Source organism: Microtus pennsylvanicus, chromosome 11, assembly GCF_037038515.1.
Source record: "Microtus pennsylvanicus isolate mMicPen1 chromosome 11, mMicPen1.hap1, whole genome shotgun sequence".
NCBI lineage: Eukaryota > Metazoa > Chordata > Mammalia > Rodentia > Cricetidae > Microtus > Microtus pennsylvanicus.
This window is the reverse complement of record NC_134589.1, coordinates 26,233,866-26,290,899: the sequence shown is the minus strand read 5'-3', so window position 1 is coordinate 26,290,899 and position 57,034 is coordinate 26,233,866. Positions and strand designations below refer to the sequence as shown.

Sequence of the window (57,034 nt, the reverse complement as noted above, 5' to 3'; positions counted from 1 at the left end):
GTTTAGCTCTGCACTCTGATCTTCAGGCAAGCTTTATTTGTCAGATTACAAACAAAACATCACTACGACAAAGTCTCAACGTGTTCTGTGTCTAGAACTACCTTTGGCCTCTATCTCCTGTCTCTGAAAATCCCACTGACACTGTCTTCCCTATTCAGGTCTCTATTGCCTCCTGTTAACCCTCTAGATGCCACAGCCTCTTTATGAACCCAACTCCAGTACCAACCACCTACCAGTATTCAGGAAGACCCAACAGCCTAGACAGCAAGGCCTTCAAGAATCTTCCTACTTTTCCCCTGCCGCCGCCGAGTTGCGCGGAGGCGGAGCCAAGGGTGCGTTCAAGATTCGGCCTCACCCGTAATCCACCGCCACGGCCGAGGAAGGCACTGCTGCTGGAGGTGTAATGGACGTCAACACTGCTCTTCAAGAGGTGCTGAAGACCGCCCTCATCCACGATGGCCTCGCACATGGCATCCGCGAAGCTGCCAAAGCCTTAGACAAGCGCCAAGCCCATCTCTGTGTGCTTGCATCCAACTGTGATGAGCCTATGTATGTCAAGTTGGTGGAGGCCCTTTGTGCTGAGCATCAAATCAACCTGATTAAGGTTGATGACAACAAGAAACTCGGGGAATGGGTAGGCCTCTGTAAGATTGATAGAGAGGGAAAGCCACGGAAAGTAGTTGGTTGCAGTTGTGTAGTGGTTAAGGACTATGGCAAAGAATCTCAGGCCAAAGATGTCATCGAAGAGTACTTCAAGTGCAAGAAATGAATAAATAAAAATTTTGGCTTATTAAAAAAAAAAAAAGAATCTTCCTAGTAGGCAGCTCCTCTGTGTCTCAGAAGCTGCTCCCAAATAACCATATAAAAACTTAATTCTAAAGGCTCGGCTGATTCCAACTTAAACAAACCTGTTTATATTAATCTACATTCTGCCGTGTGGCATTACCTCTTTCATCTTGCACTTCCTGTTTCCTCTCCTTGTCTCATTGGTGACTCCTCTAACTCCATCCTCCTTCTTCCCAGCATTTTCTCTGCCCCCAAAATCCTGCCTAGCCATAGGCCAATCAGCTTTTTTGGTTTTATGGGGGGGGGGGGGGGGGGCAGAGAAGGGTTTCTCTGTAGCTCTGGAGCCTGTCCTGGAACTAGCTCTTGTAGACTAGGCTGGCTTCGAACTCACAGAAATCTGCCTGCCTGTCTCCCGAGTGCTGGGATTAAAGGTGTGCCCCACCACCGCCCAGCACAGCCTATCAGCTTTTTACTAACAATGAGAGCAATACATATCTACAGTGTACAAAGACTGTTATCCACAGCATCTCCTCGGCCACAATTTCCCTCCACAGTTGCCCCCTCTGGTCTATGTACATTCCATTCAACATGGGTATTTATTCCCTCCTGCCCAGCCCTGCTCATCAGACAGAAGCCTTTCTTCCTACCTCAGTATCCTTTTGCCCACTCCCAGTTTTTCTAGCCCATCTGCTCCAAGTGGTTACTCACTCTGCACAGCTCTCCACTGGCACCTAGGGATACTCAACGGCTTTCATAGCTGTCCCTCCCACAAGAGTCTAAGCTCCTCACAGGCAGAGAACCATATAGCTCCTAAAGGACAAACTGCTAGCATTTTTTTTTTTAAATTGTTTCTCTGTGTAGCACTGGCTGTCCTGGAACTCAACAGAGCAGGCTGGTCTCGAACTCACTGAGATCCACCTGCCTCTGCCTCCCGAGTGCTGGGACTAAAGGTGTGCACCACTAGCAACCTTACTTGGAATGCTTATTCACAGCTTGAAATGTGGCCTACTTGGGGTCAGGGGAAGATTTTTCTGTGCTGTTAAGCCCACGGTTCCCAACCTTCCTAGTGCTGTGACTCTTAAATCCAGCTCATGTTGTGGTCACCCCCCAACCATAAAATCTTTTCATTGCTACTTCACAACTGTAATTTTGCTACTGTAACATAAAAAAATGTTTTCTCTTGGTTTTAGGTAACCCCTGTGAAAAATATAGCTCAACCCCCCGCAGGGGGTCTCAACCCAGAGGATAAGAACCATTGTTAGGATGAGAACCACTGTGTTAGGCCTTTCTTGCCAGTATCTCAGGTGATAACTCTCTGCCCTCCAGACCTGGGAGTTCATTTGTAAGCTTAGGACTTATTTAAAAATAAAGTACAACTATTTTGACCCACTGTTTCGGGTCATCAGTGCCAGGGCATGGCAGAGCACAGCAGTCCCTCATGGTAGTAAGGGAGCAGAGGCAACCTGGGCTCTGAGCTTCCTCCTGCCTTTAATTTCTTCTGGCCACACCAACAATTGTAGGCTATTCCTCTCTAGGCAATCCCCAGGGACCAACCTCAGGCATACCCAAGGATGCTCTCTCTCATTCCGGGCATCTCATCCCCCAGACTCAAAAACCCTTCCCAGGAACAAACACACTCAGTTTTCAATAGAAGTTTTCTTTTATTTTGAGATTGAAACAATGGAATGAAATTGCTTTGTGGCTGAAACAACATTCACCGGGAAGGAACCCGGAGCGCTCACTCATTGAAACAACAAACTTGCCAAGTCCGAGCCAGCTGCCCACCTCCCCCAGCTTCAAGAAAAAGATAGGAAGAGGGCACAATCAAATTCAGGGATGTGACACTGGCAGAGTTCCCGTAGTAAAGTACAGTTTTCAAAGTTGTGATTATCGAATACAACAGTCACAAGCAGCAGCCCTCCAACCCCTCCCAGATTCCCACCCAGAAGCATCAACTCCTCACGGGAAGCCTGTCTCAGGACTGCCTGTCAATCAATCCATTCTGCCTTAGGGGAGCAGGCTCTTTTGACTTAACTCTGGTTTGAGCGACCAGAATCAAGATTCTGAAGGGAGACTCCAAATGGTTATAGAAGATATTTATTATGCTAATTTATAATCTGCTTAAATTCATTCGAATGAGCTCACATAAAACTGTAATTAATGTCACCAGTGGTCCCTAGCCACCTGCCAAGAGGGAACACTGAGTCAGGACCGTGTCTCCCCAACCCAGTGTTCCTTCTCGTGGTCTAAGTCACCTGGCTGGGAGAGTTAGTGACCAGAAGCACAGATGGGTCTCACTGGCAGCCACGGGGTGGGATATGATAAGCCAAAGAGCACACTAGGAACGCTATCTCATCATCTTAAGTGAAGGTTGCCAGAAAGTGACACGTATGTATGTATGGGGGGGGGGGACTGTTTAGGCAACTAATCCATTGGTTACTGGAAATCGTCTCCCTCTGTTAAAATAATTTTGTTTTGGTTTTTAATTTTTTAAAATATTTTTTGGAAAGTATTTTTAAGGTAATATTTTTTTCCTCTGGAAAAAGAAACCTTTCCCCCCCTAAGCTAAGCAAGTTGAGTCGCCACTACCTAATTTCTCTATGCTGTTTCGCTAAGAGGTAGATAAAAACAAAGGTGAAACGGGGCTTCTAGAAGGTCCTTTAGAGGGTGGGGAGGGCTGGGTCACCCAGTGGCACCCCAACTACAAAGATGGCCTGAGCAAGCCTGATAGACTGGGCTGGGCCCCAGGGCAAAGGATCATGTCCATCTCTTCTCCCCCAGAGTCAACTGCCCCGCACGGAGAAGAGCTCAGTGGAGGTAGAGGACACTCAAGAAACCCTGTAGTAGAGGCCCTGGTTCTGGGACTTCCGAACACAGGAGCCGAGCGAGGGAGTCCAGGCCAGACCCAGAACTCACCTGCAGCCAGCTCTCTAAGGGAAGAGCCCATTCCTTTCCTCACTGGCTTGTCCACCCAAGCTAAGGCAAGCGCGGGAAGGACAAGCTGGAGCAAAAGGGGTGGGAGCATGGGTGAGGAAAGCAGAAAAGGGGGGTACGGGACAAGATGACGAACCCTGCCAACCCGACCGATATGAGTGGGGACCTTGGCAGGCCTGCCCGATCCCCAAGACAAACCTTTTGTGGCATAAGCCTCAACTCTCTTCTGGCTGGGATTCATACCCTCATGCATGAGTCCCTGCCCTTATTTCCAATCTCACTGTAAGGACTGAGGTAGTAGTTCATCCATTCATACTCATCACTCATCATCTGTGATTACGAAAACACACGGGCTCCAGGAGCTTCCTGCTATTTCAGAAGAACAAACGCTCTTCTTCTGTCAGTCCAGATCCAACCATTCGAGGCCATTAGCAATGGTGCCCGCAGACCATGCAGGGCTAAGGCTCTGACCCATCCACCAGACCCCTTGGGCGCGTGGCCTCTCCCATATCCTGTACCCTCACCGAGATGTAACCAAAGGAAAGAAACAGGGAGTTTCGGCTGGTTTTACTCTACTTCTGAATATGAGAGAAACATGCTGCACCTAAACCATTGAGTATCTGGAAGGAAAATGGCTTTTACATCCCCTGGCTTTGAGGATTCTCTTCAATCTTCCTACAGTGTCCTGTCAGGCAGAGCTGTTTTCCTTCTATTGGGCTTTCAACAAACAGGCAAAACAGTTGTGTGGTTAGACTGGCAAAGCCACTAGGCTCTCCCTCATGAACAGGGAAAGGAAAGGAGACCTCGCCCCAAGAGAGGGGGAGTAGAGTTGCCTAAAGGCGCCAGCCAGCTCCACCTGGGGCTCAGTTAGGCTTGGCGCCCTCTGGGGCTGAGGTAGTTAGTAGCACTGATGGTTCCCAGTTTGGCAGAGGGTGTCTGGAAAGGGAGGAGGGGAAGGCACCCTTGAGAGCTAACTGAGGCCCCTCCTCACTGCCAGTCTGCCAGGCCTGAAGGGAATTCCATGGTGCCATCTCTGCAGTGGGGACAGGGGAAAGCAGTCCCACGAGGAGCTGGAAAGAGTCCCTCCTTCCCCAAAGTGCAACAGGGAGTCAAAGGACCCCTTTTTTCCTGCTCCCTAGCCCTTGGCAAGCACCACTCCCAAATCCCCCAGGAGCTTAAGAAGAGTGGGTCCTTGTCTTTAGTGTACACTGTCTCCAGGCCCCTCCCCCTTGCAAACAGGCCTAGGAAATGTAGAAAGATGGCCGGCCACTGCTTTTGTCTCAGAAACAGTCTCTCAGCCTCTGTCTGTCTGTCTGTCTTTGGCACAAAGGAAAACGGACATACAGAACCAACCGGAGCATCCTACTCCAGTGTCCTCTGGGTTTGACATGGGGTCTCTCCAGCCAACAGTGAGGCTTGAGTTTTCCCCAAGAGTGGAGAGCTCGGGGAGAAAATGGAAAACAGAAAGGACTAGAGAGGAGCCAAGGCCACACAACTGCCCTGTCCTCAACTAGGCTCTCTCCTGCCTTGGTCCCCTTCAACACTGAGTCTAGAACTCAGCTGCAAAGGCAACCAGACCCCAAAGGTGGTTTAAGCCCCCACGCTGTGAGCGGCAGGCACAGTTCTAAAGTCAGTGAATCAAACCATTTGGCTTTTTATGTGTTTCAAAGAATTGAAAAGAAAAAAAAAATCCTAAAGAGATGGTCGTTTCATAAAAACACACGTGTAGCATACATACACCTCTTTATACACACCTTAGGGCGTGGGAGCATTTGTTTTAAGTTGCTTTTCTCAATACCATCCAAATCTCCCAAGTGCTTATTGTAATAGTTGCTTTCTTACCTAGGATGGGGGGAAAGAGGTGATGAGCAGGGCAAAGGGGCTAAGATCTGGCCCTTGGGTCACAGGACAACCCTAGACAGACCAGGCTTCTCCTTTCTGCTGACCTCTGACCCCAAATCAATCTTTCTAGTAAGCCAACTTTCACAATCTTCCTGCTGGACAAGTCCGGCCACAAGGGGAACTTTGCCCAATCCATGTAAGTTTTCATGTCCCTGCCATACTTTCTGATCTCTTCTGGGGGCTCAATCAGTCAAAGGAAGAGGACTTGGGCTGAAAAAGTGTGAAGGGAGCAGGCCCCCAAGGAATGGAACACCCCAACAATCTCATTTCAGATACCGTGGGATCCCCCCCTCCACCCATGATCATTTGAGCCGGTATCAAAGCATGCTTGCTGCAAGAAATCCACTTTAAATCACTAAACGGCCGATGTCTGAACATTGTTTGCTTTGTTTGGAGACGAAGCATGTAGAGCCAGACGGGAAATTGGGAGACCCTTTGTGTCTGGGACAGGCCTGTTACCATCCAAAAGACTTTCCTGCTTCTCCTCTTTGGACTAGATGGTTCGAGGGCTATGAGGGGTTGTCACAGGGGCCATGTGGTAAGATCGTACCAAAGCAAAACTCTGTCCCAATCATGTTCATCATCTTCCCTCCCCTCTTGGCTGCCCACCACCCTAAATCAAGAATTTCTACCTAACAGGTCCAACCAAACCAAGCTAAGGAGACAAGGAGGTGGGGGAGAGCAGTCCTTGTCGACTTGCTTGCCTTGCAGTCTATGAATGATACAGACTAAGAACAGCAAGGTGGGATGGAAATGAAACAATAACCAAAAAATAAATACGGAAAGCGCTGCATTGAGAAACCAGGACGGTCCCTCGAGGGGGAGAGGCTGGCCTTGTCTTTCTCCCATAAGCGGAATCTTGGCTCCCATATGTTTTAAGAAATACAGGTTTTCTTAAAAAGTTATATTTTTTAGTTATTCTTTCTCTCCTCGATAAAACGGAGGCAATATCTTAAAATAACAGCACCACTGGTGGGAAAACCCAGCTGAGACCCTGTTTCACCACAGGAGGAGAGGGAGGGGTGCCCACAGGCCATCTGGTTAGTGGGCACTGACTGCTGTTTGGTCCCCAAGGGTCCAAGCTCTGCTAGATTTTATCTCCTACTTCAAGGCCCTGGACCCCTTTGGGGTTATCCACTCCTCCCCTGGATCCAGCCCCCAGTACCCACCTTTCCCCACAGGGCCTGTTCTCCAGAGAGCTCCTAAAGAGTTACTGGCTCATGTAAGAAATTATGAAACATAACTTTCTCATTTTTTCTTTTCATTAAAAAAATAAAATATTCAAGACTATCAGCTTCTCTTTTGCTTTTTTTTATATAAAATATCAGCAAGCCGCAAAGAAAAAAAAATTAAAAAGAAAAAAAGGGAAATTAAAAACCGGGGTTTAGGGGAACAAAAGGAAATCATTGCTGAGGTAACGTCACACCTTGAGGTAGTTTACTTAGCACAGCACTGCCTGACTCCGCCCACACATCACGGTTGCTCGTCACTGTTGTCCTATCAGGAAGAGGGGGGCTCTGCAGGGGCTTTCCCAGTGCAGAGAGGCCTTCCTTTCTTCCCAGCACACTTGATAGTATTGTCCAGGGTAGCTAAAGTGCATCACCTGGCAAATATGCGTTACAATCAGTACAGTATTAGGAGGGGAGGCCTAGCCTCACTTAACCGATGGCCACTGTCCTCCATAAGGGCTAAACTTCCAACAGGATCTTATTGAGCCTGGTCAATTAATAAATTAAGTGTGTTCACCCCTTTGTGCACAATGCTGCTGGTATTCTGAAGTTTGTTCTCAGGCATGCCTTTCATAATAACAATCGACAATTCATGGAGACGTGAGCAGTCAAGTCAAATACTCCTCTACAATAAAAACAGAAGCATATTCTGTAATTGACTAAGTCTGCCAGACGAAGGACTTTAAGCTTTATCAGGAGCTCAAGGTTGGGTTGTAGTCCCACTGCCACAAGGAAACAGTGCCGTGGCAGGGACCACAATGCCTGCCTCAGCCCTTGTAAGAGCACACGGGTTAGAGCGAGAGCACCTTTGGGCCACTCAACTCCTCCATGGAACTGAGACGCTATCAAAGGGAGCACACACCCCCTTTCCCAGAGCTCATATATCCAATCATTAAAATAGACTTTAAAAAAAAATATAAAATCCGCCTGAGAATGATAGGAATCAGGGACAGTGATTAGCCCACACCCTGCTGAGCACGCGGTACCACCCATGTGTACCAGGGCACCAGGCAGGACCCACAGGGTTAGATGGGCATAAACGTAGTGGGGAATCTTGTGGGGAAGCCCCCGCTGACCAGGGGAAATTTCTGTTGTGCCAATTTTTCTAGATGGCGATCTGTAATAGCTCACCCACGAGGGTGTGCTATGTTTTTCTTTTTGTGATGCCAAGGATGGAAACCAGGGCCTTGAACATGCCAGGCAAGTATGCTGACCACTGGGCTCTATCCTCAGCCCAAGGACTCCTTTTAAACGTGGATCAGTATATCTTAATCATTATCTCTCTCCTTCTTTCTATCCTGCTGTTCCCATTGGTGGGTTGAGGATCAGGCGCTCTCCAGCGTTAATATTGTAAACAAAGCTGTGCTCCAGCCCCCACCCCACCCCATAGTAGCAAGGCTGGGACAGTGTAAATGAATACGGGAAGCGGCAAGATATTGGTCAAGACATTGAGAGTGGGAGAAATTTTCATCAATTAACCAAGAAGTCAAGTTAGAAAGATTATGGGGTCAAGAAACAAACCGTCCTTTGAGGTTTAATAAAACCTGAAGGAAATTTTATTTCTCTTCCCCACTGGGAGCCGACCCATCTTCCTGATGGAGGCTGGAGAACTTCCTCAAACAATCCACGTTTAAAAGCAACCCAAGCTACAAGGGGGGAGGCCTTGGTGGCCACCAGCTACAATTGCAAGGGTGGCACTCCAAGGGGTGGACCATGGTGGTCACCTGGCTGAACTGGGGGCGAGAGATCAGGATTCCTCACTGGGACATTTTTCTCAAGACAGTGGGCAAACCTGATCTCCAGCCAGGCCCAAAGCCCCTGATTCCCACTCATTCTCAGGCCTGCTGGGAAAAGCGCACTGGCCCTCCACACTCCAGTTCCGCGTCCTGCCTGCTGATCTGGAGCCATCGGGACAGGAAGGGGCGGTCGGTCACTTCCTCCGTGCCTGGGCCTGGTTGCTCTGTCCCTTCTGGTGCTGTTGCTTAACCTGAGCCAGGATGTCTCGGATCTTCCGCTGAGCCATCTGCATTGAAAACAGGCAAGGAGAGGGAGGATGAGGCCCTCCAAGGAGAGGCTTTGCAAATGGGAAAGACCCGAGGAAGGGCAGGAGGAAGGGAGAGGGCTCATTGGCATTGGTGGTTTCAAGTAGATTTCCAGTGCCTTCTTTTGCTGAAACGCAGTGCCAATGCACCTGGCACCGGTGAGCCGAGATCTACTTCCATTCTTACAGCCTTATTTCCCTCATCTGAATAATGGGTTCTTGTGGGGCTTGAACGATTTACTAGACACAAAGCTTCTGAGACAATGCTGGGCCCAGCAAAAATCTTAGTTATCATTCCCATGGTTCTCACTGCTTCTCAAAGACCTTAGTAGAAAGCTACCAACACCAGGGGGCACAGCAGGGAGGGTGTTCTGTGGAGTCGGCTGAAAGCCTGAGTCTCCAAACCACACAATCAGTCCCTAGGGCCACAGCTCACTGATAAAGATGCAACACTGGGCTGATGGTTGAGGGTTTAAGCCCTTTGTTGCCAAGCAGTGGTGGCACACGCCTTTAACCCCAGCACTTGGGAGGCAAGAGGCAAATTTCTGTGAGTTTGAGGCCAACCTGGTCTACAGAGCTATGTTCCAGGACATCTAGGGCTACACAGAGAAACTTGAAAAAGAAAAACCAACCCTCCCCTCAAAAGAGAGAGCCCCTTTGTCAATCCGTTTCCTCCCCTTGCTTAGGATCAACCAAATTTGAACCTGAGATGGGTGCTGCTTCCCTGGCGTCAGAGCCACCACTGTGACTTGTGGGAAAGGGGCAAGAGTTACAAATGACGCAAAGCCAGGTACAGGGACATGTATGTATGAATACTTAATAAATACAATCATTATATATCGTACATAATAGACTTGGAAACTAATAACTTAATTCTTTAAACTTTTGAATTGTGTGCATTTGCACATTTAATTCAGAGGACAATCTTCAGGAGTTGGTTCTCTGGGACCGTGACGAGGGTCCCGGAGACTGCACTCGGGGGTATGCTTGGCGATAAGAGCTTTTACCCATGGAGCCACTCCTCAACCTGAACCAGCCCAGCCCAGCCCAGCGCTGAGCAGGCCGAGGACCTGTGCAAGTCACACAGATTGACCTGGAGAGACCTCTCTCTGCTCCTGGCTCCTGAGTCCTCTGGAGGCAGAGGAGCATGGTACATACCTGGCTGGCATAGAAATGCCCAATGATCTTAACAATGACTTGGTCATTCTCATCCGGGGTCTGGTCTCTTGGCACTACCACTTCAGCAGCAGTCAGGTTCTGCAGCTCATTCACCTAGGGGTGGGACAGCCAGGAGCTCAGAGCACCAGCAATGAAATGTACAGGGGCGGAAGGCAACTCAGTGGAAGAATGCTTTGATTAGCGTATACAAGGTCCTGAGTTCAAGATGTAGCACCAAAGGGAAAAAAAAATAAAACCACGGTGGGACTGGAGGGTGGTGAGAGAGGTGAAGGGCACTGGCCTGGAAATAGAATCAAGTCAATGTACAAATGCGGGTAAAAGTGAGAAGACTAGACCAAAGGGTGGGCTGTAGAGGCCAAGCCCAGAGCCTTCAGCCCTCGGAGCTTACCGTTTTGCCGCCTTTGCCGATGACCCGGCCAGCTGCTGAAGCTGGCACGCGTATGTGGGTCTCCAGCTTTACTTCCTCCTTGGGACCAAAGAAATTCTCTTCTTTTAGTTTGCCATAGATTCTTCCCTGGGCCTAGGGAGGAGGCCATGGTTAAAAGCAGTCATGTATCTGGGTGAAAGGCCCTAGGCTCCAGTCCAGCCTTTCCCACCCAAGTGGTCAGAACTCTACCTAGGAGGACCAACCAGCTATAAAGCAGGTGGTTACAATGGTTCCCTGATTACCTGTAATGCTGGAGACCTTCAGATTATGACCCATGAGTAAATGTACAAATATCCCAGCACTGCACAGGTATGAGGATCTGGTCTGCAGATCTGGTTCTGGGCCAGATAGAGTTACCCTGCCCTAACCTCTTCCCACCTCCCTCCTAAAGGAGACCCGAATAAACACAGGTTCTGGGACGACTTGAGATGTGGCAATAACTAACGCATCACAACCGTGAATGGCAAGAACTGACTCTGGGTACCTAGAAAGTACCCTGCCTCACACCTCAGAGATCAAGTGAAGCAGGAGCAGCACAGACATAAAGGAGATGGGGAGCTGCCATCAAATGCCAACACCCCAGATTCCCTTCTTTCTTGCATTCCTGAGTGGGCATGTGGAAGCGAGGAAGGAAGTGGATATGAACAACTATTAAGCTTTATAGCTCTTTGAAAGCAGCTTTGCAGCTGTTTATCCTGCAGAAAGACTAGAAGCCATGACAGCCCCAGGATTTTTCCTGCATGTGTCAAGTTCCCAACCTTAGTTACTCTGTATCCATCGTGGAAAATATAAATCAAACCTTGAATTGAGCCTCTGGGGGTCCAGTGATGATAACCATTCGAACTTTGGAGTCAGGTGTTTCCGGTGGAGCTATCTATAAAACACACGGTTGGTCAGATGGGGGTGCTTCCATAGGAAGGCACCCCTACCTCCTCTAGCTCCCTCCCATTGCCCATTCTGAGAAGGGGAGGAGACAGCATGGGCAGCAGGCCAGAAGGACCTGCCTCAGAGATGCTTCCTCAGTAGGACTTCTCAGCCAGCAGCCCCTCTGAGGCTCTTAGCAGAGAGCTGCCAAGAGGCAGGGAGTCATGTGATGACTAGGAAGGAGAAGATAGTGGTTACACCTCCTTTAGGGCCCGGGGGGAAACACAAAGCTTTAAATGCCATTAAATGAAACCCATGAATCTGGACATGTGAGATCATCAGCACTGGTGTCCTGATGAGAATCCCCTCGCTCTCCTGGATCCTGGATGCAGGACAACCAGCACAGACATACTCCACCTGCTTCCTACAACCCATACCAGGAAACTGAGACCCACTGGAGTCCAGCAGGGGTGGGGAGATTGGTTTTGAATGGGTCTGGGATGGGATTCATTCTACTTTGTGGCAATTTCAGCCTTCTGTCTATATAATACCATCTCTCATGTAGCCTGCAAACCTCAAGTACTGAAAACACCCACAAGGGACTGGGCTTTCATTCCCCCAAAGTGTGAAGGGAGCTGGAGTCCATACTAGTCTCAGAAGAACTCAGAGCAAATCACCTTGATAGAGGCACTGGCGAACCGCGAGAGCTGTTTGATGTGCTGTCCTTTCTTGCCGATGATGGCACCCACAGCCTGGGCGGGGATGAACACCTGTACCATCTCCTGCTCGGGAGCCTGCTGCCAGGACAGAGGAATCCTTACCAAAGGACCAGGGAGTGGAGCGAGGCAGGACCCAGGAGTCCCTCCACCCTCCACAGTGGGTAGCCAGCTGCACCCTGGGCCACAGAAAGATAGCATGAACTCTTTTTAGCTCTTTTCCAGCTAAGGGGAAGAAAAAAAAATCAAGTGGAAAGCTGTCACCATTTGGCTGGACTACTTTCCTTCTGGCTCCTATACTGGCTACAAAGGTCATCTTGTTGATATTCCAAACCCCCACACTCCCATGGGTCCCCGGCAATAAATCCTTTCACCTACCATGAAGGAGCTATAGGGAGCAGCCCCGGTGACGCTGCTGGGAGGTGGTGGGACGGCACTGGACGAGGCTGGGAAGAGACCTACAGCAGCCAGGTTGAGACCAGGGATGAGGTGGGACTGCAACTGGAGAGAGGGGAGGCACAGGTCAGCGTATCCACAGCTACATGACCTTATCCAGAGTACGCCTGCTCTACGAGGACAACTTCCCGAGGGGCCTGCTGGGCCCTGGTAGTGGCTCTGGCTAACTTACAAGAGCCAGCATGACCAGAGCAAATCAGCTCCCTATTGGAGTTATTTGCTTTTGTACAAAAACCTGCTCGGCACTGTGGTTTCTCTTGAGCCATGGAGATATCCTCGCTGGACCATACTGGAATGTTTATGCAGGAAGACAACCAGCAGGCTCCCTAGTTATTTCTGCCACATTAAAGGAAACAAAAACGGCTCATACCTGAGAATGTGATGCCCCTCCATGAAAAGCTGGGACAACTTTCCCTTTGATTCCTGGGGCACAAGTAGTTCTGAGCCTTTCTGCTAAGTATATCATCCCTAGTTTCCTTTAAAAGACCAAGATGGGGCTGGGCATGGTGAAAATAAAATCCCAGCCTTGGGAGACAGGCATATATCTCTGCGAGTTAGAGGCTAGCTCTATTATCAAGTTCCAAGGCAGCCTGAGCTACATACTTAGACCGTGTCTGAAACAAGACGAGATGGTGACAAGCAAAATCAGATCACAGGGACAGGGAGATGGCCTGTGCATAAGAGCACTGAGGACAGAGTGGGAATCCCAGCACCCATGGAAATGATCTTATCTGTAGCTAGCCCAGTGGGGTTTGGGGGACAGAGACAGGACTGCTGGGTCTTGTCAGTTAATTCCAGGTTTGTAAATGACAGTGCGTGAATAGAACGAAGGGATGAGCGATAGAGCAGAACACCTCATTTCCCCCCCACACACAAACAAAATAAAAAAATAAAAATCCTATGAGCTGGGTGTGGTGGTACATGCCAGTAAACTCAGCACTTGGTAGGTCAAGATAAGAGAACTGAATTCAATTATAGCATACAGTTAAGGCCTGTCTCAAGGGGAAAAAAAAAGATTGAAATTATGACCCTTCTGTCTACTACGGTACACAACTTTTACTGGAAAAGGATCACAGTATCTAGACCAGATTGGCTAAGGTATAGAAATTCATGAAACCTAAGATTATGCCTTCAACCCCACTGCAGGAGGTAGATGAGCCCTGTTGACTAAATACAGCTACCCACTTCCGGCAGCAAAGTGTCTACCTACAATGTACAAGATTTGAACTCCAGCACCACCGCCACCAAAACAGAGATATGTATGATATGAGTAAGTCTAAAAGCACAAACTGAGGGGCTGGAAAGGTGCCCCAGTGGCTAAAGGCACTGGCTACTCTCCCAAAGGACCCAGGTTCAATTCCAAGCACCCACATGGTGGCTCACAACCATTTGTAATTCCTCTTCACCAGGGAATCTGATATCCTCTTCTGGCCTTGGTGGGCACCTGGGATGCACATGGTGTCCTGACATACATGTAGGAAAAACAGGTATAAGAAAGTGCTGCTGCCCTTGCGGAGTTCAGAGAAGGGACTGAAGAGGGGACAGGGATGTAGTTTGGAGGTACGGGCTTTTGCCCATCTCCTGGGCTGACATTCAACTCCCAGCAACAAAGACAGGAAGGTGCCCCCTCTCACTCACACTCATGGCCGCTACATCGTTCTCGTAGGCCTCTCGAACTTTCTTCATGATCTCTTGCTCAGCCCTGCAGCAGTTCTCAATGGCCCCCTTCACAGTGATGGTCCTCTCAGGGTTATACAGGGTGAGATCCTGGAGCCTGGCAGGAGAGCAGGGCAATGTTAAGCAGTGGGCACTGCAGGACTAGGAGCAGCCGAGTTACAGGGCCAGCACTCCTAAAGGTTATCCAGCTTATCTCGAGCCTCAGGTAGCTGGGGCAAGGACTGGACAACCAAGAACAAAACCTTCTGTGGCGGGTGCGGTCCCCAGACACGCAGGTTGGCTGCAGGTGGCCCCTGGTGCTCTTCTGCAGAAGAGGTGCCCTACAGACAGGTCAGTTTCTAAAGGATGGAGAGGCAGGGTGCTTACAAATAGCTAGCCAGTGCCTTTCACCGGTTCTCCGGAGAAAGACCAGCGCACCCACCCTAAAAAGGGCCAAGGTTTGTGTACCACACACAGTGGCAGATACCTAAAGCCCACACCCTAGCTGCAGGCTTTCCTGGAGATGCCCTGGGGTAGACTGTGCCAAGAGGAGGGGTGCTCCAACCCTTGAGAGGTAGATAAGGATCCCATTACATCTTCGATTTGCCTTAGACCAGCAGAAGCAGTGCCCAATTTAAAAGGCTCAGTGACAAAATTCTCTGGTACCCCAGGCCCTGTGCTCACCACTTCTGAAAAGGGAACCAGTGAAAGCCTTACGATGAGATGGTGATCTTTGTTTCTGTGTCTTGCTCCACCTTCTTCAAGTTCCTGCCTTCCTTGCCAATGAGTCGCCCCACAAAGTTATTATGGGCCAGGATCTTCAGGGGAACCTCATCTGCCCTGGGGAGAAAATGGGGGACAGAAGAGTCAATAACGTCAACAAGGATTCAAACACGATGGGGTCACTCTCAACTGACAAACCCAGGAAGACGCACCAATCAAGTGTCAGAAGGCTATAAAACCTAGTAGATCAATGTTCTACAAACAGAGAAATGGTCAGTGAGGATGGACTGTGGAAGGCAGGATGAAGTTTGGTAGCCAAAGCTTTATTTATCTTAACTGTGATCATGGTTTCAACAGGTACTGACACACAAATCGAAACTCAAACTGCACACCTGAGAAATCACCAAACTGTACATAGGAAAAACAAGTGCAATAGGGTTTGAGAGTTTAGCTCAGTAATTTAGCTGAGCTGTCCACCCCCAAGGTGAAGGGGGCTGAGGGAGCAGCAAGGAAGGGGAAACAATACACAATTAAGCCAGATATGGTAGCATGTGCCTACAGTCCCAGCCACTCGAGACTGAGGCTAGAGGATCCACTGAGCCCGGGGAATTCTAGGCTAACCTAGGCAACATGTCTATAAACAAACATTATTGTATTAATTGAATCCAATAAAGCTGTATCAAGAAAATAAGAGAGTTGGATGGGGTAGCAAATCCCTTTAATTCAGCACTCAGAAGACAGAGGCAGGCATATACCTGAGTTTGAGGCTAGCCTAGTCTACAGACTAAATTCTAGAGGTAGAAACTATTGTCTAAAAAAAGGAAGGAAGAAAAGAAAAGCACACCTTCAATCAATCCTAGCACTTGGGAGGCAGAGGCAGGATGTCTGGTCTACAGAGTGAGTTCCAGGACAAGAAACCCTATCTTGAAAAATAACAAAAACAAAAAAAAAGCCCCAACAACGGAAATATTGTGGTGATGCACAACTATTATTAACAAGACCACAAATTCCAAAGCTGGACTGTGGAAGACCCTATTCTCTCTTTTAAGGGGCAGGGAGCATGAGAGAGAGAGAAAGCAACGGAGACAGAGAATGTGTGAGGATGACTGCACGAACATAAATAGAAACACTGAGCACATAAAACTTCTAGAGGATTATTCAAGGAGAAGATCTTATCTCTAGCTTTTGTGCAGTTTGTGACTCTGTATGGCTATTAACAATTACAAGCAGAGGCTGGGGTGTGGCTCAGCAGCCAAGCGTCCGCCTGGCACGTGTGAAGCCTGGGGCTTGGATCTTACGTTTTGGTGTCCTTTGCCTCCTTGTGCATTATCTCCAGGATCATCTTACAGGCCGAGGAGCAGCCTTCAGGAGTTGAATGCACACTGATGGCCTTCTCGGCAGCCCCTGCGTTCTCCTTCCTATGCACGTCTATCCTGAGGACCACAAAAGGAAAGAGCTGGTTAGTTTGTCTCTAATAACACCGACTCCTCGTCTCTTCTCAATCAAAGGCATAGAGAATCCACTTTCAGCTGGGCAGTGGTAGTGCACGCCTTTAATCCCAAAACTTGGGAGGCAGAGGCAGACAGATCTCTGTGAGTTCGAGGTCAAGGCCAGCCTGGTCTACAATAGGTGGTTCCAGGACAGGTTCCCAACCCTATCTTGAAAAACAAAAAACAACAACAAAAAAAAAGAGAGAGGAATTCACTTTCCTTGAATGGTGCCTGTCAAGTATAGAACCAGGAAAGTAAAGATGGAGCCAGGAAATCATGGTCAGGTGTTGTTCTGCCTGCCTCCTTCAGGTGACTGGAGAGGACAATGCAGTCTACCTCACAGCTGTTTTGTGCAAACACTCCCACGGGTATGTGTGGTAGTGAAGTTCTTTTCCCCTCCTAGTGTCCTTTCACTTTCAAACACTGCATCAGGGAGAAACACTGCCCAACTACAAGTAAATGAGTGATTTTCCATGAATACGGACACAACCTGAGCTGTTCTTTCTCATAAGCACCAATCGTTAACAAAGGTAAGGGAAGCAGGTGACCGCACTACAGTGTAAGACAGAAGATAATTATGACGTATGCCAAAGGGCTGAGACTTCAGCCAAGCTGTGGTCACCATAAGGATGCCTGAGGACTGAGGGACTCAACTCACAGGGCTGGATTTCCTGGAGCAGCAACTTGCGATGAGGAATTATGGAACTCTTTCTGTTGTTCAAAGTGTATGGACCCATTCCATCTCATTTGCCCAACCTCCAGAGAGGTAATACTGTCAACCCATGTCCCAAGCAACAATTCCCAGGAGAGAGATGCTGATGCTCCAATCAGCTGCTTTCCAGGGCCTTCCCAGTACTCACTTGGACTGAGTCTGTTTTGTAATGTTGCGGATGGTGGCGCCCTCCTTGCCAATGATAGCGCCTACGTACTGCGTGGGCACCAAGAGTCGGAGGGGGATGTCTACTTGCTGCTGCTTGGCCGGAGCGCCTGTGGCCACAGGTGATCCTTGCCGGGGCTGGCCCCGAGAGCCAAAGCCTCCACGGCGCCCATTCTCAGGACCCTGTGCTATCTGCTCATCGGGTATGTATGAGACTTTCAGGGCATGGTTCTCCAGTTGATGGCCGTTTAGTTTCATAATGGCTCTGGGGACAGAGAGGAAGTTCAGTGGTCACTCCAACCATGTCAATCACATCCAGTGCTTCCTTCCACAAAGAAACTACTTGGTCACAGCGGGGATACACTGGGGACCACACTGAAGATGGGGGAGATAACCCTGTCTGCTACTGCACCGTCTCTAGGCAACCTTCCAGTCTACAAGAGAGAAGATACTAAGGGAACGTCATCAATATAGCAAGGCTTCACTCATGCTTTTCCATTTAAGACCACTGGACAGGGTTGAGGCAAGAAAAAATAAATTAACAAAATGGGGGGAAACCCCTGTGCCAATCAGAGCTATTATACAGCATGTGGTCTGTCCACTCCAGGGAGTGAGAACTATAAATGCTGATCCTAGAGGGGCTGGAAATCATGGCGGTGGTGATGAGGACTCTTGGGAGGGGATGTTAGCTGGGCTCCTAACCACCCTGGCACCACATACTTGATCCAGAAGCAGCAACCCACACCTATAATCCCAATGTTCAGGAAATGGAGGGTAGGAAAACCAGACCAGGATAGCCCTTGGCTATGTAATAAGTGAACTGGAGATCATTATCAAAAAATAAACACCTTCGATCCTTCTACCTTTTTTGAACGAGGCAGTTCCCCCCATAACCAAAAGATGGCACCAGCGACACATACAGGACTCTGCAATCCTGGGTGCCCAGAGACAACCTTCTCCCTAGTCGCCCCCTCCCTCAGCTAAACTGGCATCAGAAGCCAGCTGAGGATTCCAGCCCACCTAGACCTATCCATGGGGGTCTGAATAGAAGACCCAACTCCAACACCCCTCAGAGACCCGCAGTTCCACTGCAGAGGTACTCACTGCCTGGTCTGCTCCCGGTTGGAGTAGGTGACGTTGACCACTGCCGTCTCACTTTCTGTGTTCACTGTAGAGACAACAGACCACCAGAGTTAGAGTTTTGCCAACAAACTCCAACCTGTTTGTAGCAGTGGACTACCCTGACCTTAGAATATACCCAAAAGACAAGTGAAAATAATCTGCAGGAGACCTTCTCCAGAGACACCGGAAGCCGGCAAAGAAGTCAGGCTAGCCAAGTCTTTCTGATGCAGCAATGGCACTGCAAGGCCAACACCCACCCCACGCTCATTCCCACTCCGAAGGCAAACTTACCTGGAAAGTTCAATTAGCAAAAAGGCAACACCCAGTGGCTGAGGGTAGCCATTTACAGAGGTAACTGTCAAGAAAACGGCCGGAGTCTCCTTCCCTCAATGGCTAAAGAGACTTGGGACTACCTATGTCCACTTTATAAGTTTACATATCCACAAAGACACCTTTCCCAGAGAAGAAATTCCAGGCTCCAGTATTCTAAACACCCTGAGAGTGGACATGGGACACACTGGGCCACCATAGTTATGGGTCATAAGAAAGAATCCCACCCACCCAAGAGCTTGGATTTGTTGATTTTTTTTTTAATTAATTTTGTGTTACTGGAAGTTGAACCCTTACACATTGACCTACACCCTCAACCTTTGACTTTGTGAAACAATGTCTTACTCAATAGCTCAGGCTGGCTTGCAGCTCACTATGTAGCTAAGGCTAACTTTGAATTCACCAGCAGGACTAAAACTAACCCACTTCAGTGATGAGAAGTGCTATTTCATTAAAAAGGAGAGAACGAGAAAGCAGAAAGATGGGCATTTGAGACTGATAAAGAAGACTTTGTCGGGGCTGGAGAGATGGCTCAGCAGTTAAGAGTACAGGCTGCTCTTCCAGAGGTCCTGAGTTCAACCACATGATGGCTCACAACCATCTATAATGAGATCTGGCTCCCTCTTCTGGCCTGCAGGCATACATCCAGACAGAATGTTGTATACATAATAAATAAATAATTTTTTTAAAAAAGGCTTTGTCGGGGCTGGAGAGATGGCTCAGAGGTTAAGAGCATTGCCTGCTCTTCCAAAGGTCCTGAGTTCAATTCCCAGCAACCAACATGGTGGCTCACAACCATCTGTAAAGGGGTCTGGTGCTCTCTTCTGGTCTGCAGGCATACACACAGACAGAATATTGTATACATAATAAATAAATAAATATTTAAAAAAAGAAAAATATATTTAAAAAAAAGGCTTTGTCTCAAAAGCTACCTCAGCGATGGGCTCAGTGGCTAAGAGCCCCCAGGACATGGTTCAATCCCAGAACCCACACAGTGGTTCTACCCTCTTCAGACATTGCATACACATAGTGCAGATACATAGATGGAGGCAAAACACCCAGACACATAAAGTCAAAAATAAATAAAACTAAAAACAAGGGACTGCCGAGATGGTCAGTGGAACAAAAACAGGCACCCGCTGCCAAGGGTGAGAACCTGAGTCCCATCTCTGGGCCCCAAGTTGTCATCTGACCTCCACAAGGTGCCATATCATGTATATTATATGCACACACACAAGCACAATAAATGCAAAAAAGAAAAAATAAGGGGCTCTTATCTGATAAGGAGAACTAAGCAGTTAAGAGCACTTGCTCCCCTCTTAGAGCTTCAGTTCCAGCTCATTCCCTCCTGGCTCCAGGAGGAAGAGGCAGGTATATCTATGTTTCCAAGTCCAGCCTGGTCTACATGCAAGTTCCAGGCCAGCCAAAGCTACATAGTGTGACCCTGTCTCAGATAAACCAAAATAAGTAAATAAAACTTTTAAAATATTACGCCGGGCGGTGGTGGCGCACGCCTTTAATCCCAGCACTCGGGAGGCAGAGGCAGGCGGATCTGTGAGTTCGAGACCAGCCTGGTCTACAAGAGCTAGTTCCAGGACAGGCTCCAAAACCACAGAGAAACCCTGTCTCGAAAAACCAAAAAAAAAAAAAAAAATTTGACAATTGAAGCTGAGCATGGCCATGCACGCCTGCAATTCCAGCAGTCAGAAGGCTGAGGCAGCAATACTGACTGTCATGATTCAAGACCAACCTTTGCTACACTGTAAAATAGGCCAGCCTGGGCTACAGAGAGACAGTCTTTCTCAAATAAACCAGTAGCTGACATTTAAAGCTGGTGCAGCAGGATGCACTAGTAATCGCAGCAAACTGAGAAGATAAGGGTGGCCGGATCTCCTGGGCAGCCGGGGCCAGTAGTGAACGTGAGGCCAGCCAGGACTACATAAACAAGGCTCTGCCTTAAAAAGAAACCATACATTTGAGCTGCGTGTGGGTGGTGCAGACCTGCAATCCCTAAGCAGAATCGTGTCTAAGGCCAGCTTGGGGTGGTGAAAGCCTTGAGCAGATCTGTGGGATCCTTTTAATTATTTTAAATTAGTGTGTGTGCGTGTGTGTGTGTATTCAGATGTGGAGGTCAGAGGGAGTCAGCTCTCTCTATCCGTCATGTGGGTTCCAGGGACAGATTAAGGTGTCAACCTGAAGGAGCCTATTCCTTTCAGTGGCAGCTGGCTGCCTGCTCAGTGTGGCCCCCAGGTGTGTCTAACTCAGGAGCTCAGTTGGAAGCAGGACTGGGCAATAGCTCTCAGCGAATCCCACTACGTTCTGGCATTAGACAAGTCAGAGGATTAGAGCAGAGAAAACGGCACTTCACTGCTGAGCAGGCCACTCCTGTGATCATCTGTCAGCACACACAGCTTGTCCCTTCCCACAAAGAATTTAGAAATGAGTATTTCTACCCCAGACAGAGCAATCGCTGCTCCTTAAAGATCTCCAAAAGTGGGCTGCAGCGCTAGTCGCAAGAGAGAAACGCAGCGACCTAACGCGGCCACAGGGGGCGCCGCTCGCGCACGCTACCCGACCCCACAGACTGGATATTATTTAGTCATAAAAACTCAAATCCCGTCATCTGTGGCTAGATTAAATTAAACAAGCCAGGTTCTAAAGGACAAGCCACCACACACTCTCAGGAATGTGAAGGCAGACGGGGAGAATGGAAAGGAAAGGGGAGGGAAGGAGGAGAAGAAAAGGAGGGGAAATGGGAAAGATAAAAATACTGGGAGGAGGAAAGGTGATCCCATTGAACTGAGAATAGAAGGTGGGGGAGTAACAGGGCTGACTGATGGACAGGAGACACAGTCCAGGATGCTTCTCTGTGTGGTGTGACGGCCACAGACCACACTGCATCATGTATTTCAGTGAGCTGTAAGATTCTGCATCTTCTCAAAGAAATGACAAAGTAAGGAGACTCATGCTTCACTGATTTAAGCAGAACATGCTACACACGCATCCCACGGCACCCATTAACACGCGACGCTCTTACGTGTCTAACACAACCCTATGTGCAACCAAACATCACAAGCCCATTTTCTCCGCAAGAGGTTACACGCCTAGAAACAGAGGACCCTCAAAATCACGGCTAATTTGTATGGCCTAGAATTCCTATTACTCTTCCCTCTATGGGCACATCTGTCAAAAGATTTTGCCTACACAAACTATTAGTGAATAAACCCTGTTTGTTTGGGGGGTAAGGGTCAGAGGTTTTTTTTGAGTTTTTGTTTGTTTGTTTCTCTGGATAGCCATAGCTGTCTTGGAACTCGCTCTATAGAAACTCAGAGATCAGCCTGCTTCTGCTTCCCAGGTGCTGGGATTAAGGTGGTGCGCCACCAGCCACCACTGCCCAGTTGATGTGAGGACTTTTCAACCAACTTTTCAGTTCCTCTGGAAGTGGAATTAGATCGCTATGGGTTGCCTTTGGGTACTGGAAATCAAAGCTGGGTCCTCTAGAAGGGCAGCCAGTGCTCTTAGTCATTTAACCATCTCTCCAGCACTCTCCCCAACTCCCTGCCCAAGCTCCTTTTATTTTATGCTGCTTTGCCAAGACAGAGCCTCTCTGTGTAGCCCTAGTTGTCTTGGATCTCACTCTGTAAACCAGGCTACATTCAGGAAAGTTTTGGATCCAGCGGGGATTAAAAGTGTATACTACCACACCCAGGAATTTTTTTTTTCCTGGTAAAAGTCAGGCGTGGTGGCACATGCCTTGGAAGGAAGGAAGGAAGGAAGGAAGGAAGGAAGGAAGGAAGGAAGGAAGGAAGGAAGGAAATACTGTGATTCCTGTTAGCCTGGGACTTAGACTCAACAAAAAGAGTGATGAAGTCAGGTGTGGTGGTCCACATCTTTAATCCCACACTGAGCAGAAGCGGGCAGATCTGAATTCAAGGCTAGCAAGAGAGAAGAGTCCAGACTGCCTAACACACAGCAGTCCAGTCCCATGGTTCTGCACATAGCAGGGAACGTGCTGGGGCTGGATATCTCCCGTACACCCACTCTGTCTGGATCTTCCCAGTGGATCTGATCACAGAACAGCTTGATGCTGAAGCAATCCAAGTCCTTGCACACTCCCTCATCCCTTAACCCAGTCTTACCTTGTTCACAGTTCTCCACCGTACCGTACTGGGCCAGCAGGCTGTCCAGCACCTGGAGAAGTAGAAGAAGGCTGAGTATCCCAGGGCCCGGACACCCCTTGCCCTAAAGCTCTGGGACACCAGCAAGAACTAGACATTTGGATCACATTTCGCCTAAGGTTCCAACGCTTTAGACTCCTGCCGATAGCAACCCTAGTGTTTGCAAGAATATCCCTGGCTCTGGGCTAAGGGACTTCGTAAAGCAGACTCAGACTTCTGCCCTCAGGATTCTAAAACTCAGAACACTTCTACCTTCTTAATGCCTCTTGCCCAGAGTATGAGCACAAATGAGACCCCACCCAACAGCCAGGGCAGACCTCTCTAGTCGCACCCACCAACTCAGCAGGACACAGTCCCTGCCCTGTCTCTGCACTCCACCCCACTCGGCACTTCCACAAACACTTACTTCCCATCGGAGCTGAGGTGGAATATTTCGGATCTGAATTTTCCGACTCCTGAAATGAAAGGGAAAAAAAAATTAGGAAAATTCCAGATGACTTAGGCCCCCATGACCTGGCAGTCTCTAACTCTTGTCCCAGCTTGCTATCTTACCAAAATCGTAGAACTGTGGCTTCCTCCACAGGGCCAGGGGCTGAACTCAGGCTAGATTCCCCAGCCCTTAACAGAAAGCTGGGCGGTGGTGGCGGCACACGCCTTTAATTCCAACACTCAGGGAGGCAGAGGCAGGTGGATCTCCGTGATTTGAGGCCAGCCTGATCTACAGAGTGAGTTCCAGAACAGGCAGAGATACACAGAGAAACCAGGGTGGGAGTGGGAGGCTGGGAAGCAACTGAAGCCAAGTGGTGGTGGTTCATGCCTTTAATCCCAGCACTTGGGGAGGCAGAGGCAGGTAGCTCTCTGATCGAGGCCAGCATGATCTTCATAAAAAATTCATTCAATGAGGGCTGGAGAGATGGCTCAGTGGTTAAGAGTATTGCCTGCTCTTCCAAAGGTCCTGAGTTCGCCAGGCGATGGTGGCGCACGCCTTTAATCCCAGCACTCGGGAGGCAGAGGCAGGCGGATCTCTGTGAGTTCGAGACCAGCCTGGTCTACAGAGCTAGTTCCAGGACAGGCTCCAAAGCCACAGAGAAACCCTGTCTCGAAAAAACAAAAAACAAAAAAAAAAAAAACAAAAAACAAAAAAAACAAAGGTCCTGAGTTCAATTCCCAGCAACCACATGGTGGCTCACAACCATCTGTAATAAGGTCTGGTGCCCTCTTCTGGCCTGTAGGCAAACACACAGATAGAATATTGTATACGTACAAATAAATAAATATTTTTAAAAAAATTTCATTCAATGAGCCGGGCGGTGGTGGCGCATGCCTTTAATCCCAGCACTCAGGGAGGCAGAGGCAGGTGGATCTCTGTGAGTTCAAGGCCAGCTTGGTCTACAAGAGCTCGTTCCAGGACAGGAACCAAAAGCTACGGAGAAACCCTGTCTCGAAAAATCCAAAAAAAAAAAAAATCATTCGATGATAGCCAAAGTATACAGTGAAACCCCAACTCAGGTAAACCAAACCAAACCAAAAAGAATAGCAACCCAATAGGAATGCAGACTTTAGAGCGGGGGAGGTCTCATTTTACAGCCCAACTACTAGTAGGATCATGGGGAGGAACGAGGAACCAGATGCTTTCGGCAAAGGACCATATGAGGTTTGTGGCGTTTGCTATAGCTTAGCTTTTCCATGTAGTGTCCAGCACTACGGCAAAGTCACAGGGCTGGAGAAATGGTGCGGGGAACTCTTACAGGACCCGAGTTTGATCCCTAATGTGCATGTGAGGCAGCTAACGACTGCTTGGCACTCCAGCTCCAGGAAATCCAACGCCTTGGCCACCTCAGGCACCCGACTCACAGGAACATACCCACACATACATAGTAAAATAATAAATAAATCTCAAGACAAGTAAGACTAACTAATTCAACAGTCTTTCACTGGCACCTACCCACCTCAAGCTCTACTTTGCTCCTGAGGTTGGGGTTGTGGGATGAAAAGAAGGTTTGGAATGCCTGGCCCAGGTACTCACCCCGGATTAGGGGAAACAATATATGCCAACAATTACAGAAGATAATAGTACAGTGGGTAAGCCCTTGGCACAGCGAGGGATCTAAACCACTTATTAGCACGGATCTTTAGAAGATTATTTAACTTCTTTGAGGCCCTGTCTCCCCTTCTGTACAACAGGGATAATACCTATTCACAGGTGGGAGGTGGCATTAGATAATATTTGTAAGGACTTGGAGTAAGTCCTTAAACTGTAACAATAGATCTATCTAGGAGCAGAGAAGTCTCCAGAGTGATCAACACGAGCCTGAAACCACACCTTCTCTGCCTGGTCACTACACTATTCTTACTCCATCCCAGCTTTCAAAGCGCTCTGAAAAGGAAATATTTCCCGTGAGGATCACTTTCAGGTTCAGGGCTAACTCCCAGAGCAACTGCTCACCACCCAAATCAATACCTTAATCCGGGAGTTTAAAACATTTCAATTGACTTGATGTGTTAGTCAATTGTCATTTAGATCTGTGTATCTTTGATCCTGCACAAGCCTAGTTCAAAGACAAAGTTTAGAGGTTGGCTAGGCGGCTTGGCAGCTAACAGCTAAATGCTTTTCTAGAAGAACAGGGTTTAAGTGCCAGCACACATATGACGTGTCAGAACCCCTGTAACTGGAGGGGAATCAGAGGCCCTCTTTTGGTCTCCATGGGCACTGCATATACATGCAGGCAAAACAGTTATGCACGCTAATATAAAATAAAGAGTTAAATCACTTGATGGCAGGCCTCAGTGACCTACCAGATGAGCTACTATCCAGTTTGGGGAGGGGGAGGCAGAGAAAACGAATGCTATGTCCTAACTGGATGCATTGGCCTTGGCTGTCCCAGGCCAGTACCTTTATGAAGGCAGAGTCTAGTCTCAGGGAAATAAAATACAGGGTCTCTGTTACCCCTTCTAGTCTGAAATTCTGCCAATGACAAGTCTTTATATATGAGCCACAGCAAGGACATTCTGGGATGAAATAGTTAAATGAGCTGGGCAGTGGTGGTGAATGCCTTTAATCCAGCAAGGCAGGATCTCTGAGTTTGAGGCCAGCCTGGGATGCATAGTGAGGTCCAGGACAGCTAAGGTTACACACATACAAAAAGAAAAAAACCCTGTCTCAAAAAACCAAAAGACGGAGAGGAAAGACAAACAGATGTAACTCAGTGGGGACAGTATTCCCCAGTAAGCACAAGCCCTGAATTCAAGTTTCGGTACAGAATGGTAAGCATGGTGCCAATGCCTGTAATCCCAGCACCCAAACACACACACACACAGAGTCATCAAACTAATTTCTGAGTCCTTAGACTTCATCCCATCAGGAACCAGGTCCAAGGACTGGCCAAAAAGAAGTTGTAGATATCCCTCATAAGAGATTTTCACAAAACACATGATGACCAAAAAGACACACTGACTTGGTGAAGAATCTGGGAAAAGAAATGAACACTGCCTTGGTCTAAAGGCGGAATGGTCCAGCCCAGGGCACCTCCTTCCAGCAAATCCTTTTGGATGGAGAGCATAGGATAAGTGCTAACAGTCCAAGTAAAAGGCATAAAGCAAACCGTAGTACAAGAGCCTAGTCTGGAAACAGCCCATTAGTGCACTCCAAGTTCAAGGCCGAAATTTCCCTCTTCAAACTGCTTCAGAGCTTTCTATTCAGGAAAGGAGAGGTGGGAGCAGAGAAATCACATCTCTGCAAGGATGCTAATCCACATCCAGAAAGCAATGGCAGGCAGATCGGCTGGAATGTCTGGAATGTTCCAGGATGGGGGAGGGCAGGGCCACCCAACCAATGAAAGAAAGACAACCCAGCAGCCTTCCCTCACCCCCCTAGGGCACATACCCCACCCTGAGAACCCACTGTAGGCTTCTCCTAGGCTTCCTTTTCAGCAAAGCCCCCAGCCCTGATTAAAACAGGAGGGGATGGCCTGGAAGAGCTGAGGCATCCAAGGACCTTTTTTCTTCTAAGTCTGGTTTTCCTCTGAGTGTGGGGCTATCTAATTCCTTTCAGGCCCAAACCGCACAGGACAATGCTGAGATCTGTAACCTGAATTCCCGTGCTGACATTACAACCCCCCTGTATAACTCATTATTCCCAAAGAGGGGAGGCCGAGCTGGCTGGTTTAGGTTGTTGTGCTGAGTAGACTCTCAGCTGTTCTCAACCTGTGAGTGGAGATCACTTTGGTGGATCTAACAACCCTTTTCACAGGGGTTGCCTAGCAGCTTTAACAGTAGCAAAATTACAGTTATGAAGTAGCAAGAAAAATAATTTTAAGGTTGGGGTCACCACAATATGAGGAACCGTATTAAAGGTTCACAGCGCTAGGAAAATTGAGAACCATTGGCCTAGAAGCTCCTTCCTGATGTATATCCATCGGGTTAAGCACAACCAGCTCCCACTTCACTTCACATTGGTTTCTCCTGGTAGAAACTAACTCCAGTAAAGCTCTTGTTAGTACTTGAGAGGAGACCAGAAGGCAGGGTGAACAAGCACCACTTGGTGGGAGAGACAGTATTTAAGTTCATTCACAATAATGAGGGAAAAAAAATCATATAAAATGGCGACTATCTATGAGCCCCACTGACTCCTCCACCACTGCTTGCCTAAACAACCCTGCTCCAACAGACCAGGTGGAGCAGGTGTTTATGCCCCACAGGTAAAAAGGCACCACACACCTGGAGGGCCAAGCCCCATTCCAACAAGGAGATCTAGGAGAAACTCAGTAACTGCCCCAAGAGTACGAACTGCCAGCAATGGCCATTAAAGGCAATGGCTACACCAGCAAAAAAATAAAATAAAATAAAATTTAAAAAAAGGCTGCTTCCTAGGCGCCAACAGCCGGTGGCTTTCATGTCCTCTGCCTGCTCTGACAGAGTCGGGGATCCAGCACTGGAGGGCAGCTCAATGGGCATGTGGAAATTAGGAAAATTCATCTGTAGCGCGCTGCCAAGCCATCCTGGGGATGTGAGGACCAGCAGGGGAGCAAGTCAGGGAGACTCAAGCTTCAGACAGAATGTACCAGGACATCCACACAGTCCACACACTCGGGGTGGGGAGTGCTGAGACTTATGTGCCCGCCAGACCCGTCTATAGGATCCCCCTGCACAGGCTATTGGTGGCTTGTCTGACAACCCAGAACCTGAGATTAAAGAGGCTTAAAGAAAATCTTGTCCACATTTCATAACCATCCTATTTCGTGTGGGTTTTGTTGTTGTTGCTTGTTTGTTTGGGTATTCTGATTTTGAGACAGGGTTTCTCTGTGCAGCCCTGGCTGTCCTGGAACTCACTTGGTAAGACTTTAGGCTGTCCTCAAGTCCAGAGATTTGCTTGCCTGCTTTATGGATTCTAGGCAAGCACTCCACTGAGTTAATACCCAGTCTTATCCACCCCTCCTCATGTGAATCTTAACTCTTAACTCTGTAGCCCAGGCTGGCCTCCAATTTAGAGCAATCTCCCTGCCTCAGCTTCACTTACAGTCCTGAGCCACTATACTATGCTTGTTGTTAATCATATATGCACTGTAGAGTCCGTTTATGTGTATGAGCCTAGCGGTATGTATGTGGGGGGGGGCTTACCTTGGAATTGGCTGTAAGCAGCCATGGGGACGCTGGAACTGAACCTGAGTCCTCTGGATAAACAGTCAGTGTTCTTAACTACTGAACCATCTCCCTAGCCCTAGTGATGAAGTTCTTATTCCCGGCAAAAGTGTCCCTTTCACCCCCATACCCAGAGTGGAAGGCACCCCCTGCAATCAAGTCAATGGCTTGTCCTCCCTAGGGTTAAGGAGTTCCCTTAAACCAAGGCAGAAGTTGGATGGAGGAGGCGACGGTGGCAGCAGAGTTTCTCTGAATCCCAGACTGCAGAGGCCCCAGTTCCATCTCCTTCAAAACCAGGATCTCACATTCACACCACGCCAAAAATCAAGCTCTGCTTTCACCTGGGGTCTCCCCTCAACCTTCAGCTCTCTGGGACCACTTCTCACATCTGGAGGGGGGGTGTAGCAGTAGGATTGGTCAGCCTCAAGTACTTGTGCCCCCAGACTGGGATCAGCCTGCCTACTTATAGGCAGTTTTCTTAAGTAAAGGGATTTTCTGTGCATTAACAATCTGAGGAACTGGTCATTAGCTTTTCTTTTTTTCCAGAAATGTGACGTAAGAACATTACACAGGTATGGCCAGGAGGTGGGGCACACCTTTAACCCCAGCACTAGGGAGGCAGAGGCAGCAGATCTCTGTGAGTTCGAGGCCAGCCTGGTCTAGAAGAGCTAGTTCCAGGACAGGCTCCAAAACTACAGAGAAACCCTGGCATAAAAAACTACACAGGTCAACGAAAACTTTGAACCCATCCATTCAAGAACCCAAAGGTAAGACCCTCACACACATCCACATACCAAGCTTCATTTAAATGAAGTCCAAGCTTTCAGTGAAGCCTGTAGGTTCTCTCTAAGTGAGAGAACGCTGCCCCAGGCAATGAGAACACACATCAGACACAGCTGCTGTCACTGACAGACTTGCCCAGAATGCTGAAGCCTTGGCTTCCATCAGGACGCATTTCATAGATGAAGTGCCAGACTAGTGTAGTGACTGGTCTGCTGCTGTAACTGGAATGCAGAACAGCCAGCCACGGGGCTGAGGAAGATGGCTCAGTAGTGAGAGCAGTGGCTGCTCTTCAATACCACCTGGGTCGCCATCCCAGGACCCATGTGATGGTTCACAGTCATCCGGAACTCCAGTTCAGAGCCTCTGAAGCTTTCTTTGTGGGCATCAGGAATGCATGTGACCCATATATTTGTGCAGGCAAAACACTAATAAACATAAAATAAATCTAAAAAATGACAGCGCCATGCATTAGATCCCAACACTCAAGGTAGAGGCAGGTGGATTTCTGAGTTCAGGCCAGCCTTGGTCTACAGAGATCCTACCTAGCCCCCCTCCCCTCACTCAAAGGAAACCACACAGATGCTCAAATCTGTAGACACACACCATGCTCCAGTGCAGGGGAGGTACTAAATTCTAATTCATCAGCAGAAAGCTGGCTGTTGGAGTTCACATGCTTCTGTCTGTAATCCGACCACTCCCGACACAAGGGAATCAATCCGAGTCAGCTGGGCTTAAGTAAAGGGAGAGAAAACAAGAGACCCAACAAGGTGGAATGTGAGAACCCAAAGTTGTCCACATGTGCTCGCGCGCGCGTGTGCGCGCACATGCACACACACGCTTCCACAACTTTCCTCCACATTTCTGGACAGAGTCCAGCTGCTAGAGAGCCTTTCTCATCCCAGAGGTGATTTTGGCAGCTCCAGCACGCTGGGGAAGACACTGACTGTGTGGCCTCCCAGGACCAACAAAATGACCAGGAGCAACTGAAGAACAGAATGTTGATTTTACTCCTAAGGTTTATAGAATATATAACTTTTGTTACTGTTACAATATATTTATTTTTAACCATGTGTGTGTCCTCAGACTCCAGAAGAGAGTGGTTGATCCCCTGGAGGGGCACTGGATATGGGTACACTGCAAGGACAGAATGCATGGGGGGGGGGGGGCGCGAGACAAGGTTTCTCTGCATAGGCCTGGCTATCCTGGAACTCACTATATAGACCAGTCTAGCCCCTGCCTCTGCCTCCTAAATGCTGGGATTAAAAGTGTGCACCACCACTGCCCAGCAACAATCTTCTGATTTTTTGGTCAAAAAATATTTAAGAGCTGTGTGGAGGCTCAAGCCTAGAATCCCCGCCAGAGGACAAGGAGTTTGAGGTCAGCCTAGACTACATGAGACCTTGTCTTAAATCTGCCCTCCCCCCCACACACACACACAAAAACCAGTTTAATAAACTGGTGCAAACCTGTAATCCCAGCACTGGGGAGGCTGTGGCAGTGACTTAAATTCCAGGCCATCCTGGGCTACTTATTCAAGTCCTTTCAAAAAGAAAAGGGAACAAAATACTGTGTACATAGATATGTAATTCTTAATATTGATTACACAGCAATCCAGACGGAGTCCCAGAGTGCAGGAATTACAAAATCACAGGCGCGTGCCACCACCCACTCACCTAACCTTTCTTTAATGTGGAGGCTGTAATCCTAAACTTCCATGTGTGAATACATGAGGATGGTTTTTGTTTTTTTAGTTCCTCTTGTGGCTTTGGCTTCAAAGACTGTTACTTTGAAGTAACAGTAACAGTAAGACTGTTACTCCATGGGGTTGGACACTGTCCCGCTGTGCTGAGCAGACTGGGATGGAGAATGGCTGTGCTCCCACAGTTTCCAGTCTAGCGGTGACCAGGCCAGCTTGGTGTGGAAAGAAGGGAGCAAGAAATAAGGCCGGCAAGGGAGTGGTGCCAGGCTGTCTGCTAGGCAGGTAATTCTGCTGGTGTTTTTTTCTTTTTCTTTCTAAACAAAAGGACCCCAAGTGACTGACCGGGGAGCCGAAGCACCTTTCCAAAGCTGGACCCTTTCCAGCTAAGGAACAGAGCGCACCACTGGTTCTTCCAAAATGGCCATGGTCTTCCAGATCACTCCAAGACTATCAATACTTTCTTCCCACCCCTTTTACCAACATAAAAAACGGAGAGCTAGGTACCAAAACTGGCTGGAGTAGGGAGGAGTCCAGAAAACTTCTGAAGGGGGCCGGCCTGGCACGCTCCAGACAGGGCAGTAGCCGGGGAAAGGGGCGGTGCTGGGAGGGGATGAGGAACTGGCTCCATGCCCAGGGCTTCATGCCAGGATGATCCAGAGGCAGGGCAGCCAGACAGGTCAGGCGGCCAGCGGGCACTCTATTGAGTAACTAGCTGCGGGTTAGGACTCAGAACGAAAAGGTGACCAAAGGAGAGGTTTGGAACCAAGCAAGGATAAGCCACTGCTACGGCCACAGGAAAGGTGTGTGTGCGCGCACCAAGAAGGCTCAGACATCAGGAATATAATGCACACTGCCTTCGGAAGACTTTGATTTTCGTTTGTTTTGTGTGTGTATGGGGTATGGGGAGCACATGCCACAACATGCGTTTGGAAGTCGGTAAACATGTTCAAATAGGTTTGGTTTGCTCCTTTCAGGATGTGGGTCCTGGGGTTCAAACTCAGGTCATCAAGCTCAGCAGCAAAAGCCTTTGAGCTTTAAATATATCCCGTGCACTCTGCCCGCATACCGTGGGAAGGAAAAGCCCTCTGCAGGACGCTCCTTATCTAAGCCCTAAGCCTGATGTCCTCTCCTCTGGAGAGGTCTTTACCTGTGTTTATTGCCAAGTTGGGGGTTGAGGGAATCACTGGGCTTCTTCCAGGACATGCTACTTGCACACAGCTTGTTACCAAGATGTTCTGGTTAAGGAAAATCAGGTTCATATTTTGGAGCTGTGCCCCTCATTTCAGACACAGAAATCAAGGTTCAGAGAGGGACAGAACTAGCCAACTTGGGGTAGGACTAGAACTCAGCTCTCCAGGCTGGTCTGTGCTGTTTGTTCAAAGAGAAGTGTTAGCATAGCAGAAGCCATCAGAGTCCAGCGGTAAGAGCAGGAAAAATGCCCATATTCTGTATGGCTAAGTTGCTTGCCAACTGGCTTTTACTGCATGCGGCTCTAATTTGGGCACCAGATTTAATTTGCAGAACAGCTAACTACCCTATAATACGGCTGGGTGGCTGTCAGAGATCTGTTACAGGGGAAAGGGTAGTCACCGGGTGGTTCTTCCAACACAAAACAGAGCAGGCATAGAAGGGAAGGTACAAACTATGGGGAGGTGGTGCTAATGGGGGGGGGAGACAGAGAGAGAGAGAAACTCAGCAGCGAAGTAATAACTCACTGAAGAGTAAATGGGTTGACAAGAAAACCCACAGGTTTTGTTGTGTGTGTGTGTGTTGTTTTTTAATCCCCACCCTTTACTTATCTGGGCAGCCCAAAGGAAGCCAAAACAGAAGCTCTGGGATAGCTGATCGCTTCCCAGGCAAACTCCAGGTCGGCCTGAGCCAACTGCTGCTCAAAGCCAACCTGGGCTTTGAGCAGAATCTTACTTTTTAACTGCAGGGGTCTGGCTGCTGTTAAAAGTGGAGCTGGACGGTGCAGGTGCAGAAAAGGAAGCAGGAGGAACCTGGGGGTGGGTGCGATGTGAGGAAAAAACCTTCGCTAAAGCTTGAAGTACACTGAAGGCAGTTTGTCCCATACACCTCCCGTGTGGGCACAGAGCCGTCCTCGGGAGCACTGTCCTCGCCCTTAGTCTGGCAATGGCGAGAGTTTCTCGGTCTTCCCAGGGCGGTGGGAGAAAGTAAGCTCGGAGAGCTCCCCCACCGACACTCCCGCATGTTTGGAGCATTTTTTCAGTAGCCAACCGGTCTAGCACTGGGGATAGGGCGGATGAGGGTGGAAACAATGTGGAGAAACCTCCCCAGGGTGAGTGCTAAAGCAGACTTATTTTGAGGTGACGCTCTCAGGAGCAAAGAAGCCAAGCCAACCTCAGGGCAGCTCACAACCTTGCCCAGTGAAAAAGGATTAGATAAAAATCCTTAGAGTTAAAAAAAAAATAATAATACTTTATCTTATCAGTAAAAAAGGACTCTGCGTGTCCTCTCCAACTATCAACAAATACCTGTTGGTGGGCGAGTTCACGAAGATTGTACGCTAGGTGCTGGAGTCAAAGTTCTCAGAACGACTCTCCTCCACCATTCCTGCCCATCCTGAGTTCTGCTTGGATTGGGGAATCCCGAGTTTAGGGATTATTAAAATATGAGGCAGGACCACCAGCGCTTTGGTTCCAAAATGGCTCTCGACCACCCTGACCAGGAAGAAAGGCGGGCCTTCAACAGCTCAGAGGACCTAGGCCTTGGACAGTCTTTTGCCAAGGAGGGTTGGAAAGCAGAGCAGTCAGGGCAACTGAGGAGGCAGCGCCTGGGAAGGGCGGCGGCAGCTGAGGTGGGGGAGGGTGGCAGCAGCTGGGGGGAGGAGGGGAGCCCTGCAGGCCGCGCAATTGAGAAGGCCCGAGCAGCTGAGAGGCCCGGCCTGCGCCCCACGGGGCGCCCCTTCCCACCCCAACCCCTGGGTGGGCTGCTGCACGCTGCAGAGGTAGGAGGGGACAAGGATGCGCCCCAATCCCTCTGCCAGCCTAGAAGGTTCGCACCAAGGCGCCCTGGGTACCCGAAGACAAGCAGCCGGTCCTGAGCTGAGGGGCCCCGGCGGCCCTCGGTCGCCGAGCAGGGCCCGGGGGGGAGGGGCCGCGCTGGGGGCTGTGGGTGGGGGTGGGGACCGGGACTTTGCCCTTTGTCTCTCTCCCTCCCTCTCTCCTCTGCAGAGCCACCGGCCGAAACCCGACCCCATCGGCGAGCCAGGCAGCCGGCGCGGGGCAGGCTCCCCCTCCGGGGTTCTTTAGTAAATCCAGACCCGACCTCCCCGTGGTCAGTGCCGTGACTGAGGTGGTCCTGTGGGGGAGGGGGCTTCCCGCCTGAGACCCGGCCTGCAAACATTTAAAGGGGAACTGGGTAGGGGGCAGGGAGCAGGGAAGAGGCTGGGAGTGGGACCGCCGAGGCTGGGGAGAAGAAAATGGCCCTGGAGGCGGCAATCCTAAGGGACATCGTCGGGGCTGCACAAGGCTGCAGGCTGGGGAGACCTGCCACAGACAAGGCAGAAATGGGATCTGCCAGTGGGACAGAAGCGGAGCACAGAACTTAAGGGCTCTCCGGCCATAGGGAGGCCAAGGCTCGACAGTAAAGTTGTAACTGAAGTCATCGTTGTTCCCATAATAAAGCTGAGTGGTCGGGATGAAACGACCTTACTCGCCAATCCCTTTGGGGTGTCATCAATTATCTCACTGATATGCATTTGCACAGTACTTCCGGGTACTGTGTCTCCACACACAAAATCTATGAACCTGGAACATGAGACTAAGAACAGTTATTTCCATTTCCAGGTGGTGAGAAGCTCAGAGATTGACTAGCCCAAAGAGGTGATGGCCGGTGAAAACATAAAGCTTGTTCCTGCTTTCCAGAAAAACAAGGTCACTGGGTTCTTGCTCCCTAGAAGCCAACATGTACAGGGTGAGAATCTTCGTCCTTATCTGCAGGAGGGGAAGCAGGAAGAAGACATCCTAGTCTCTGCTGCCCCCCCAGCTCCTGCTCTCCCCACCCCCACACCCCCACCATCACCACCAACACACACACACATACATACACACACACATCCACAAACCCGGGAAGCAGCCAATCAATCGTGGTTGGAAGATTTACACCCAGATTCATCAAGTTTCTAGAGAAGGAGAGAATCCAAGTGAAGACACTAAAAGGCCCAGAAATAAACAATGACCTTAGATTCACAGCAGAATCCCTTTTCCTAACTTTCTCACCCACATGAGGCTGGGACCCACCATCTTTGTTTCCTTCAGACTGGGAAGGAAGACAGCTCAAAGCAGGGACAAATCATGTCGGATGTGTGTTTCTTTGCAAAGCTTATGCTATTCCAATAAAGCTCAAGAAAAGATTCAGCCTGTGTGTGTTCAGCTTTAGATACAATCGGTGGACTTTAAAGACAAGCGCCTCTACCGAAGGCAGGCCCTTGGCTCTGTGGCTGTCACATACCACCACTGGATATGGTGGCAAGAACACCTTTGTAGTTCTTTAGTTTGTTAGAACAGGGTCTCATGAGTAACCCAGGCTGAGTTCAGGGCAATCTTCCGTCCATCCTGGCTTCCAAGTGCTAGAATTACAGGTGTGGATCCCACAAGGGTCTTGGAACTTAGCGTGGAACTAAGTTAGATACTCAACATAGAGCCCCTTCAATTGGAAGAGGACAAGTTTTGATCCTTGATTCTCCCACACAATGCTGAGGCTCACTGAGAGCAGTAATAAGTGCTTCTAGTCTACCTACCTTAGCTCTCACCGCTGAGAGCCAGCTCCCTGCCAGCCCACCAACCCTCCTTAATCCACTCCTTTTTTCCATTTTCTTGACTGTACTCCAAAACCCAGTTTAGCTGCCACCCGCCCCCTCCGTTGAAGCTCTTGAGTTATGAGCTAATGTACCCCACCGTCGGAGTGCACAATCCACGGTCAGCCCCACAGCTTTCCAGGATCTAAAGGGAAAACGCCAGAGGGCAGATAGATAGATGCATTCCTCCTCCGGTTAATAGAAAGAACTTTGTCCTGTCCCTCCCTCTTTGGGGAGGCGCAAGCTCGCTCTCTCTCTCTCTCTCTCTCTCTCTCTCTCTCTCTCTCTCTCTCATCCCTTTGCCCGCCTTTCCCACCCTGGCTGAGCAGCTCCAGTGCTGCTAAATAAAAATCCAATAATAAAAACACAGGAGAGCAGTCAGCAACAACGAGACCACTTCGCCACAAAGAAAACAGAGAACGGGGAGAGCAGGGGACACCTAATAGTTTAGAATTTTCAAAGAAAAACCCAAGAGCGGCCTCTCACTTGTTCCTTGTATCTTCAGATATCTAGCAAAGGAAGTGGCATGCAATAAATAGTAGATTCAGGGGATAAGCAGGCATGGATGGCTGGACACATGGTTAAGAAGTACCAATTCCTGTAGCAATATACAAACTATCACAAAAGTTAGTACTAGGTTGCCAAATATTTTCTCACACTTATCTGTTATATATTTTAATTTTTAATAGCCAGTGGCTGATTGGCAAATAGAATCTCACACCCCCAGGCAAATGTTGCTGACTGTGGAATTTCTCTTGAAAAGAAAAAAAAGGAGTTTTGGAACTAGACAGGTAGCATTCCTCTCTTAGCTAGGAGGGCAAGGAAGCTCTTCATTCAAGGTGGCCGCAAAAAGCAAGGGTGGGAAGTGGGGTCTCATTGGCTCAGACAGGCACAGGGCTCCTAGAGATCATTCCACCTCCACACAGTAAGATTCCCTCCGAAGCCTTTGAGGCTGAGAGTGCAGTCCTGCCTGGGCTGTAACTAACTCAGTGTATAGACAAGGATGACCTCAACTTACAGTGATTCCCCTGGACGGCTACTTCTATTGTTTTTACCTGGAATAACTTAATAAAGAGGGGAAAACACTCGAGAGTATTGGGGAGCAGGGGATGGTTCAGGAATTAAAGCACCGGCTGCTCTTCTAGGACTCAGGTTAAGATTCCCAGCACCAACATGGCACAGCAAATAATGTCTGTATCTCAAACCAGAGGATCTGACACCTTCTTCTGGCCTCCACAGGTAATGCCCACACGATACATGGGGCTGGAGATGGCTCGGTGGTTGAGAGCATGTACTGCTTTCCCAGGGCTTGAGTTCAATTCCCAGCACACGTGTTAGGTGGCTCACAACCACCTGTAACTCTGGGAATCTGATGCCTCTGGCCTCCTTAAACACTGCACCCCTGTGCGTACCCCCAACACACACATACACACACACTTTAAAAACCCAGCTCGCTGTGAACAGTCACCCTTGCCCTGGGCTCTTACAGTTGGACTTCTCCAGCCAAGTGACTGAGTCCTTGAGAAAGGCTGAGTAAGTGCTCCTAACTCTGAACTGACATCTCCAAGTTTCCCCCATTCAACAGTCCCATCTCTGTTCCTATCTTTCCTCATTTCCTCCTCCTCCTTGGACTGCGACACACACACACACCACTCTACATTAACGAATTGTAAAACCCTCTATAGTAACTGATAAAGTCCCAACCCTGTTAAAGGGCCAGAAACCACATCCAGATAGAAAGGAAAGCCTTTCCCAGACCCAGGTAAGAGAAGTCTCTTTCATACCTCGGGTTGCGGACATGCGCATCCACGGTATGATGGACATGCCCATTTGGAATAAAGAGTCTGAAAGGGGAAAAGTGAACTTAAAATGAGTTGAATGGATTTTGCAGGACAATATATTTCCAGGCCAGGGAACCAGGGAAGAAAACGTGAAGCTGCATCAAAGGCAAAGGAAGAACTACATTCAGTCACCCCAAGGGAAGTCAGTGATCCCCAATTTCTAAATGCGTGTTTTATGAGCCTAATAAAAGCAGAGTATAAAAACCAACACCCCTATTATCTGCCATCAGGGGAAGAGAAGCTCAGCTGCCTGCCAGGGCTCGGTGCCCCTTTCTGCCCATTTTTACACCTTCCTCATCTGTGTCTACAAGTAGTTCCCTTTCACACACACACACCTTTGACAGTGACCTCAAAGGTGAAATTACGGACAGGCACCAGACTCAGTTCAGGTCAAAGGAAATGTTATAAATGACCCATTTCAACCACACTTGCCCGGGGGCCTCCCTAAGTCTAGGCGTTGGCAACGGGAAGGAGCTCTGGAAGGTGCCCACAGCTAAGCAGTGAAGGCACCCCACACCGAGCCCACAGTATGCCATCAGTACAATACATGCCAAGGAGCACAGTGAGTTCTAGGCCACACTGGGTTACACAGACCCTGTCTCAACAGCAAACCCAAACAATAAAATAACGAAAAACAAAACGTCAAATTCACCAAGTATATACAAGCATAACGAAACACCTAATCTAACGTCTGAGAGAAACGCTCCAAGTTGCCATACACAGTCCTAAGACCAAACCTTTCATAGACATGTTTTCAAACACGAATACGCGTAAGTCTTTCCAATTCTGGGGCAGCCACAGCTCTATGGACCAGAACTGCAAAGTCTGGAAAGAAGACAAAGACCTGCCAGGTCAAGCAGCAGCAGGACCCATGCCTAGCGCAAAGTCAGAACGCTGCCGCGACAGCAATGGCCGTCACTGGCTACATTCTAGTCTCACTTCTCTGTCAGAACCTCAACACTGGTTCTCCTGCGAGATCTTTCCTTCAGCTAGCTCAGTTAGAGAAAGTACACGGGAGGGACCTGGGCTGCACCTAGACTATGTGGCCTTGGAATGCTACCTCCCTCCAGATTCTGAGTTCTGAATTATCCCCAGCACTCTGAGACAGAGGATCTATGTGAGTTCGAGGCCAGTCTGGCCTAGAAGGGAGTTCCCAGGACAGCAAGAGCTGTGTAGAGAGATCTCAAAAAACAAAAAAATGTGAGCACACACCTTTAACCCCAGCACTCGGGAGGTACAGGCAGGCGTTCTCTGTGAGTTCAAGGTTAGCTTGCTCTACAAAGTAAGTTCTAGGGCAGTCAGGGTTGTCACGGAGAAAAACCCTGTCTTTAAAAACAAACAAACAAACAAACAAACAAAAACAAAAGATGATTCCTACCTTCTTCACTCCCCCAAAGACTCCATACACAACCTTTAATAAGATCAATTATTTGTTTTTGTTTGTTTTTTGAGACAGGTTTCTTTACAGAGGCTTGACTGTTCTGGAACTATATAGAGCAGGCTTGTCTTTGAACTCAGAGACCTTCCTGCCTCTGCCTCCAGAGTGCTAGGATTAAAGATGTATGGGACCATGCCCATCTTAAAACAAACCTTATTTTTATTTTGGTCCTTTTTTCTCAAGGCAAGGTTTCTCTGTGTAGCCCTAGCTGTCAAGGAACTCTAAACCAGGCCAGTCTCAAATTCAGACATCCTCCTGCCTCTGCTTCCCGGAGAGCTGGGATTAAGGATTTGGTCTGGCACCACCACCACCCAGCTAAAACCAACTTATTAAAAGATATCTTTTAAAGCTTTTCACACCCGCTCTGTCTCTGTCTGTCCTGTCCAAGCTTGTGGAGATCAAAGGAGGATGCTGGTGCCCAAGCTGGACATACAGATGGCAGTGAGTCACGAGGAATGCGCCGTCTTAAAAAGCGTCCCAGGGTGCTAGAGATGAGTTTGTGGATAAAAGCACCAGCTGCTCTTCCACAGGACCTGGGTTCAATTTCCAGCGTCCACATGGTGTCTGCCAGTCATCTACAGCTCCAGTTCCAGGATCTGACTCCCTTTCTGATCTCTGTGAGCACCAGGAATCTACATGGCGCACACACATACACACGGGGGGAAAAAAAAATCACTCACTCACCTAAAATTAAAAAAATAAATGAATAAATCTTAAACCACCCTAGCTATATGGTAAAACTATTTATCAGTAAATAAATTTCTAAGTTTTCCTCTTAAACATTCAAACTCTGCCTGGGTGGCAGCAAGCGCGTGTCTTTAATCCCAGCACTCGGGAGGCAGAGGCAGACAGATCTCTGTGAGTTCAAAGCCAGCCTGGTCTATAGAGCGAGTTCCAGGAAAGGCTCCAAAGCTACAGAGAAACCCTGTCTCGAAAAACCAAAAGATTCAAACTCTGCAAACTACCCACTGGGATCTTGCTCACACTAAACATTCCCATTTCAGACTTAACCTGAAACTAATTCTAAATGAAAATATTTGGAAAAATACCCCTTTTGCTAAAGAAACATAAACTAGAATGCAGAGAGCATACAAACATTACAGAAAAAAAAAACCAACAGGAAACACTTGGCGCTTACCTCCTCCAGAGAAAAACTTCCCAGTGGCTTTACCCAAACCCAACAAAAATTCCCAATCAGCCCACCCCATCACTCTTTCTCCTGTGCCTAGCAGGCCCCAAGATATCCATTGCATAAGACTGCCCGAGGGGATGGAAAATATCTGGATAATCCAATCAGTTCTTCTTAGCCGTCCAGCTGTTTAGTTGGTACTTTTTCATCTAAAACAGTTGCCTAATGGCCAGCTCTGCTCCTGGTGCTCACCTTCAGCGCCATGACTGCATTTCTCTTTGGTCAGTGTGCCGCAATCAGATTTTTCTCTAACTATATTAAAATTATGAGGTCCAGACTTACTTTGAAAAACCTCATGATTTATCCGTCATCAACACACATTTGATGTCAGTGGCTTGTGTTTTGAAAGAAAGCTTGCTACTGTCATATTTATTACAAACATAACTGCGCTGCAAAGGTAAAAAACAAACAAACAAACAAACTGGGTCTTATGAAGCTGACTGTGAAATAAATATCAATACTAAAAGGACCATTTTGCGTCTACAAAGTGCACACGGTCATCGCTGATGACCTCAAGCCCAATTCTACGGGGGCGGAAGTGGACTGAACTGAACATCCTCCTGCTGGAAACCTGTCCTGTGTTTTATCTTATGGGATCATTTCTATCCAACTCAGTGGTCAATAACCAAATGGGCATCTGCCTTAAATATATTTTTTGTTTTATCTTTATATGCATTGGTATTTTGTCCGTATATACGTCTGTGTGAGGGTGTTGGGTCTCTTGGAACTGGAGTTACAGACAGTTGCGAGCTGCCATGTGGGTGCTGGGAATTGAACCCAGGTCCTCTAGAATTACAGCCAGTGCTCCCAACCGCTGAGCCATCTCTCCAGCTCCCTTGTTTGTGTTTTGTGAGGCCTTTACTTCTGTTTTTGAGAGATGTTTCAAAAGGACAGTGGAAATGGATGGGAACACAAGTTTCTTACTGGCAGGTAAAAGGACCCCGAGTCAAAGCCGCACCAGCTGCACCAACTGTTTATACATTTTCAGTTGTGAGTCTAGCCTTTAACTGAGCTAAGCCCATCTTTATACATTAAAAAAATAAAACAGCCACAGACCCTCTCAGTATTATTACTCCATACTATTGTTTCAGTGGCCTTCAGGATGTACAGACAGATGTTCCAGTTTGTAAAGATTACAGATTACATAAATCGACAATTTAGATCAGAGTTCTATTCCCGGAACGGCCAAATGGCAGTGGTATCTGGGTAGGGATAACCTCGGTGCCACTGCATGGCTTCTCTCCCTCTTCTCACTTCATATGGCCCCTTTGTGCCTTCAAATGGAAAGGTCTGCCAAGGGCGCTGGGCCCCACAGAGCCCTACGGCTAGGAACCGGCAAAGAGACTGTGAGAGTTGGAATCTAGGTACCAGGAACAAAGTTCTGATCCGAGACCCTGGGAAAGGAAGTGGGGCACAGGAGAGCACGGGGTTAAAGAGTGGGGCCAGGAAGGTCACAGGAAGGTCAGACACGTGCGGCCCAAGAAGAGCCTTCGCCACCCAGCACTCCCATCTCCCACCACACCCTCTTTTTTGAAAAGGAGAAGTCAAACAAAATTAGCCTTGCTTGCGCCGGCTGCGCTGTCTTCCTAAACCTGGTGCGGGGTGACTAGGAGCCTCCAGGGGCTCCTCTTTCAAAGTCAGGTGGGAAATCCAACACCTGAATCTCTAAAGTCTCATCCCTTGCAAAACCGACCCATTTTAGAATCTTTTAGAGATGTGCACAGACAAGGCAATTATTTTAAACTTATTTTTCGAGACAGGGTTTCTCTGTTAACAGCCTTGGCTGTCCTGGAACTTAGAAATCGGCCTGCCTCTGCCTCCCCAAGGCTGGGATTAAAGACGTGGGCCACCACTGCCCAGCAACAATTTAAATTTTTTTTTTTTTTTTTGGTTTTTCAAGACAGGGTTTCTCTGTGGTTTTGGAGCCTGTCCTGGAACTAGCTCTTGTAGACCAGGCTGGTCTCGAACTCACAGAGATCCGCCTGCCTCTGCCTCCCGAGTGCTAGGATTAAAGGCGTGCGCCACCACCGCCCGGCGAACAATTTAAATTTTAACAGACGGGAAAATGTCACTTCCTCTATCGCCTTAGGTCCACTTTTCTTTTGGTGGCCGGCCACCTTCCACAGATAAACAGAAGTGGGCACCAAAAACATTTTTCTTCAACGAGAAATCTCTAAACTTTAAACAGCCAGCCAGGTCCAGAGGCTGTAATCACAACACTCTGGAGGTTCTCTGAGGTTTACCATCTGGCTGGGGCCAGCCTGAGCTATACAGGGAGTTCCAGGCCAACCTGGGATACACAGCGAGACCGACCTAATCAGTCTCAAAACACAAACAGTTGCTAGTGTCCTTCTTTTCACCTAACCAAACCTAATGAAGATTTTTTTTTTTTTTTGAGATAGTCTCTCTACATAGCCCCTGGCTGTCCTGAAACTCACTACGTAGACCAGGCTGGCCTCAAACTCAACAGAGATCTGTTCTCTGCCTCCAGAGTGCTGGGATTAAAGGTGTATACCACCACACAGCAGGTTTGGGTTTTTTGTTTGTTTGGATGGTTGGTTGGTTTCGCTGTTTAACAGCCCTGGCTGTCTTAACTCTGTAGACCAGGTTGACCTCAAACAGAAATCTGCCTGCCTCTTCCTGCTGAGTGCAGGGAGTGTTAAGATTAAAGGCGTGCACCAGCAACTGCTGGCCTCAAATATAAGGTTTTAATAAAATATTTTTAAGTGTCTTTCACTAACCTGTCTCAAATGTCAACTGTACATTAAAGCACAGAATAAAAAATAAACACCAAAAACCCATGCCTTAAAAAAAAGCCACTCGTGAGTTAGATTCAGATTATCTATGAGAGCCGGGCGATGGTGGCGCACGCCTTTAATCCCAGCACTCGGGAGGCAGAGGCAGGCGGATCTCTGGGAGTTCGAGACCAGCCTGGTCTACAGAGCTAGTTCCAGGACAGGCTCCAAAGCCACAGAGAAACCCTGTCTCGAAAAACCAAAAAAAAAAAAAAAAACAGATTATCTATGAGGGTAACTCTGAAAGGCTGACACACCCAAAACCCTTGAATCAAGAGGCTTCCAACTGCTGTTATGTATTTCATCCAGAAACATTGTAAGACAACCAAAACCCACGCCATCAAACCGTAGACAAGAATAAAGTCCCTCCGAATTTTGTGATGGGAATCCCAAATCTTCCCTGCTTTACTAACAGAGTAAAATTTCATCTTTCTAATGTGGGTAAGAAAACCTAAGATTAAGAAATTCAGTGCTTTGTGCTATGCACGCGTGGGCTCGAATCCCATCCTCATCGCCAAAAAAAAGAAAGAAAGAAAGAAAGGAAGGAAGGAAAGAAAGAAAGAAAGAAAGAAAGAAAGAAAGAAAGAAAGAAATTCAGTCCTGGAGAGTTGGTTCAGTGGTTAAGTGCACTGGCTGTTCTTCCGCAAAGGATCTGGGTTTAATTCCTAGCACCCACATGGCAGATCACGGCTGTCTGTAACTCCAGTTCCAGGGGATCTTACACCCTCACACAGACTTGCAGGTAAAACACCAAGGCACAGGAAATAAATAGATAAATAAATCTTAAAAAATAAGGAAGTGTCGGGCGGTGGCTACGCAGCCTTTAATCCCAGCGCCCAGGAGGCAGAGGCAGGTGGATCTTGTGAGTTCAAGGCCAGCCTGGTCTACAAGAGCTAGTTTCAGGACAGGCTCCAAAGCTACAGAGAAGCCCTGTCTAGAAAAAAAACAAAAAAAAAAAAAAAGGAAAGAAACTAATTTTTTTCTAGCAATACAGTAAATTTATGGATTTGTAAAATTCATTTCTAAGTGCAAACTAAAATGGATGGAATTTCCTCCAAATACTAAAGAAAACAAAGACAACCATTTTTTTTTCCACTTAATTTTGCAGGCTAACATCCTTTTGACAAAAAAAGTTACAAATTGCTTCTATTATAAACTTTTTGTTGTTTTGTTTTCCAAGACAGGGCTTCTCTGTGTAGCCCTGGCTGTCCTGGAACTCACTAAACAGACCAGGCTGGTCTTGAACTCACATAGATCCGCCTGCCTCTGCCTCCCAACAAAAGGTGTGTTCCACAAGCAGCTTCCACAAAAGTGCTGTAGAAAGCCCTGGGGGCTATTTTTCAGCCTCCTTTAGTTGTTCAGCCCTTAACTCCAAACTGTGTGCTGCTTGCCTTCAGAGTAAATGCAAACTTATTTCTGAAGGTGGTTTAGCATGTTCTGAAAAGATTTAGTGACTCAATCACTCAAGGTTTCTACAGTTCATTTTAAGAAAGTCGAGAATATTTCCTGTCGTGCACGGAACAACCCTTCACAGATTTTAAGGTGCTGAGTTCAGAAAATTAAACTTATAAAATAGGAATCAAATTGGGATACATTCTTTTTTTTAGCATTTTTCACCCTTGGAAAAGAGACCTAGTTTTCATTTTAATCATTGGAAATTTAGGAGAAAATATTAACCCGCTTCATTTTAAATCAAGTAAAAGTAAAGAACTATTATCAACCTGCCTTAAAAAAAAAAAACTCAAACTTGGAATTACCTGGGGCAAAGAGCAATAAGCATCTTTCATATGTTGTTAATAGCAACATTTTATTTTGCTGAGACCAGTTGACAGTAAACTGTGCAAGGTTTAGGTCTCACTCTCCTGGAAAAAGGCCTCTGGGGTAGGTGTAAGGAAAGTTTCATTCTCTTGCAAAGTAAATCAAATCATTTTCCTCTCTTTGAAAGTCTAAATGGCCCCTCCTTCATTTACTCAACTTCCTGGAAGCAAATACAAGTAAACAAATGCTGCATACCTGTTTTTAAAATGCTTTGGGTCCTTCTCCTTTGAACCAATGATTGCCAGTGAATAGATATAAACTCTAGGCCAAAATTGCCAACCAAATTTCCAGCGCAGAGTTGGTTAAGATAATAGTGAAATTTAACATCTCTCATATTTAAAATTCAAACCTGTGGTTTTCAACTTATATATGATGCTAGGACTAATTGGGTTTTTAAAAGGCATAAATCATATCAAATATATTCAAAGGAACAACAAAATACAGTAATACTTTCAAATCATAATCCATATGCAACTGAGTGTGTCAAGAGTTCAATTTTAAACACTAAAAACACAGCACACACAGCAAAAAGACACTTCTACAGGTGTTCGTTTGCTTCGGATGTCAGTCCCAACTAAAAGCTTGAAAACTCCAGTGACAAACTCAAATGAGGGAGTTACGTTCAGACACAAACTAGACAAACACCACAAAATGATTCCTCAAAGAACACAAAACAGCAAACTGACTTAATAAAAACAAACTATTTTTTTAAACCCCAGGACATCAAAAATTGGTTCATGTTAGAAATATTCTCTTCTGACATCACTCAGGAGGGGAGAAAAAAAGACAACCAGTTCAATGTTTGTCTCGAAAATTTTTCAGTAATGGGGAGAACACACAAAAGATGTAATTTAGTATAGACGTGAAAAGAGAAAATTAAAGAGCCGCCTTCTCACAGACCCCCTTTCCATTCCAACCCAAAGGAGCTAGCTAGTAATAGCTCCTAGTAACGCATTTTGGAGGGAACAAGGAGCCTAGACAGAAATGCCTTAAAAGCAAGCAGATGGCTTGAAGAGAGAGATTCACAAATACAGGGCACCATGAAAATTAAAATATAAATGTTTTGAGTTCCATTTTGCCACATTTTCCTATCTCTTTTTCCTTCTTCGGCTTTAAATTCTAAACCATTCTCAAGAGCAGAGGGGGGGGGAATGATCACACATTTCACAATTCCAGGTATTAGATTTACCACCAAAACAGCTTTGAATTTAATATCCATAACCTTCAAATAATTTAACTCAATTATTTTCATCTCCCAAAAATTTTTCAAAATGACTTCTTTCCTTCGTGCCTCTTTTGCCTCTAGCTGTTAAGAACCTTCCCAGTAAGTTTCTCAAGCATCTGACAACAAATCACACTCTATAAACAGAGACACAAGCCCTATTGATCATCCATAGATACAATAATTCAGTTACTTAAAAATCAGAAGCCAAACCACGGAAGGGTTTATCTCCAGGCTAAAGTTCCTAGATTATTACAAATACCCCCCACACAGCACCTTCCCACCTAGGAAGGGCCAAAATCTGTTCAGAAATACAGGAAGTTGAGAGAGGGGTTGAAGGAATTAAAAATATACTGAGGGCTGCTCCCAACTAAGCACAGAAAAGAAAACTGCACGGTCAACCATGTTCAAAAAGTCTGCTATGAGAAACACGGCCCTTACACTCTACAGCCAGAGTTCAAGCAAAGACTTCAGAATTCAAGGCAGGCTGGGAAAGGCACCCTGAATCTTAGGGGAGCAAGATGGAGATACCCCATTTTGCTGGAAAAAGACGGAACACAGGGTAAAAGGAACTCACATGAGAACACACACACACCCATTCATCCCCAGAGTTCTAGACCCTCCAAAGAGCCCCAGCTCACAGCCTGCTCACAAAAGCTCTCACCCCAGATGGTCCCTCGTAACAATGGGCTGAAGGAGTGGGGGTGGGGGGGCTGGAAAGGGATAGTACAGCTAAAGCATATTCTTTGCAAATCCAGTTCAAGGGGCAATATAAGATGTTAGGGGCTGGGGAGGAGGGTCTCTGAGGGGGCAACAAAATCCGTGCCTGTAGCAGAAATTAACACAGTATAAGGAGATTCTAATGGGGGTAGCTTGGCTGTTCATTATTTCAGCCCCAATTGGAAAAGGACTCCCTTGAATCCACGTTCAAATTATGACGTGAATAAGAAAAACCGAAAAAAAAAAAAAAACGAGGCCTGGCAGGAAGTTGAAGAAATCACCCCCGCCATGAGTTTGAACTTTCCGTATTTAAGCTTCCCAACAAAAATGGTCCCACACTTTGAACTAACTCCACGGTACTTCTTACCCTATCGATTTTTTTTTCTCTTTAATTTCTTCAAGTAACATCTTTTGGCCGACCCCAGTCCCAAGTTGTTGATTTGTTATTTTTTTTTTTAGGCTGTAAAACAACCATTACAAGATCTTGGCCAATCTTCTCCCAGCCCCCAACATCCGGAGTTGGAGGTGGAAAGGCCAGTAATGGGTTTATTCCACTGGAGACGCTATGGATCCCCTTAATATTCCTCTCAGTTCCCCCAAATGAGCTCTTTCCTACCTTTGTTTTTTGGGGACCGAGTGTTCAATCTCTAGTCGTTTTCCTTGTAGTTCCACTTTCCCTGAAGATTGAAAAAAAAATAAATGAGGGTAACAGTGGGGGATGGGGAGAAAGGTTGGGTAAGGGACATTAGCTAAATTCAAGAATTCCTGGGCCTCCTAGGATCTAGCCTATAGCTGCCGAAGGCTGTGTGGGGAAAGGTTGCTCCAGGCATGATAAAACCCGTAATTTCGTTGTTTTTCAAATTTTCGTTTTATTTCCACTAATCACGTGGGCTAGTTGAACAGACTGCTCTGAGAGCCAGATTTAGGAAAGGTGTGAGAGCGTTTGTGCGAGCGCGCGGCTTCTGCGACTCCCAGAAGTAGAAGGAAGGAGCCAGGGGGACGGAGCACCCGGTTTCTCAATGTGGGGTGGGGGCAGAGTATCCAACTTTATGTTCCGGCCAAGCCACTGAGCAGAGCTTCGGCGACAAGGCGTCACCTGTCGGGGCCGGAGGGCGAGCGGAGGCCCCCGGAGGGGGGGCGGTGGGGAGGGTCCCTGGCGGCAGCCGCGCGCCTCTCGGCTCGGCCTCGGCGTCTCGGGAAGCAGCATGGCGACCCGGCGCCGCCGCGCCACCCGGCTCACGCCCCACTTTCAAATCAAAATGGCTCAAGCCCCAGGCCTTGGGCGGGAGGCGGGAGCCCCTTCCTCCTACGTCCTGTCTCAGGGCTTGTCCCCAGAAGAGCGGGAAGACACCCGAGGTGCGGGAACACCCCTCTTGGAAAGGCCTAGGAGGGCGAGCATGGGCGTGGGGGGGCTTTCAGCGGAGGGGGGTGGGGGGGGGCAACGGGGAAACCACGCCTAGACCCGGACCCCGGTGTCCGCGAGACCCCCACCCCCACCAGTTGCCAACGGGGGCTCCCGCCCCGTCGGTGGGGAGGGGGCCAAGGAGCCACGAGCGTCCCGGGCGGGGGGAAGGAAATCCCGACTATGTCTGCGTGGGGAGGGGGCGTCGAGGGAGGTCGGTCGAGGCAGGGTACCGAGGCCGAGCCCCGCGGGTCCGGGAAGAGTTGGCGGGCATGGAAAAAGAGGAGCTGCAGGTCTCCGTTGTTCGGGATTTCGTTGTGTGGGCTTTTTTTTCCCCCAGGGAGGTGGCCGCGCTCTTACCCGAGAAAGTTTCGATGGCCTTCATCGCCCAGTGCTCGTCGGGGCAGTCCACGAAGGCGTAGCCGGATTTGACCAAGAACTGGCCGCTGTAGGAGATCTTGTGCTCCGCAAATACTTTCTCCAAGTCGGCTGGAGTCACGCTCTCGTTGAGGTTGCCGATGTAAAGCTTGTTCATGGTGGCGGTGGCGGGGCAGGACGCGGTCCCGGGCAAGGCCAAACGGGCGGGCGCGGGCGGAGAGCCTCCTAGGCCGAGAGGCGTGGAGGCGGGCGGCGGGAGCTGCAAACTTTCTACGCACCCCACCCCTGAAGTTGTCCGGAGCTCCGGGCGGGTGGGCGGCCTGAGGGCACACGGAGGTCACGGGAGAGTTCGGGTTAGCCCTGGAGAAGTGCCCGCGGAGCGCAGGGAAGTGGACGACGCCGCGCGCAGCTCCTTCCCTTCGGTCCGAAACCCCTGCGAGCGGGCTGGTGTGTCACGTTTCTCCGCGGCCGCCCTGGCGCCGCCTCTAAATAAAATCGACTAGGAAAAAAAAAATGGAGCGGAAAAAAAAAAAGGCGAAGCCACGTGGTGACAGCCCCCACCCACCCTGCAGGGAAAGACCCCCGACGCCACCGGGCCCCTTGGCCCTCCAACCTGGTCCAACCCAACAGTCTCAGGTCTTGGGGAGCACTCAGCGCGCCCCCGGAATAAACCAGGAAGGTGGAGAGAGTCCCCGAAGCTCTCCTCGCCCCCTCCCCCTTTGCAAGAACCTGGCCCCTAAGGCGGCGCCCCGCCCCCACCCATCTTGCCACTTTGACCTGCAATGGGGGAGGGTCGTGGCGACCCAAATCTCCCCAGTCTTTAGGACTAAAATGTACGGTTTTTTTTTTTTATTCATTTTTGTGAAGAGTGGGTTGCCCACCCCACCCCGGTAAACTGCGAGCGACTGACAGGCGGGGAACGGCCGAGACAGACAAAGAGAAGCTGAGGACTCTGGGGTCTTCAGGAGGGGGTCGCAAGAACCGGTTATTTACAAGGAAAGACGCCTTCCCTCCACATTTCTAAGTAGGGGGTCACTGTCTTCCCCGCCACACCCCCACGAGACTTCCCTTGGACTCCCGGGGACCCTGATTGCGCGGGACCAGGAAGCTGAGAACACGGGGGACAGCGCCTGGGAACGAGGGACCCGCAGCACATCGTGTTTCGGGATCCCCACTGGTGGAAAGCTGGCTCGCACCCAATCCAGCTGCTGGATGACAACACTCCAGCGTTCTTGGGGGGAAGCCCGCGGCTCGAGATCACCCCCAAAGGACCAGCAGGGTGGGGGACAACGATGAGGGGTGGTCGCTTCACCGAGAGCCAGCGAACCAAAGGGGGGGTTGGTTTCAGAAGGGAGTGACCGGGTGGAGACCTGAGAGTCCCCTCGCCCTCCCCACGCCAGGAGCGGACAGGTGGAGTCGCCTGCGTCCGCTCCACCCGAGATGTCAAGAGCGGCTGTCCACGCGCAGGGTTTGGGTCTCGGAACTTAGTTTGGGGTACTAGATTTTGGAAGGCCGCCGTGGGGTGGGGGGGGCGAGGCCCCGCCCACGTCCCCAGGTCAGCCCCGAGCGGGGAGGGGGTAATTTCCGCTCGCCGCTCGAGGAAGCGCGAGGCGGGGGAGGGGGCTGCGGCCCTCCTTCTCACCCCCCCAAGAGGAGGGGGAAGTGGATCCGCCCAGGTCCCTTCCCTCGGCCCGGACCGACGCGTTCCGGATCCTCCAGCTCCGGGAGCTTGAGGGAAAGAGCGGAGTGGGCAGGGGGCGACACGTGGGCGGTCGCACCCCGTCTGCGCGGTGGGGGAGGGGTCCGCGCGCTGGAGTCCGGGACACGCAGCGGAGCGCGGGATGCATTGCACGCGCAATCCCGGGATCCCCGGCTCGACGCGGGGAACACCGAGTTTCCTGTGGCGGAGGCTGGGGCTACGCCAGCGGGTGTTGAAGAGCGCAGCCCGGGGACTCGGGAGAAGCCCCCTACCCAGCCATCGTGACGAAGGGGGCCGACGACCACTCACCCCCCCCCAAGAAAGGATGTTCCCTGAGCCGCGCGAGTCTGCGGGAGGGAGAAGGGTTGTCTGGGGCACGCGTGCTGCAAGGGCAGGTGAAGAAGGGGGTCATTCTCCCCTTTCCCCGTCCCGACCCCATTGTCTCAGTCGCCTGCGGCCCGGGCCGGCTCCGTAACACGTGTTGACTGCAAAGATATGAATGGCTTGAATCTTTTTTATTGTTATTTTTTCGTTTGCAAAGTCCGTAAGCCAACTCCGACTTTGGCTCACCTTCCTTCTGCCGGATGATTACCTACGGTTGGAAAAGTCTGGAGTTAAAACACAACACCCAACACCTTTGTCCCCCTCCTCGTTTTTCCGGCGCGCTGGGAAGAAATGGGGCGGGGGAGGGCTTCCAACTCGGTTTCTGAGTCTCCTCCACCTTCAGAATCCACTCTCTGAAATCAGCGTTTTGTTCTAGCCAGCCACGTGTTTGTCGGATTTTTTGTTTTTGTGACCTTTTTCTTCCAATGAAGCAACAGGAATTTACTACTACTATCTATTAGTTGCTTAGTAGGAAAAAAAATGTTACTATCCATGAAGGTGGGAGACAGCTGCATCTCTGTCCCCACACGCCCTCCCCGACATCTCCCAGCCCCCACCAACTTCGTATTTTGTCAGCTCTTGAACACAACGTAATTTTTAACAAACTAAGCCAATGAGCTGGAAACAGTGCCTGCCACATAGTAGGCACTCACAGCAAACATTTTGAATGAAAAAAGAAAAAAACAAAACTGCAGAGTAAAGAGAATTGAAGAAAATTAAAAGTCCAATGGGGAGGGATTCTCTTGGCTAGAATGTGTGGATCTGTTGCCTGGGGGCTTTGTAGATTTTTGCAAAGGGCCAAAAGATGGTCTCAGGAGCTGTCTGTAATAGCCTTTGGGTCTTCATAAATAGTAACTCTGTCTCCAAATCTTTTGTAATATTGGGGAACAAGAAAGAAGGTACCTAGGCAGGACATCCTAGCTCCCGAATACTTGAGTTGCTGTTTGCTTCATTTACTTTAAATCTTTAGGGATTAAGAAAAAAAAAAAAAAGCACTTCTCAGATAGTCTCTCTGGGTACTCTAACCACTGCTTGCTTTCTTCCTAAAACAAAAGCAATTTAACCCTCAAAAAAAAAAAAAAAAAACCTACCCAGACTTCTACTCTCTCACAAAATACAACTCATCTTTTAGTATCCTAGAGTTCATGAGAAACCAAACTACTAAAAATAGTAATTTAATTCAATTCACTTTTAAGTTGACTTTTTTTAAATTTAAGATATAATTTAAGTGTTAGTTTTTTTTCTTTAAATGATATTAAAAGGAAAAAATAGAAATTCAGAGTAGGCTACTTCTAGTCTGTTTTCAAAATCTTTTAAAAATTATTTCATTAACAAAGTACCAATTATTTCTATTCACACTGATTCTTTTTCAAAGTTAGCTGTTTCACTAAATTCTAATCCTCTCTCCTCCCTACCCCTTCCCCCACAAGACAGGGCTTCTGTGTTTACAGTCAGAGGCTGCAAAAGTTTTTCAAGTGCCCAGAGCAGCTGGGGTGAGGGGCAGTCCTTAGCCCCCACATGAGTTTAGCATCAGTGACCTGGCTACTTTAGGTTGTGGTTGGGGGAACTAGTGGTGTTGACTGACCATTTATGTATCCCCCTGCTGTGAATGTGCCCAGCACAAAAATGAATCTGCCAAAAGGTTGTGTCTTGCTAGGGTTCATATTCTTAGGTGGATGAAAGGGATAGAAGACTTTCAACTCCCTTGAGTAGTGTTCTGCTTTAGTTTTGATATTAGAGACAAACATGGTGGTTTTTTTCCCCTATTTTTAGCAAAAGATAAATTTTCACAGTAAAATTGAAGTTTCTGTGTGAGTTAATATATCTGAAGGAGACATTTCTCCTTAACAATTACATTTATGATGTAAAATAATATTCTTTATGATGTAAAATAATATTCACAATTATAGTTATTACCTTTCTGGCTTTTTTCTCCTTTTCCTCCTCCTAGTCCATTTCTTTCCTAAAGAAATGTTTGGTCAGCTCCCCTCTTAACTTCAAAACACTGAAACTGGATTCCATTTTAAAGATAGAATTTTGTTCGTTTTCCTTCAGTACAAACATGCAGAGAGGAAAAAGTGTAAAAGAATAAAGCCACTTTTTACATAGTTGAAAACTGAAGAAGCAGTTCCAAAATAAACCATTTTATTATCACACAAAATTCAATGTATTTTCTAGTGTTTCTTGCCAACGTTTTTTAGTTTGTACTAATTTTCTGTTTTATCTTTTTATATCTTTCTTTTTCACCGACTACCATGGCACTTGTTATACTGCCTCAAAGTTTTCATAACTATCTATTTGATTCAGGCTAATAGGTACAAATAATTTGTTATTGTTTATGAAAAGTGCTACACTACTTTTTAAACTTTTATAAGTAGTACAGGAGGGAAAATAATGCAGAAGATGTATTTTTATACATAGACTTCTTTCTGCTTTTGTATTGACTCCTTTGGGTAAATTCCCAGTATACATATTATAATTTTAATCTAACATTTAACCATGATTTCTATCTTTAAAAAAAATGATAGGCTCTATAAAAGAGAGGATAAACACATTAAAAAAGAAGAGAAAACAAACCTAGAAAGCTGTTAGGGAAATTTATTAAAATAGAATTCCTTATTTGATATTTTCTAATGAATCATAGTTAATTTTGCTACAACTTCTTTCTTATGAAATGCAAAATAAAAGGGAAACATTTCCTGATAACACTGACTTCAAAGTTTTGGAAGTTTTGAGGTTTTTTTGGTCTGAGTTTTATTTTGTTAGTTTTGTTGTTGTTTGCTTGTTTTATTGTTGTTACTGCCTTGGGATGTTTTCTTTCTTCCTGTAGTTTGAAGTGTAGGTCTTTTTAAATGCCTATAAACTTTGAGAAAGTAAATTAGTCCCAGTTTTTAAAAGGACAGGCAGCATTTTCTCTTGTCAAATAAAGAAGGATAATTATGTGTTTAGGATATCTCATGAAATGGAAGAGGACCATAAGCAGAAAAGAACATTTTCCTCATTCAAATCATCATTCACTCAAAGGAATGTTTTTTAATTGTTGAGCTAGGACGACTCAGGGGATTGAGGGGAAGAACTTTAAAAACAATTTTTGTTTTCTTGAGCCAGTGTATATAACAAAAACTTCAATTTTCAATTTTTTTTTTTAACTCAGAATTAGTGTGGAAACCTTAAAACGAGGAAGTAAATATTTTGTCCTGGTGACTTTTTTTTTTTTAATGCATGTTTCCAAATTCATTTCCTAATAAAATTCCTCTACTTTGCCTCTTTGGTAGAGGTCCAGTACGTCTAAAGCATCTCTCATACTCTTGCTGCTTTTGCAGTTGCTGTTTCACTCCAGAGTCATCTGGTCCAAGATAATGAGCAGTTTTGTCTCCTGTGGCACAAAATGCAGACTAGGTCCCTGGTTCGTTTGTGGGAAACTGCACAGTTCCAGAAGAGACAATGTAGTTTTTCCAAATAAAAAAAATTAGGGAAAGAGGGAATCTACACCTAAATATTACTTAATATGGAGATAGTAATGAGGTTATTTTATACTTAAAATCAGAGTTATCATCTAAGTATTTAAAGCATTTTGATTAAAAATGCATGTCTTAGGATGTTAAGGCAGATGAAGTTAATTCAACCGTAACTACAAGCATCTATGCATTTTTAAGACAATATTTTTCTGGCTAAAAAGTTCCCTATTTTTGTTTGCTTTTTGCAAGTTTTATTCTTAAAATAAATCGATGTTCCTAGTATTATTATAAAGATTCCTGCACCCCACCTTGCCCCCAGGAGCTGCCTCAAATATGACAAAGTTCTTATGGAAAAATGTTGCACTTAGTCTTTAGTTTTTAATTTAAAAAATTAGTACACGGATCACTTCACTAGCATTTCATCACACACACACACACATACACCGGGGATGGGGGATAAATCATTAAAAAACACCTCACTCTGTTCCCATGTACAAGCTAGTTTTACAAATAGAAGGGATTCAACCAACCTAAGTGGTTTTGGTTTTTGTTTTTTTTTCACACTGGTTGTTTGACTAAACCACAATACGATTCCTGGTTTTCAGCAGCTAATTTGGAAAATTTTTTGATTCATCTACCTCTCCAAGAAACACTTCAAATTAAAAAAAAAATCCTATGACTAGAATTATGTTCACTCTTAAACATAACGTGAAAAGATTTGTTCAGCAATTTTGTGATAAATTATTGGATAATTTCTTCTTTTACCCTTTCATTTCTGCAGTCTTTATAAAGTATGTGGAGACAGATATTGGAGTTCTTTCCACATTGCACTCCAGTGAGACTCCAGATCCCATCCTTTTTCCGTCCTCTTCCTCCCTGCCCCTCCCCCCTCCCTCCTCTTTCTCTTCCTCCCCCTCTTCTTTTGTTCCTCCATTTTTCTTCCTGCTCCCGACACTGTCAATTCCTCTCCCCCTCCCCCTTTACCTTTACCCTCTTTTCAGTTTTTCTTTTCCCTTTGTCGCTCCTCTCTCCCCGGTTTATTGTGCTGCTGCCCCCCTGCCCCACAACTCTGTCTTCCCTCTTTTTAATCACTGTGCTTATCCACACTTCTTTTTCTTCCCCCTTCCCTCTCCTCTCCCACTTGTTAGCATTTAAACCCTTATCTCTGGTACCAGAGAGGATGCAGAGTGCCTGATTTATGGTACACATCTAAAAGGAAGAGGTGCGTTTTTGTTTGTTTGTTTGTTTTTAAGGCAGACTTCAGGGTGACAGACCCCAGAACTCCTTCACCGTTACAGTCCCAGCATTCACTAGAGAACAGTACCCGGACACTTGGACATTTTGTATGGCTTTTCCTTCCCTTCTGTTGCTTAAGATTAATTTTGTTATTAGTTATGTATGAAATCTTTGAGAACAAAGACTATGGTTCACCCAGAGAGCTTATCATGATACTGACAGATGTCCACCAAAAATACATTGAATAAAAGACTGAGAAGAAGTGGAGAGTGGGAATAGATGAAATGCTGCTTTCAGCCTTTTGTCTTTCTGATTTTTTTAAGTAAATAATAGTACAACACAATCACACAGAAGAGGCTAATTGGTCTACAGGAAGAATAGCAACTGTGGATATCTCTGGGTTGTCAAGCCTGGCTCTGTGCTCAAGGCAGTCCTGCCCTGCACATCAATTGCCGAACCCCTTCCCTGAGTTGAGTCAAACAGCCTGCACATCCTTCTCCAGGCAGGCCTTCAGGTAGGCAGGCAACTACATCAGCTGCTTGCCACATGCCTGGTTGTGCTGGACTCCCCTGGGGCCAAACAGCCAAGCTAGCAATCCCGGAGAAGGACTCTACTCAAGGCTGTCAGCTAAGAGCCATCTTAGCGTCTTCTGGGACTGTCACTCCTAGCCTTTAGCCATAGAAGATGGCTTATTTTGTTATGTCCTTCAAAACTGCCACTTTGAAAGAGCATTTCTTCTTGGTGATTCCCCAAGCCCTCTGGAGCTCCATTCTTACCCCTGTCAGAGGGCTGGGAACTGAATGTGCTAGCTATCAGATCCACCACTACTAAGAGAAGAAAAACACAAGAACAAAACCAAAGTTTACAGTGATCTAAATTGAAACTAAACTAAGCCTGAAATTTTTTAAAAAGAATTCCAAGATTTGTTAGTAGGAAGAAGATGGTGAAATAGTGCAACTTTAACTCCAGAACTCAAGAGGCAGAGGCAGGAGGATCTTTGTGAGTTTGAGGCCAGACTGGGCTACAGAGTGAGTTCCAGGACAGCCAGGGTTATGTAAAGAGAACCTGTCTTTAAAAACAAAACAAACAAAAACTGAATATAGTGAAATCGCATCCCACAGGTTGTCTGAAAGGATTTTTTAACCTGTTGAATAATTGGAAGGAGAACAATTTTAACACAATAAGAAACACCCTTTAGCCAGGTGCTATGTGCACTCTTTTAATCCCAGCACTTAGGGTGCAGAAGCAGAGATTTCCAGGCCAGCCTGGTCAACACATCTAGTTCCAGGACAGCCAGGGCTATATACTTAAGGGAAGGAGGAAGGAAGGGAAGAAGGAAGGAAAATGAAAGACCCTTTAAAAGCAGGGCATGGCCGGGCAGTGGTGACACACGCCTTTAATCCCAGCACTCGGGAGGCAGAGGCAGGCAGATCTCTGTGTGTTCGAGGCCAGCCTGGTCTACAGAGCTAGTTCCAGGACAGGCTCCAAAGCCACAGAGAAACCCTGTTTCGAAAAACCAAAACAAAAAAAAAAAAAAAAAGTAGGGCATGATATGCACATTGGTCCTTATAGACGTATACACCATAGATTGTACTCCAAGGTAAAG

The 57,034-nt window shown here is 47.7% G+C and overlaps 2 protein-coding genes and 1 long non-coding RNA gene across 6 annotated transcripts; 2 read left to right on the top strand and 1 right to left on the bottom strand.

The window, feature by feature from the left end:
* Positions 1 to 288: 288 nt before the first annotated feature.
* On the top strand, positions 289 to 808 carry LOC142831841 (small ribosomal subunit protein eS12-like). Its single transcript, XM_075942258.1, has one exon. The coding sequence runs from the start codon at positions 404 to 406 to the stop codon at positions 767 to 769; it is 366 nt and encodes a 121-aa protein (XP_075798373.1). The 5' UTR covers positions 289 to 403; the 3' UTR covers positions 770 to 808.
* Positions 809 to 8,781: 7,973 nt separating this feature from the next.
* Positions 8,782 to 48,808, bottom strand: Igf2bp1 (insulin like growth factor 2 mRNA binding protein 1). 4 transcript variants are annotated; one of them, XM_075942253.1, is made up of 15 exons: positions 48,634 to 48,808; positions 47,488 to 47,548; positions 23,317 to 23,365; positions 22,872 to 22,923; positions 18,385 to 18,448; positions 17,264 to 17,545; positions 16,212 to 16,346; positions 14,908 to 15,030; positions 14,173 to 14,308; positions 12,457 to 12,579; positions 12,040 to 12,159; positions 11,298 to 11,372; positions 10,460 to 10,591; positions 10,051 to 10,164; positions 8,782 to 8,874 (listed from the first exon to the last, which is right to left on the bottom strand). In XM_075942253.1, exons 1-15 carry the CDS (start codon positions 48,806 to 48,808, stop codon positions 8,782 to 8,784), a joined length of 1,734 nt encoding a protein of 577 aa, XP_075798368.1. The 4 variants fall into 4 exon arrangements, with proteins under 4 accessions (XP_075798368.1, XP_075798369.1, XP_075798370.1 ...); XM_075942254.1 differs by having other exon boundaries at positions 12,040 to 12,156; XM_075942255.1 differs by lacking the exon at positions 11,298 to 11,372 and having other exon boundaries at positions 12,040 to 12,156.
* LOC142831838 (uncharacterized) lies at positions 33,891 to 35,361 on the top strand. Its single transcript, XR_012907079.1, has 3 exons — positions 33,891 to 33,997; positions 34,224 to 34,326; positions 34,839 to 35,361. It is a non-coding gene; the product is annotated as an uncharacterized LOC142831838 (long non-coding RNA).
* Positions 48,809 to 57,034: the final 8,226 nt, after the last annotated feature.

Excerpts from the sequence above, each read along its gene's own strand:
- LOC142831841 (XM_075942258.1), top strand. The coding sequence starts at position 404 with ATGGACGTCAACACTGCTCTTCAAGAGGTGCTGAAGACCGCCCTCATC.
- Igf2bp1 (XM_075942253.1), bottom strand. The coding sequence starts at position 48,808 with ATGAACAAGCTTTACATCGGCAACCTCAACGAGAGCGTGACTCCAGCC. Across the intron at positions 23,366-47,487 it reads TCGGTCCCCAAAAAACAAAG|GAGTCGGAAAATTCAGATCC; the intron begins GTAGGAAAGAGC and ends CTTTCATTTCAG. Across the intron at positions 15,031-16,211 it reads GAGGCAAAGGACACCAAAAC|GGCAGATGAGGTTCCCCTGA; the intron begins GTAAGATCCAAG and ends TTTTCTCCCCAG.